This window comes from Malus domestica, chromosome 09, assembly GCF_042453785.1.
Source record: "Malus domestica chromosome 09, GDT2T_hap1".
NCBI lineage: Eukaryota > Viridiplantae > Streptophyta > Magnoliopsida > Rosales > Rosaceae > Malus > Malus domestica.
The window spans coordinates 27731417-27803505 of record NC_091669.1 but is presented as its reverse complement, the minus strand read 5'-3'; the positions used below and the strand labels follow the sequence as shown (position 1 = coordinate 27803505).

The 72089-nt window shown below is 37.2% G+C and overlaps 5 protein-coding genes across 16 annotated transcripts; 3 read left to right on the top strand and 2 right to left on the bottom strand.

The window, feature by feature from the left end:
• Nucleotides 1-17803: 17803 nt before the first annotated feature.
• LOC103444038 (shikimate O-hydroxycinnamoyltransferase-like) lies at nucleotides 17804-27048 on the top strand. Its single transcript, XM_008382943.4, has 2 exons — nucleotides 17804-18245; nucleotides 26066-27048. The coding sequence occupies exons 1-2, from the start codon at nucleotides 17817-17819 to the stop codon at nucleotides 26960-26962; spliced, it is 1326 nt and encodes a 441-aa protein (XP_008381165.3). The 5' UTR covers nucleotides 17804-17816; the 3' UTR covers nucleotides 26963-27048.
• Nucleotides 27049-38396: 11348 nt separating this feature from the next.
• On the top strand, nucleotides 38397-38903 carry LOC139187876 (uncharacterized). The gene has a single exon (XM_070804487.1). It carries the CDS (start codon nucleotides 38397-38399, stop codon nucleotides 38901-38903), a length of 507 nt encoding a protein of 168 aa, XP_070660588.1.
• A 2246-nt stretch (nucleotides 38904-41149) lies between these two features.
• On the bottom strand, nucleotides 41150-43396 carry LOC103444037 (serine/threonine-protein kinase BLUS1-like). Of its 11 annotated transcripts, none has more exons than XR_011571331.1 (5): nucleotides 43039-43396; nucleotides 42537-42791; nucleotides 41904-41948; nucleotides 41499-41543; nucleotides 41150-41384 (listed from the first exon to the last, which is right to left on the bottom strand). XR_011571331.1 is itself a non-coding variant. In XM_070805231.1 (5 exons), exons 2-4 carry the CDS (start codon nucleotides 42762-42764, stop codon nucleotides 41505-41507), a joined length of 339 nt encoding a protein of 112 aa, XP_070661332.1. In that variant the 5' UTR covers nucleotides 42765-42791; nucleotides 42996-43396; the 3' UTR covers nucleotides 41150-41384; nucleotides 41499-41504. The 11 variants fall into 11 exon arrangements, 5 of the variants coding, with proteins under 5 accessions (XP_070661332.1, XP_070661333.1, XP_070661331.1 ...); XM_070805231.1 differs by having other exon boundaries at nucleotides 41877-41948; nucleotides 42996-43396; XM_070805232.1 differs by having other exon boundaries at nucleotides 41877-41948; nucleotides 43023-43396.
• A 5803-nt stretch (nucleotides 43397-49199) lies between these two features.
• LOC103444036 (ubiquitin receptor RAD23b-like) lies at nucleotides 49200-55400 on the top strand. Its single transcript, XM_008382941.4, has 12 exons — nucleotides 49200-49399; nucleotides 49821-49982; nucleotides 52037-52075; nucleotides 52170-52246; nucleotides 52335-52373; nucleotides 53241-53418; nucleotides 53489-53623; nucleotides 53694-53759; nucleotides 54372-54419; nucleotides 54508-54617; nucleotides 54908-54995; nucleotides 55075-55400. The coding sequence occupies exons 1-12, from the start codon at nucleotides 49334-49336 to the stop codon at nucleotides 55189-55191; spliced, it is 1125 nt and encodes a 374-aa protein (XP_008381163.3). The 5' UTR covers nucleotides 49200-49333; the 3' UTR covers nucleotides 55192-55400.
• Nucleotides 55401-57451: 2051 nt separating this feature from the next.
• Nucleotides 57452-61762, bottom strand: LOC103444035 (uncharacterized). 2 transcript variants are annotated; one of them, XM_070827399.1, is made up of 7 exons: nucleotides 61561-61762; nucleotides 60908-61137; nucleotides 60421-60660; nucleotides 59429-59540; nucleotides 59161-59335; nucleotides 58281-58521; nucleotides 57452-57933 (listed from the first exon to the last, which is right to left on the bottom strand). In XM_070827399.1, the coding sequence occupies exons 2-7, from the start codon at nucleotides 61089-61091 to the stop codon at nucleotides 57644-57646; spliced, it is 1242 nt and encodes a 413-aa protein (XP_070683500.1). In that variant the 5' UTR covers nucleotides 61092-61137; nucleotides 61561-61762; the 3' UTR covers nucleotides 57452-57643. The 2 variants fall into 2 exon arrangements, with proteins under 2 accessions (XP_070683500.1, XP_070683501.1); XM_070827400.1 differs by having other exon boundaries at nucleotides 60908-61125; nucleotides 61561-61686.
• Nucleotides 61763-72089: the final 10327 nt, after the last annotated feature.

Below are 72089 nucleotides of genomic sequence, written 5' to 3'. Positions count from 1 at the left end.
TTTGTGTTTATAGGATTTGTTATGCAAAGAAAATAAAAATAGAACAAGTGAAATTTTATGTAATAAATTCGTCAAAACTGTCTGTGGAGATCAGGTTTTAAATAAAATTAAAAAGAAAAAAATAAATAAATAATAATCATGATTTATGTTTTGTAAAAGAAATGAAAGAAGACTCATGGCAGACACGGAATGGTGGAGAAAATAGAACAAGCATATCTTATTATTTTCTTTGTTAGGTGGACAATATCAGTAAAGCTCTTCACAGTTGTGGGTATCAAATGCGTGGATTCGAGACCATGTATAATGGTCACACGGGCAGGCGGCTCAGCACTATGATATTCCTTGGCCCACATACTACCAGAGACTGAAGCATATTGTCGACGATAAGATCCATTCACGTGGAGGGGGTCCAGGGGAGATCCTCACAAGGCAGCCAGCTGAGGGACGATCTAGAAAAGGTGGTCTACGCTTCGGGGAAAATAAAAGGCTGCCTTTGGGCAACATGAAAGACGAGACTGCAACGGGATAGAAAAAAGAAGGAAAGACAAGGGCTGCCCTTGGCAGCGTGAGAGAGAGGCGCAGAGTGTGGGAGGCGGAAAGAATAAAATAAAAAAGAAAGCTGCCTTGCAGCACATCGCCAGTCAGGACAGAGGGAAAGAAGGCGAGAGGAGAGGAACGCGGAGAGAGGATCAGAAGCACAGCAGAAAAAGAAGGACAGGGAGGTCAGAAGTTAGGGGGGGCAGCACAGAAAACTGCAAGCAGAAGGCAGAGACTCGTGCAGCAGAGGAAACTGTGCGGAGAGAACAGGGAGAAAAACAGAAGGAGCAAAGCTGTCCTCTCTCTCGGTTAAATCTTTCCAAACTTATATTTTATTTCTATTTTAATAATGTGTAAATAAACTTATTTTGGCTAGAGGTTAATTCAAAGCCATGAATATATTTGTAATATGAATTGATTACCTTCAGTTGTGATTTCTGAGTTGTGATTTAATTTGCTTAACTGCTTGATTGATAACTTATTTTTGTATGTCGATTAAGAATGCATACTTAATTTACATGCATGAATTTGATGCTAGAATATAAGTAAATTTCACCTAATCGTTATGAACTTATATTCACAAGTAGTGAAGGTTGCTAGTCACAATCACGTTAAGTGAATTCTTGGCAAGAGTATCATGCTTTTCATAGTTACGAATGCCTCGTCAATGCTTATAGTTTTCACAAAGTTTAATGATCTTTGATTGTATCTCTATTGTGCTTTTCACGTAGGGGACTTTTGAAGAATGTTTTGAATTGTTGTATGCGTTTTCCCGTCCAATTCAATAACTTAAGGAAAACTTGAAGATTGAAAAAGTGTTGTTCACGGTTAATCTGAAGTGTTGAGATTCACAACTTATTGAAAGAACAACTGAAAATCAATTTAGGTTGCATATGTGTCATGTGTAGAGAAGAACCCTCTAGCTAATCCATCACCTATCCTTTCACCTTAATTTCATGTTTTTGTCAATTCTGTAATTTATTTAAGTTTAATTTACTTCTCGTCAAAACCAAACCCCCCATTATTAAATTATTTTATTTAGTTAGTTTTCATTGTTGTTAGTCTTTTAATTCAATTTCCGTCCATTGCAGTTCCTAGTGTCTAATTTGATTGTTTTCATTATTTTGAGTCATCCTAAGTGTGTTTCGAGTTATTAGAGTTTTTAGCCTAGTTTTGTGTCCTTGAGTCTTATTTAATATTTTTAAATTAATTTAGAATAGATTAGCAATCCCTCCTAATCCCCGGCCTAGAACGATACCCTACTTACATACTTTACTACATTTGATAAAAAGAGGGTTTAATTTGTGTGTCAAGTAATTCTCACATCAGTACCCTCTCATTATTATTTTTGCTAGCCGACATCGTATCATCGTGAGGTGGGCTTGGTAATAGTGAGCCTCCCGTAACCCGCTAGGAGCTTTCTTTGAAATCTCCCGGATTCCATCTTGAGGGATATGGAATTTGCCAAAAATGGTGGGTGGTGTCATTCGGTTTAAAGACCCGAATCGTTTGACTTAATCGATAATCAAACTAATTTATTTTATTGTTTATGTATTTAGATATGGTTGGAAGCACACTCGTGAAAATACTCGACAAACATTGCCTAGAGGGGCACAATTTCCCATCATGGTATCGTAATGTCAAGATTCTCCTAACATTGGAGAAGATTGTTTACGTGCTAGACAAGGCTCCACCTCACATACCTCTCGGCCCTGAGGCCACTGAGGATGAACGTGCTAAGTATGACAAGCATGTTGAGGATGACACACAAGCCAAGTGCTATCTGTTGGCTTCCATGAATGAGGAGCTACAGAGACAGCACGAGGTCATGGACAGTGCAGCTTCCATCATACTCCATCTTACGGAGTTATATAGTGAAGGGACGCGCAACCGTCGCTTTAGCACTGTTAGTGAACTTGTGAAGACCAAGATGGTCAAGGGGGCTCCAGTGCATCAACATGTACTGAAGATGATAGGACTCATTGAACAATTGGAGAACCTAGGTACTCCACTTGACGGGGAATTGGCCCAGGACTTCATTTTGGCTTCTCTTTTTGATTCATTCTCGCAGTTCGTTATGAACTACAATATGAATAAGATGGATAGTACTCTCTCTGAGTTACTAAACATGTTAGTAACTACCGAGAAGACTATGAAGAAAGAGAACGTTGTAGGGACTTCTGCAGTAGCCTACAACAAGCCATCCTCTTCCAAGGCTAAGCCGCAAGGCAAAGGCAAAGGGAAGGAGAAGAAGTCTCCCACTCCTAAGCCGCAAGGAGGAGTGAGGAAAAAGAAGGCAAATGAGCCCAAGGGGACTTACCACCACTGTGGAAAAGAGGGGCATTGGAAGAGGAATTACAGGTTATACCTTGCAACTCTTAAGGACAAGCCACAAGGTATGGTTTATGTTCTTATCTTCAATTCTAATTGTTAGATCTTCTAAAAATTTATATTTGATATAAAGGGCTAATCACTTGTATAATTGTATATAGGTGGAGGAGCCAAGTAGAAGAGGAACAAGCAAAGAAAAGTGTGGAGAAGGGTTCGGCCACCATGTTTTTTGCTTACTACTTAGGAAGTTTGTTAGGCATTTAAAGATAGTCTTTAAACTTTCTTATTTTGTTAAGAACTTATTAAGTGGCTTCATATGATGGAAGACCACTATTAGTGCCTAAATGTATGAAGGTATTTAATTAGTCTCTAAATGTATAGAGCTAATTCTTTTTGTATTAAACATTATGAATGTTTGAATTATCATATTAATGTAATGTGATGAATGCCTTCTAATATATTATTTCCTTAAAGTAGTGTTATGAATTGAATATTGTCTTGTTGTATCCTAGTAGAGATACAAGAATTATATCAGTTATTGTAATGTGATAACCAAACTTTAGACTTATCAATTATGGATAGATCTCACGTGTTGGACATAGAAGGATACAATGAATCTTTAGATTTGGTTCCAATTGTCTACCTATGAGTTCTATATGAATTGACAAATGTCTAGAAATTCCTTTCTTGAAGAAAAGGAAGATCACATTATAATGATATAAGTAATAAGAAAAACGTTTCTTATATGGTTATCACTTAAACCACAATAATCAAGATCACTCTTGATTCAATTAGTAGTTTTGAACAACTAATTAAGCATTCTTACAATTGGTTTTAAAATGTCAATTGTGTTAGTGATTAAACCAAGAAAGAAGTGTATAAATCTATAAAATGTTTAAAGACTTTAGTCACTTAATAACGAAACATTAACTTAGTGAAGATTGAAACAAACGAGCTTAAAAGGTTTTAAAGCTACTACACAATGTCCTCTACCCGTATACTCCACGTTTATACATTTTGAATGTATGAAGTGATTTCTCATTAAAGTCATGAGAAATAGTGGGAGGTGTGAAAAAGGATATAAACTTGAATATGATTGGTTTATAGTTGTCTAAAGAATAATAGTACTTGACTATTATTAAGAGTTTGTAATTTTAGTTGTTAAAGGACTCAAGCTCTTCAAAAGTTAAAATTCTATGTTGTGTAACATTCTAAAGAATAGTCTTTGAATGTTGGTTTCGTCAACCTAACATAAAATGGTTATATGTTGGGAGTTGTCCATCATTCTCTTTTAGGAGAACAAGCTAATAACAAAGCGTATGGACAAATTTGATGAAACAAAAGGGAATGGTTTTAAAATGAGTCACAACATATGGTTTAACAATAAGACAATCCAAATTCAACATCTCATGTAACTATAACGCTCTATGTAGTTTTGATAAAGAATTATATCAACCACCTAGAAGGAATGGTTGAGTTTCTATATCCTTAGTAGGAGCCATGCTTCCACTAAAGACTTGGATAATTCTTATATGACTACATTAAAGGTCTTAGTATGACTAAAACTTGGAGTATGGTGTATGACACCATATGATTTAAATGAATAGACTTGATAAAGCAAGTCACACATTTCAAATGGAATTACTTGAGAAGGAATTCTTTTGTGTATGTTCGTTTAAATAACTTGTGTTAGCTAGCGTTGTTGATAGTTTCAAAATTGTTAAGACATCATCAATAAGCTAATGGATCTCAATGATTGTCAATAGATCCAAGACAAGTTAGTGGGAGCAATATGCATTCAAATCAAGAAAATATAAGTGTTAAGTTTTTGAATGAATGCTAAGTTACAACAAGGCCAGTGGGAGTGATGTCATAATTTGAGCAACAAGATATGAATAAAGTCTATTTGATAGACTTGATAAAAAATAGATGTTACTCGAAAAATGACAAAACGTGACACGGTCAATTTTAAAGTATAGACTTGAAATTGGACTTATTGATATAGCTAGGCTATCTCAAGGATGTTATTTGGGGAAATTAATCTCAAATGTTGAAGATTTGAGAAGGTGTTTTCGTATATGATAGAAAATCACTTTCATAACCCTTATAATGAATGTGTCATGAAATCACAAAAAGGACACATGTATGGACTTGTGAGATGATATCCAAAGGTGAAAAGCCACAGGGGTTGTCACTTTAAGATATTACTATAGCCCAGGATCAGAACCATAGCAACTGATAGAGTATTATTGCCTTTAAGAAAGGAACATCAGAGTGGGACTCTGGAAGCGTGCATTCACTTAGGTTATTAACCAAAGTGAAAAATAACCCATTTTAACAAATGGAACTTCATAATGGATGAAGTACTAATCATATGAATGTATTGTTAGTATTGTACTACAATGGTCTCAAGGTTAGAGCAAAGTATGTATAAAGTATACAAACGAAATATATGGCGATATATTGTTTTAGAAACTGCTTCAAAAGCTGTTTTGTATAGAAGGGGTTCTTATAGAACCAATGATTGAATCCAAACCATAAGGTCGTTAGTTGGACACTACGACGTAATGGGGCGATAGCTCAAGCCATGGAATCAAGGTCTCATCAAAGTATTTGAACACAAGAAAGAGACATCATCAAATGTTTTAGAAACATTTGATAAGTAAATCCCTTTTATAAATTAAAAGGATTAATACATAACCAATTTAACCTACGAGCATAAGCTCACTCAACTAGTATCTATGAGATACACTAGTGATTGACTTTAGTGCAAGTGGGACATTGTTGGAAATATGCCCTGAAAGTCAATCTTTGGAAGAAACCTTTCAGGACAATGAATGGATGTATAGATGATTCTTGTACATCAAATGGAAAATATACTAATTAGGACTATCTCAACACACGATATATGTCCTAAATAGTGAATCCATGGACAATGGATTGATGGAAGAAGTAATCTAATGATGTTAGACTACAGAGACCTTCTTCACATAACCATCATGTCCAAAAGGTTCCTGGTCATAGGATTGTCGAAGGGATACTGACAATGCATAAACCGGTACATACTATGTCCGCTTCAATTGGAAGGATGGAAAGTCTCGTCCCATTCGTGTAGTGACACTAAGACAGGTATGTAGGTGCTCATTAAGGGAATGAGTTCACTGAACACAATCGAACGAGAGTAATTGCATGGAGGTCTACTCACATGTCAAGCAAGTAACTCTAATGGTTGGAATAATGTAAGTAGTCCTTTGACCTGAGGCATCATAGTTATCTTGTGGTTAGGTACTTGATCTTTGATTATGTCAAAGTCACTCCATCTGCGGGTGTCCACGGCATAGTTGGGGTTAAGCCACTTAGTCATGGAGGCAAGTGAATGCGCAACAAGGAATCTCTAATCCTCGTTAAGAGATGATGAATACTCTAAGATATGATTTGGGAATCTTCGGCCGAAGTATCGAGCGTAATAAAGGAAAGCGTTCCTATACGACTTAAATGAATCATATAAGAAGGAATAATCACATTAGGGGTTTGACATAATATATCCATACCCTAGTAATGTGATTGAGAGTATTGTTTTAGAGAAGGATCGAATTACATTGTAATTCCAACTAAATAGGTTCTCCGAACAAATTCTACATTAACTTGGGTAGCCATGATATATGGTTAGATGTCACTCATGACTTGTGAGTTCTTCTAGATGATTAAATGTAGTCGTCAAAGAAGAAGGTGAATTAAAAGTAAGTTTTAATTCACTAAGTGATTGGATTAAAAATAATCAATTGGATTGGTGCCAATCACCTCACTGCCTTGCTAATTAGAACCTAAAATGATTGTTCACCAATACACTCTTGTAGTGAGTAACTAATGGATGATGGAAATAATTAATTGGATTAATTAAGTGTTGTGATTAATTAGAATGTCTAAAGAAATCATAAAAGCGATAAAAGATCGTTTTGGGCTTAAAGAAAAGTTCGGCTCTAATTGGGCCCATTGGGCCTAAACCCATTGGGCTTTTATTCAAGCATATGATGACTTGAAATAATAAAAGCCCAAAGCCCAACCAACACTAAAGGGGCCGGCCAAAGGAGGGAGAGAGAGAGTCAAATGTTGACTTGTTTCTTTTTGGTTATAAAAGGAACTTTATAGCACAAAGTTTTATTAGGGTTTTTTGAAGTGTTAAAACAACAAAAGAGAAAAAGAAAATATTTCTCTCAACACTCAAAGGGCCGGCCACCAAAGGGGGGTTTAGCTAATCATCTTCTCACCCTTTTGGTTATTCCTTCATCCTTCTCACTACTCTAGTGGGTGAGGATCTTTAGAGGTCTTCAACTTTGGAGACTTAAGGAGAACCAAGGAGCACTCATTCTAACAAAGTGGAGGAGGCAAGGAGGGAGGCTAAGCTCAAGGAGTTCCAACAACAAAGGGCTTGGAGGTGGTCCATCCTTGGTCTAAAGTCTAGATCAAGAGGTATAAAACTACTCCTACACTTTGTTCTTCACTAAAAAGTTTTGATGCATCTTATATAAACCTATGCATCTTGCAGGGGATTTGCATGACTATAGCTTTGATATTATTTGATAACATGCTTCCGTTGCTTTCGTATATAAATTTTGAATTGTATATGCATGCTAGTCACTAGAAATCCCACATGAAATTTCACAATTTCCCTTCACTCCCCTATATGTGAAACAATTATAAAAACGTTAATTTAAAGCACATAACCAATACTAGCTAATAACTTCTCATACATTGCTCAAATAAGATGTTTGAATATACCAACGTGATCTACACAACCTCACGAACATCCCCATATTTTTAGAAAATTTTTCCGACGTCCCATGCGCCGGCAAAGGCACGGTAACACGCGCGGCCACGCGCAGGGACCCTAACAGAATCCCCTAACCCCATTAGGAATATTCCGTCAAAGTTGACGGAATATTCTGTCATCCCCTACCTTTGAACTCCGACGACCGTCGCTATCGTCGGAAACTAGAAAACTTTAAAACCTTCATTTCTCGTCCATTTCTCAACCAATTTGCATGAAACTTAAACCAATTTAAAGCATAACATGAATAGAACACAACCATACCTTTCAAAAGCCCTAAAACCCATGGAACTCGCTGGAAAATCCCTCGATAACCAGCTAAACCTGCAACTCGTCGAAACTCAACTTTCCGACGTCCAAATCACTTCATATTTCTTCTCTGATCTTTGTGAAGACAATCTAAAGCTTCCTATGCCCTTAAAAACTCCTAAAAACCTCATAATAATTAGTACATGAACAATACCTAAATCGGAGTTTGTCAGAAACTAGGGTTTTCGAAGGTTTTAAGTCCAAATAAAGGTATAGATCAACTCCTAGGCATGCAAAGAGTTTGAATGTTACCTTAAAACCTCGATCCGTGCCTGAAATGGAAGGCTTGGAGTTCGTCCGTACAAAGTTGACGGAAATAGAAGAAAATCAAGAGGGAGGAGAGAGAGAAAGAGTGCACATGAAGGAGAGAGAGAGAGAGAGAGAGAGAGAGAGAGAGAGAGAGAGAGAGAGAGAGTTGGAGTGTGTGTGTGGTCCAAATTGTTTGACTTCCAAACAACCACAAAACCATAACAGCTTTAAGTCCTAATTGGTTCCAAATATCAGGGACTTAAGGTATTAGTTCACTTCCAAACTTAAATCACATAGTCACACAAAACGTCCGAGGGCAAAATAGTCATTTCACACCGTCGAAACTAAATATTTCAGGACGAGCTGTGATAGTAATAGTATTTCTTGTAATGTTTTGATGGGAAGTGTTAATAGCTACTAGCAGTTCTTGTAATGATTATGCGTTCTATCTGAATGTGTTAATTTTTTACCATGTTAATTGAACTCTTGGAAATTACTACTAAGAATCTTATTGCCAATTCAAGCCTTCTGTTCTTTTTCGTGTAATCATGGTAGCGTAAGGGTGTAGGCATCTTCCAAAGCCTATTTATATTGGTAACTGTACTTAGACTGCATAACACATTATGAACTAATTAATTGTTGAGGAAAAAGGGCTAATTTTGAGACATTTGATTTAAGAAGCACTACTTGTATTAAGTGGGCTGCTAACACATACAAGTTCTGGAGCAACATACGACCCAAATATTGCAGGGTCTGGCACACACGGCCCAATTGCAGGTTCTGGCGGACATGGCCCATTTGCAGGTTCTGGTGCACACGGTCCAATTGCAGTTGTAGGTTCGGGTTCGGTTTCTGTGCGACCAATTGCCTGTTGGGTTATATTTGATTGGTTTATATTTCCATATCAATATACATATGCTTATGTCTTTTTCAGATTGTGCACTGAGAAAAGAATTTATGTTGTGGGAGTCAAAAAATAAATCCTAAGAAATCCATGAAAGAAATCCATGCAAATCCATAGAAATCTATAATAGAAATCCATAATAATCTATCAAAATCCATATGAAATTATAGAATCTATTAAAATTCTTTGAAATCTATCACTTAAAAAAGTCCATTAAAATCATTTGAAATCCAAATTGATTACACCCCTTAAACTTTTAATGTAGAAAATATCATTTGTTAAAATAAAATATAATACAAATACGCGGGTTTATGTGTAAGAATAAAAAGGATCAAATCCTTATCCTACTACAGAGCAGGGCGGTACGCGGTGGACGTAAAGAGCTCTGATTGCATTCTTAATTTGGGTGGGTGGGGACCGGATAATTTTGTTAGCTGTTGAGCCATGCAGCTTGATATCACGTGGACCGTGTAGAGTTAATTTTGGATAAATATCTTCAACTTTCTGAACAAGGGATTTCTCTACTTTATTATTCTTATCATCATGCTTCTCCAATACAGATTCTATACCCACCAAATAGCATTTTATTGAATTCAACAGCCTTATCCTATTCACTGACAAAAAAAAAGCCCTTCCCTTAGTTGCTACTTGTATATGTAGAGGATAACAACATCAATTAATTTGACCTAAGGATTAAGACATCTCATTTCAACTCAGCTTCGCTAAGATGATTGCATTTTACATCAAACATGATTAATCCAGACTTAGAGTTGGTTTGGACCTGCTTCTCTAACATGATTTAGCGATTATATTAATTGTGATTTTACAGTTTTCAGTAAAACTTGGTTATCAACCAAGTGCTTAAAGTCTGTTTATTGCTTTGCGTATCATAGTTGTATCTTCATTATACAAATGAGGACACTTGAAAAAGAAAACTTTTATATGACAACATATACTGCCCTGTGTTCCGAAAACACTAAAAAGTTTTTCATTGTTCAACATTTTTCTGTAGACCTATACGTGATCTTATACAACCATTAATCTAAAACTGTAGGGGTTTCTCATTGAAAATAAGGTCAATAACTCGCAACTTTGGTTGTGTTGTAAACTTCTTCTTCAGTTTCGACTTTAAAACCAGAAATAAAACAGTTAATAATAACTTTTTTCTTCTAATAACTTTTCTTTTGTCACTTCGTACTAAGGTATGGTGACATTTCTCTTCACTTGGAAGTTAGAGGTTTTAGGTTCAAATCTTGTGGATGGTGAATTCGATATCAAATTAGGTTGCCCATTGTGTGGTTCAGCAGAACTCCCCCTCCCCTTAGTATAAAAATATATCGTTGCACTAAAAAAAAAAAAATTAAAACTCTTCTTTTTGCTCTCTAAGTAACTCCTAAATCCTTCACAATAGTCTCAAATAATTAAGTATTGCTTCAAAGGGGTAACCTGGCTAATTCCTACTACTTTAAGGGGTATAAATTCGAAGGGTAAATCAACGATAGGGGACTAATTGAAGGGGGTAGACGACTCTTACTTAATTAAAAGATAACGACGCTTAACTATTCTTAGCCAGGAAAAGAAAACAACTATTCTTAGCGAAACAAAACGTAAATAAGAAATCTATACCTTTTCCATTTCTTGTAAAGATTGTTCTAGCCAGCGGGGTTCTTCCTACCCTTGTGGTTAAGCGTACAAGCTTGAATCCTCCTTGGTTGTGCGCTTGAAGGCTGGTACCTCCTTTGAAAGATTGTTCTAGCTGCCTTAACTAAATTCAAATCTGCTAATAAAATAATTTCTAAAGATTTTCTAGTCACCTGAACTAAATCAAAATCTTCTAAAAGAATAAATGCTCGACCAATTGTTATGTAGTGCTTAAATGAAATCGCTAATATTGGGATCTGGGAGACGACGATAATTTTGGAACGAGTGATGTTATTTCCACCCTAGTGTGTTATCCTTTTACTCACTTTTTAATAAAAAATTTAATTACAAGTTTGCTCATTGATAAAAACCTTAAAAGATATCTGTTCAAAAAAACGAGTAATCCACCCTTAAAATCGTTCCGGTTCCACACACTATTTTCTATATTTTCTGAAAATTAATTCTCATAAGAAGACAAAGATAAACTCAAAAATCATGCAGCCAGAGTTTGCTTCTTCTATGCTTTCTCCAGCCAGTCTCCGGTTCGAATTTAATGTTTTTGTTTTGGTTGGATGTTTCAACAATGGATATCTGCATGAATTGAATGAAATGTAATGGGGTCTTACTGTATATGTATAGATGCTGATATTTCTATACAAAAGTGTTGAAGAGGAACTGAGGAAGGTAGTCTTCTCTGAAGGGTATTGAGTTAATAACTGAAATACAGGTGTCAGTTACTGAGTGGTTAGAATGTAACAGCATAGACAAATTAGTTAGAAGTGGGGTATTATAAAAACAGTTGTAAAAACGTTTGATCTTCAATTTCAATACAGTTAGTCATTTTCTTCCGCTGCTTATCGACCTTATCTCTTCTCAAGCTTTCTTGAATTCTCTGATCTTCATTTTCTTGAAGGCATTTGTTCTTGTTATCATGGTATCAAGAGCCATCGATCGTGTGTGGGTTGGTGCTCGTCTGAATCATTGATGGAAGTATGTTGATTTGCATATGTTTTTGGTGAATTTGGGAATTTTTTTTTGGCGATTTGGAGGATTCATGTGACAATTTGGGGATTTCTATATGCAATTACGGTGGAATCTGCAGAAACTTCAGGTTCTATATTTCCAGCGCTTCAATCTATTATGTTTTCTTGTAATGATTTTTTTGGGCAATTTTGGTTTATTTGTGTCTATGCGAAGATAGTAGTCTGTATATGTGAAGATTCGAAGGTCAATGCCATTATTAAGTAGTTGCTATGCACTGGGTAGTTTTTGAGAAGGCCAATGCCATTACTCTGTGCTAAGAAGGGATCTGAAGGCCAATGCCATTAATTCCAGGAGTTTGATTTAGTTAGACGTTTGATTCTTGCAAATTGTTGGGTAGTTTCTTGATACGATTTGTTCCAAGATTAATTCTTGTCGATTTGTTAAAAGGTTAATTGTTGGGTAGATATGGCTTCGTCTGTGAAAATTGAAGGATTGTTGGGTATGTTGACGATTCAACTTGGTGAGCACAATTACGCCAAATGGTCTTTTCAATTCAAGGCTATGTTAAAAGGGTACAAGTTGTTCGATCATTTTGATGGTTCTGCTACTTGTCCATCGAAATTTGTGGTTAGTGCCGAAACTGGGGTTACCAAAGAACTGACTGTTGCTTTTCAAGATTGGGAGACCACAGATTTATCACTATTAAGTTTGTTAATAGCAACGCTGACTGATGATGCTATAGAGTATGTGATAGGTTGTAAGACTGCTGCTGAAGCTTGGACAAATCTTGAAGAAAGGTATGCATCTGTGTCTCGAACGGGTGTCAATCATTTGAAAACGGAATTACATACAGTTCAAAAAGGTGGGGATTCAATGGATAAATATTTGTTAAAGATCAAGTCAATAAGGGATCAGTTGATGGCTGATGGGGAATATGTCTCAGATAATGATGTGATGATTGCTGCTCTTGCTGGGTTACCTAAAGAATATGCAACTATTCGGACTGTTATACTTGCGAGAGATTCTAATGTTACTATGAAGGAATTTCGGGCGTTATTAATTAGGGCTGAAAGGGAAAATGATGTGGTGATGACTCAACATATGGTTGCTCTGTATATGCAACACAATGATGGTGGTTCAAGTTCTTCTATGTATACCAATGGTGCATCCAGTTCAAATTCCTCTGCCAATGAGCCATCACATACAGGAGGTGTCATTACAGCTACTCTTTTACCACCACAAATGTCATTATTTCCACAGTCTCAAATGGGGCAATCTACTTCTTTTCCAGATCAGAATTCTTATGGCTCAGGTAGTGGTTTTGTTGGTACTCTGGAGCAGCATCCACAAGATACCTCGAGGCAGTATCAACCTTCAACACAGTTCCATGGCACTCAACAACGGTTTAACAATGGAGGACAATCAAGGGGACATAATAATTACAAATCAGGATTCAGAGGCAAAGGGTCTAATTACAGGAACAGTAATGGTTGGAATGGAAACACTGAATCAAGAACTACTCTACATCCGGAATGTCAAATTTGTCAGAGAAGAGGTTATACTGCTCCTAACTGTTTTTACAGAACTGCTCAGAGTACTTCTCCACATTTTAATACTGAATGTCAGATTTGTGGTAAGAGGGGACATAGTGCACTGGAATGCTATCATCGGGGAAATTACTCCTATCAACCTTCTGGACCTCCTGCCTCTCTTGCACCTATAGTTCCTGGTCAACCTTCTGGGATTTCTCAATCACAGGGTTTTGTTCAACAGCCTCAGAATTTTGCTGCTCATTATTCATATCAGTTGCATCCATCTACACTGCAAGGGATGAATGTTCAACAGAATCCACCAATTCCTGATATTTCATATCAAGTACAACCTACAATGCAAGGGATGAATGCTTAAGGGTCAACATCATATTCCAATGCTGCAAATTGGATTGTGGACACAGGAGCATCACATCGCATGACATCTGATCTTGCTAGCCTACATCAAGTTTCTCCTTATGAAGGTTCTGAGAAAATTAAAATTGGCAATGGTCAAGGTTTGCCAATTCAAAATACTGGTTCTATAATCATTAAAACACCCTCTCACTCTATTATATTGAAAAATGTGTTACATGTTCCATCTCTTGCTGTGAATCTAATGTCTGTAAAGCAATTGTGTAAAGATAACCGATGCTGGTTTATTTGTGATGACAAAAATTTCTTTGTGCAGGACAAGGTGACAAGGGAGATCTTGTACAACGGAAGGAGTAGATCTCAAGAGTTGTTTCAGATTCCTGTGTCAACATGGACAGTTCCGAGTGCGTTTATTGGACAGTTGATAAAGTCTTCTCTTTGGCATCAACGGCTAGGTCATCCTACTAATGAAGTCATGGCAGTTATGTTAGCTAAGTCTCGTATTCCAGTTGCTATAGATAATGAGCATAAGCTGTGCACAGATTGTATTCATGGGAAGATTACACGAACTAATAACTCTTCTAGGTGTATCTTACCTTTTGATAGAGTCCATTCAGATGTTTGGGGACCCGCTTCAGTCAAGTCTATAGAAGGGTATAGATTCTATGTTGTATTTGTTGATGATTGTACACGATACATGTGGATTTTCCCCTGTATAATAAATCAGAAGTGTTTTTGATATTTGTCAAGTTTTACAAATATATTGAAGTTCAGTTTGGAGCACAAATAAAATGTTTGCAATCAGATGGGGGTGGTGAGTTTGTAAGTAATTGTTTCAAAGAATTTACGCAGTCCAAAGGAATGATTCATAGGATTTCATGTCCATACACTCCTCAACAAAATGGCTTGGTTGAAAGAAGACATAGGCATGTAGTGGAAACAGCACTAACTTTGATGAATGTTGCTGGGTTATCCCAGGAGTTTTGGTACTTGTCATGTGCACATGCTGTGTATCTAATCAACCGAATGGCTTATAAGTCATTACAAATGAACTCCCCTTATTTCTGTATATATGATAAGCATCCATCATTACAGGATTTGAAAATATATGGCTCCGCTGTGTATCCATATTTGAGACATTATAATGACAGTAAATTCCAAGCTAGATCCTCAATGTATATATTTTTAGGATATGCTTCAGGATATAAAGGGGTTATTTGTTACAATTTACAATCTCAGAAATTGATCTTATCTAGGCATGTTATCCATGATGAGTCTGTGTTTCCTGCCAAGTGTAAACCCTCAGTGTTGTCTAGTAGTGGATGTATACCACGCACGGTTCATTCTCCTCCAATTATAGTTCAACTAAGAGATCCAAGTGAACATGACAGAAGATACACAGATCACGTTTCATCTATGACTAATACTACTTCATTGCAGCAAGATATTGATGTACCTGATTCTACTGATACATCACCTCTTCTATCCCAAAGACAGGAATCTGAAACACAGGAATCTGACACACATGAATCTGAGTCATTACGATCATATCAGTCTACTCCCATACAAGATCTCACTCAACCCTTGTTGCCTGTCCTTGATCCAACACAACTTCAGGTATTACTTCCTATCTCTGAGAGTGATTGGAATCAATCCTCTAGTTCTATTCCTCATGCTGATGTTAGAACTCATTCTATGCTCACGAGACTTCAAACTGGAGCAATTGAGCGCAGAAATTATGCTACCATGTATGCTAGTTTACCTGAAATACAGTCTTTACAAATTGCTATTGATTCTCCGTGTTATACTGGATTTTCTCTTCTGGCTGAAAATGTTGATTACGAAGAACCAAAGCATTTTAAAGTAGCAACTACCAATTCAAATTGGCAACAAGCTATGCAGGATGAATTTGATGCTCTTAAAGGGCAAGGAACTTGGATTCTTGTCCCTCCTCCTCCTAACCGAACCATTATTGGGAGTAAATGGGTATACAAGTTGAAGAAAAATCCTGATGGTAGTATATCTAGGTACAAGGCACGCTTAGTGGCTCAAGGGTATACACAGAAGCATGGTCTTGATTACTCCGAGACATTTAGTCATGTGGTCCGCCACACTATAGTGAGGTTAATCCTTGCACTTGCTACAAGTTACAAATGAGAACTTAGACAACTCGATATTAAGAATGCATTCCTACATGGTGAATTACAGGAAGAAATATACATGAAGCAGCCACGAGGTTTTGTAGATTCGAGGGCTCCGAATCATGTTTGCAAACTTGTTAAATCGTTGTATGGACTCAAACAGGCTCCACGAGCCTGGAATGCTAAATTCACAGGTGGGTTACCATCTCTGGGGTTCACAGTCTCTCAAGCTGACACAAGTCTTTTTATCAAGATAGATGGCACCGATATTATCATTCTACTCTTATATGTAGATGATATAATCCTAACAGGTTCGAATGTCATCAAAGTCCAGAATATAATTACTGCTCTCAGTGAGATATTTGATTTGAAAGACATGGCCAGACTCACTTACTTCTTAGGGTTGCATATTCAGTACAAAAGCAATGGAGATGTGTTTATTAGCCAGACCAAATATGCAAAAGAACTACTCAAAAGAGCAGGAATGGAGAATTGTAGACCTGCACCAACACCTGCCAAGCCTCATACTCAGTTACTCGTGTCTGAGGGGGAACCGTTGCCTGATCCGAGTGTTTATAGAGCATTGTTGGAGCCCTTCAATATTTGACTTTCACGAGGCCTGATATAGCTCACTATGTGCATGTTGTGTGTCAATATATGACATGTCCAACTGATACACACATGTTCTTGGTCAAACGGATACTACGCTATATTCAGAGGACTCTACATTATGGACTTACATATCATTCCGATGCTGATATTCACATTTCAGCGTATTCAAATGCTGATTGGGCCTCTGATATCAATACACGGAGGTCAGTTACCGGCTATGTCGTCTTTCTTGGTTCTAATCCCATTTCGTGGCAGTCGAAGAAGCAGTCTTCTGTCTCTCGAAGTTCCACAGAGGCTGAATATAAAGCTCTTGCTCATTGCACAGCTGATGTGTGCTGGATACGGACACTCATGAGAGATCTCAATCAGTTCCTACATGCTCCTCCTGATTTGTACTGTGATAATATCTCTGCACTGTCTCTTAGCACAAATCTTGTCTTCCATTCCAGAATTAAACACCTGAATACTGATTACCATTTCATTCGAGAACGGGTGCAAAAGAAAGATATAGTGGTTCATTATGTCTCCACAGATAATCAAGTTGCCGATATTCTTACTAAAAGGCTTCACGGTCCTGTGTTTGTTAAGCACTGTATCAATCTCAGCCTTGGTGTCCCTAGCTGCGATTGAGGGGGGGTAATAATTGAAATACAGGTGTCAGTTACTGAGTGGTTAGAATGTAACAGCATAGACAAATTAGTTAGAAGTGGGGTATTATAAAAACAGTTGTAAAAACGTTTGATCTTCAATTTCAATACAGTTAGTCATTTTCTTCCGCTGCTTATCGACCTTCTCTCTTCTCAAGCTTTCTTGAATTCTCTGATCTTCATTTTCTTGAAGGCATTTGTTCTTGTTATCATGAGTTTGATCAGTAGAAAAAAATGGTGCGGGGTCTGTCACTAAGCGCTCTGACTACGTCTCACAATGCTGGGGTATGCAGATCAATGCCTTCGTAGAGAAATAATTTTAGAGACAAGTTAAAAGTTCATAGTAGAGCGAGAGTGCTGACAAGGATATTTTTTTTTTTTCCCGAAGAGACAAGTTTATAATTTTATGAATTACAATTAGTTTAGGAATAATAATGGATGAGAAAATAGGATTTTAATTGTTTAAGTTTTAAGATGGATGCGATTATAATGAATCTGATTAGTCTAAACAATAAGTACGAGGAATTTTAGCTACTTACGTGGTGGGCAACGATTGGTGTGTCGGTACATCGAGGTCACTGTCCAAAACCATACCGTGGGCGCCACCAACAGCAGTGGGTCCACCGGGCAGAACAACAGATCGCATGCACAGTATGGGATGGAATGCTAAAACCTATAAAGTGAGCGCAACAACATAATAATGTCAGACCTTCGTTACGTAACTAAAACATGGCGGTGAATGTTAGCGTGAGGGAGACGACGATCGTGAAGCCGGCGGAGGAGACGCCGAAGCAGGTTCTTTGGATGTCCAACTTGGACTTGGTGATTTTGAGCAAGCACACCCCCAGTGTCTACTTCTACCGGCGAAGCCAAACCGGCGGCCATCCCACCAGCCCCTTCTTCGACCCGGAACTGCTGAAGGGAGCCCTCTCCAAGGCCCTCGTACCGTTCTACCCCCTGGCGGGGCGCCTCCAGCAGAACGAAACAGGCCGTTCCGAAATCAACTGCAATGGGGAGGGCGTGCTGTTTGTTGTGGCGGAGACCGCCTCCGTCCTTGAGAATTTCGGCGATTTTGCGCCGACTCCCGAGTTCCGGAAGCTCATCCCCGTCGTCGATTATTCTGCTGGGATTTCCACTTATCCCCTCTTTGTGGTACAGGTATGTGTATGTTGATTTAGATTGATTATCTTTTCTAGCTGTATAATATTAGAGTAGTGCCTTTGGCTGAGGATTTTAGTTGGTTATTACTTGTTAAGCTCATAAATCAAACTAATAGATTAGATAAAAAAAAAAACTAATGAAAGGAACTTCAAAACTTAAATTTTAACCAAAAATCACCTTATAACTTTATTTAATGATAAGAACAATGAAGAGAAAAATAAAAAAAAACACTCAAAAAAAAAAATGATCTAAATCAAAGCGTATGAAAAACAAAATCTTTTCCTTTTTGTGTTTCACCGACCTTCTTCCCAGCTAGGTGGTGATGTGAGGCCACCTCTTGGTCTGGGTTCGAAGGTTTGGTAGGATGTGAATGGGATTTAACAAACAAACAAAAAAAAAAAAAACTTTGATGCTTGAGGATATGAATGTGATTTAACTAAACCCTTGCTATTAGGTTCACATCCTTATTTTTGTTACTCCATAAAGTAAAATCCTATTCATTTTCATTTTTTGATCAACGTCCTTGGGTATTAATAACATCATTAATTATTTGAATGATAAAATATTTTTATTTTTAAATATATTCCTTTAATGTGAAAAATGTTACAATTAGTATATTTATATTTATAGCTAAATTTTTTATCATATATTTTTTTTAGTTTGTACCTATTTTTAATTTGCAAATATTTTTTTTTTAATTTGTGCCAATTTTCTTTTCATTTTTAATTTGTACCCATATATTAGTTTCTTTTTGTGCCCATATTTTTTTAAGTTTTATTTGTATTTGTACCCATGTGTATACCCTCACGTGACATTGTATATTTAATCAATGATAGAAAAATTACATATGGTATATTTATGTTTTATGCCTAAACTTTGTATCATATATTTATATTTTTAGTTTGTACCCACTTTTAATTTGCAACATTTTTTTTTAAATTTATAGTATTTTCTTTTTAGTTTTATTTTGTACCCATGTATTAATTTCTTTTAGCGTCTATATTTTTAAAAATTCATTTGTATTCATAATTTTTAATCTTTTATCTGTACCCTAATTTATTTCTAATGTACCCATTTTTCTTTATTAATGTACCACTTTGTTATATGTGAAATGTACCAATTGTTTTGTAAAATGTACCAAATTTTTTTTAACACTATGGATACATTCTTTTGCCATTTATTATTTCTTATTTTTACATAGTTTTTATCCATTTATTCAATCAAAATGTTTAAATGTTTAAATTTTTTTATTGTAACCGTTTCTAATAGTATTATAATGAAGGATTTTAAACTTATAAGATTATAAATCTCATAAAATATCAAACAATTAATGTCAAAACTATAAAAATATAAATATTAATAATAATATAATGAGGTGTATAAAGTCAAGGGACCTTGATCAAACTTTGAATATTATTAAGGTTTTAATCAAAGAGTGTTAAGGATTAAGGACCGCGTCCAAAATATCCCTTGTTAATATGTAAATTGGATTTGACCAACCAAAAAAAAAAAGAAAAAAAAATCCAAACTAAAATGATTGAAAGCCTTATATGTGACCTAATTGAGAGATATGGATGATGGTGAATTGGAGTTTGAGGGTGATGCATTCAGCATTTGTAGTTCAAGCGTCTGTGCGGGTGGTGGTGGATAAAGATGCAAGGAGCGACATCTCAGATATCCAAATAGTTTTCAATTTCGATTTTGGGTTGAGATTGATTTTTATGTGAATTACGCTCTGGAGCTTTGTAGCAAGGGTTGGGTTTGATTTGAAGAAAATGTGGAAAAGAACGGAGGAACGACTAAGTATTTCAGGAAGAACACCATGGGCATGGGCATCACCACCATCATGAAGGTGGTTGTTACTCCGGGGATGCAGCGAAACTAGAAAAGGCACTATTTTTAAAACTAAAGTAAGAAATATACACTATTTATGAAATTGGACCAAGAAAAAGATACACTATTTATGAAAATGTATCAATTATTGTACACTATTTATTAAATTGAATAAAAAACTAGACACTATTTATGAAAGAGTTTGTTTATTAACACCTCGCATATATTTTAATACACCCCACATAAAAATTTATTATTAAATGACTTATATATCCTATTATGAAATGACTATTTAGGTCACATTTGAATTTAAAAAATAAAATTATTTTATGAATGTGTCCCAAATTGTTTTCATATTTTTTTTTTTTTTTGCAAGCTCTCAAAGTCACTCCTATCATCCATTGTAAAAAAAAACTCTAACAACTAATTAACAAACAAGATGAGTATAGATGGATACATACATACATACATATATATATGACACACCTTGACCAGAGTCAAGGCGTGATGGCCAGCACGCCTTGACTCTGGTCACGTCTCAGTAGACGAGGATTCTTGGCAAATCTCAGTATAGGTGGCTACCTTTGAGGGTATAATCCTTATTCTATCTTACTGTACTTTACTTATGCTCTGACATGACGTGTGAAATTGGTTCATTCCCGCTCACAACGCACTCTTGTATTTAGGCACTTTTAGTTTTAAATTTATTCACATTTTCCACATCACTACACTTTATGGCTTTGTCATCTTCTAGGTGTCGGCTAGCACAGCTCGATTCCGAGTTTGGTCAAACTTTTTCTTCATAAACCCTAAACCCTAAACCATTGATTTGAAGATGAAGCACTTTCTCTTTACTCCTCATAGAAATTTATACCTTGGTAGAAAGTGTGGGGTGTGAGGATAGTATTGGAAAGTATGTAGGGTGTATTAAGATAAATTTTAGTCTAAAAAGTAAATGTGGGGTGTATTAAGTATATGAGATGTAGTCAACAAAACGTGGGGTGTGAATAAAACAACCTTTTATGAAACATGACCAAGAACTAGGCACTATATATGAAAGTGGACCAAGAACTAGGCACTATTTATGAAACTTGACCAAGGATGAGATACTATTTATGAAACTATATCAACTACTATACACTATGTATGAAACAGAACCCAATAACTAGGCACTATTTATGAATTTGGACCAATAAATAGTATAGTACCGTTTAGTTTCATAAATAGTGTAGTACCGGTCAGTTTCATAAATATTATAGTATTGTTCAGTTTCATAAATAGTGTAACAGTGTAGTATTATGCAGTTTCATAAACAATGTCTATGATGGACGCGCAGATCCTATGTGTCAAGTTTTTTTTTTAATTTAATATTAAAATTATGTCATTTTCATTAAAATTTAAGTTCTTTTGTCATCTTTATTAAAAATTTAAGGTTTTTTTATTATTAAAACTTAAGTTTTTTTTCGTTAAATAAAGTTCTATCATGGTTTTTGGTTAAAATATACTTAGCCCAAACATTTTTCATGAAATCTCCCTAGGTTGTTTTATTAGCCTCCACATATTGTTGAACACACCTCACATACTTAAAACACCTCACACTTACCTTTTAAACTAAAAATTTTCTTAATACACCCGAGTTACTAACCGAAACTACCCTCACACCCCACACAGTTCATACACCCCATACACCCAACACCAAAATCTACCTCATGTCTTCATCTTGTCCAAAAAGTAAATTTAAACCCTTTGTCTTCAGCACACAAACAGTGCGCGTGGTTCTATTGCTTCAAGGTTTTTGTCAATTTAGGGGAATTAAGCTCTAAATGTGAATTTGATTTTAAACTTAGAAATGGCTATTCGTAAATAAGAAATCATGAAAGGGCTAGTTGATTGTGCTATTGTTGTGTCCATGCAGATTCTCGGTTCTGCAATCATGCTTGAATCAAATTGCACCATAAACCATCCTAAGAAAGAAATAGCAAACATACTTGAAAATTTTGATAAAAAAAAACAAAACATAATCACATGACATTGTGAGTACTGGTGGATATAAAATTATATATAATTTACGGGTGGTGGATCTTGTTTAAATGATTTGGGTTGTACGAAGAAAATAAGAGATTGTTTGGTATCCTACTTGAGTTCAACTTTTTTAACTGAAAAACACTTTTTGAGTTTTAGGCGTTGAATTCTTGTTTGGTATGACTCTTTTTAAAAATTGAATTCAAAACTAACTTAAAAACATAGGCTATTTCTTAAAAACACTAAAAGTGAGTTTTTAGAGTTTTTTCTGCTTTTTCCTCAACATCTTTTTTTCGCTCTCTCCTAACCCTCTCTTTCTTCTCTCCTAACCCTCTCTTTCATCTCTCCTCATGTCACACCCTGTCTCCTCTCTCTCTCCTCAGCCTTTGTCTCATCACCCTCTCTTTCTTCTCACTGTAATTTTTTGCTCTCTCCCTCACCTCCTTGCCCTCCCCCTGTCTTTCTCTCCTCCAATTTCTGCTCAAGGTAGTTTGAATTCAAACTAAAAAATTTATTTTTAAAAACTCAACCAAACAGATTTTTGAAATTTTGAGATTTAAAAGACATATGTTTCTGGTAATGTTATTTGAAAATTATTTTTAGGAACAATAAAAGTTTTTGGGTAAAATACCAAACGGGCCCTAATTGTTTTGCCTTACTTTTTAGGGTTCAAAAGTCATTTAAACAAGTGATTTAACAATAAATATTAAGTGGGTGTACTCAACAATTACTGGGATGCTCATAAAAACCCTTAGATAAAGTTTGTTGGAATATTAATTTGTTACTCATTTCGTTGCATGAATTAATTCAAGAAATGATATTTACACTTTTTTCGTTCTCACATACCCTTTTTTTTTAAGAGACAAGTGTATACAATAGAAAAATAGTGTGTGGTTATTATTTTTCGATGGGAAATTTTATTTGAACCTATACAACATCTTTTTACACCCAACTTAAATCTTAATTGTAAATTGTCTTCTTAGCCCTATTGTGTAATTACCATCAAGTACAAGATGAAATAAAAACAAAAATCAAAATTTATTAATAAACCCACATCCAATAATCAAACCCTTACCATCACGCAATAATTCTTTTACGTTCTGTTTTGGTTAAAATCCTAAGACGTTGTCAAGGAGAAAAATAAACTCTTTTTGACGGATGGATGATAATTTTGAAGTTTTAGATCTTTCAAATAAAGTATGAATCGATTTATGTTAATTTTTTTATTTCATTTCAATTCTTTTTGTTTAGTCTTAAGCAGCAGTTTTATACGGCCTGCAAATAGGCTTGAAATCAAGGATAATAAAGGTGGATGATGCATTTTCTGGTATTTTGTTTCTCTGCCACCACATGTTCTAGTTTTTTCAAAGATCCATATATATGGGTAATCATCTTTACCAAGGATCACCTTGGAGACAAGTTTTAGTGGTAGTGTCCCGATAAATATATGTCAGAAGTGAATCTTTCTTGTTAAGAGGAAGGAAATAGCCATCACTCGAGAAGAAAATTGAATCAAGGATTATTGAAATCAAATAATTGAAATGGGTAACCTTATATACTTGATAAAATCTCATCGAAACAATAACTTGCCTGAGCACCAGATGCGAAAGAAACTCACACGATAACCCAATCCAATTTTCCCACAATTCTCCACTAATTCAACTTGTAAATCACTTCAAACACTATGTATGATTGGAAAATGCTAAACTTCTGCAAACAAAAAATATTTTGAATACCTCAATGCTTGGGTTGGTTCGGTGAAGAAAAAGTGCAAAGACAAATATGCAGCAAAACAAGGATTAAACACGAGACAAATATGTATAAAATTGATTTTGTGTTTTTATTTTATCAATGGGTGTAAAGACAACTTATATAGTGAATTGGGTTTGTGAGGGTAGTTTAGGTAATAAATTTGGGTTTAAAGAGATATTTATGGTTTAATTAAAATTGATATGGGTGTAGAGAGTAAGTTGAGTGTAAAAATAAGTTATATGAGTTCAAATAAAATTTCCTTTTTTCGATTAATATCCTCTTATCGAAAGCTTCAGCATGGGCAATTCCTATAAGTTATTGCCTTTTTTTAACGCAACGATATTTGAAAGAATTGAGTCAATTGACACTTACCATTACTACTGGAATGGCTGGGAGTTCGACTAGAGTGGAGTCGATGGAGTTGGCGAAGAATGCAACTGAGAGAGAGACCGAGTCTGAGAGAGATTGGAGTGGAGAGGATTTGAGCGAACGACACAATCATATGGTAGAAGATGAGTTGAGAACTGTCTGAGAGAGATTGGAGAGGGTTTGAGAGGCATTGGTGACTGGGGTTACTGGGTAAGAGAGATTGGAGTGGCGATGGTTGAGAGAGAGATGGTTTGAGAAAGTGATAATTGGAGTGATAGTTTGAGTAGGGGTGGGTTTTAAAAACTGAAAACCGAAAAAAAAAAAAAATCGAACGGAATACTGAACCGAATCGAACTTTATTATTTTTGCTTCGGTTTTAAAGGTTTGAAAACCGAACCAAATTTCTTTATGCTTAAGACATCGAAGCCCTACAATAGGAAGAAGAGCAGGAGATTTAGTCATCCTTAACACCACCTTAACCTTCTTGGATATGTAAGTATAACAAACAAGGTGCTGATATTTTACTTTAATAAAATTAATGAATTAGACGGTGCAACCTTCGAAGCACCCCATCTAATGACATGCCATTTAACATTATAGAAGGTCCGCAGCAAAGCCCTTTTTACATATTATCCTACTAACATATCATACATGTTTCAATTTGTGTTAAGGCATGGACACTATGAATTTAAGATAAACCACTAGAACTGATCGATAAGACATTTTGTGATTTGTACAACATATCTGAAGTGGTAAGGTGTCCTCATTTAGGGCTGTATGTGTGCAAAGAGTACCTAAGGATAAACCAAGCACGTCTTTTGTGGTTCTGTTTGTGATTTCTCATTTTCTTATTATTAGTGTGTCAATGCAAGCCTTTTATCTAAATTCTATATTAAAAAAAATCAAATTCAATAAAATAAAAAACATCGAAACCGAACAAAATCAAACAAAAAAAAATGAACCGAACCGAATAAAAACCGAAATTTCTCGGTTTGGTTTCAATTTTGACAAAAAACCAAACCAAATGAAACCAAACCCACCCTATGTCTAAGAGTTGAGGCTGGGGGGATTCGAATCCATTAGGTGTGGCCAAGTCTACCTGAACTCAGATAAGAACCAATCAAACCCAGCCACGTGGCCCAACAAATTTAAAACTAAATTGGCTCTAGGTTCAATTCGGTTCAGAATGTAACCAAACCAATATCGAACCTCTTTATGGGAAACCAGTTTGGTTTTTTGTACCCGTACCGAAATGAGCAAAAAAAACTGAACCGACAGGTTTTCTTCCGGTTCGGTTTCTGTCCTCGGGACTTTATGCCCACCCTAATTATACCAATATGCTTTCTAAGGACACGTTCTTGTTTGTTTCGGGGTATACAAAGGGAACTTGCTTTTTTTATTCAAGGGCAGTATCGCTTTCCTTTTCAGTTTGCAACTTTGTCTTGACACCAAAAAAACACTATTCAACGACTACAAATTCATCATGGATACATTAATTGAATAAGCCATAGAAGAAAATTCATCCAAAAGGATAAGACCCTGACATTTTATACTATGACGAGCTAGAGCGTGAATGTTAGAGATTAAATAGCTCTCATACCTTAAAGCTTTAATGTAATTCATGCAGAAGGTCTGGGACTAACTTCTCTAACCTTAAAAAGTAGTTTTTCGATTGATAACTTCATAGCATTAATGTGTATAATTGTGGGAGATTAGTTTGAAGCAAATTCATCACTATAAAACTAACTTTTGCCACCAAGTTAGATTGCAATTTTGGGACGTTCTTTTGAGCATGAGTTAATCTTACAATATATTGCTTTCCGTTTACTCTGTATATGTAGGTCACATACTTCAAATGTGGTGGAGTGTCGCTTGGGGTCAGCCTGGAACATCGAGTGGCAGATGGGTGTTCAGGTCTCCACTTTGTAAATGCATGGTCTGATATCGCCCGCGGACTTGACCTTAAAATCCCACCATTCATCGACAGGACATTACTTCGTGCCCGAGACCCACCTCAGCCAACATTTGACCCCGTTGAATACCAGCCTGATCCGCCCTTAAAAATTCCTCCGCCCTGCACAAAAGATGGTGATGCCGAGAGTACGACAGTCTCCATTTTTAGATTGACGCGGGAGCAGCTTAGCATCTTGAAAGCGAAGTCTAAGGAAGAAGGGAACACAATCAACTATAGCACATATGAGATGTTGGCAAGCCATGTTTGGATATGTGCATCCAAGGCACGTAATCTTCCCGATGATCAAGTGACCAAACTGCATATTGCGGTTGATGGACGGTCCAGACTGCAACCCCCACTCCCACTTGGTTTCTTTGGCAATGTGGTTTTCGCAGGCGCACCATTAGCTACAGTGAGGGATCTCAAATCAAAACCAACATGGTATGTTGCCAGCCGTATACATGATGTTGTGGTGCGCATGAACAACGATTACCTTAGGTCAGCTCTTGACTATCTTGACGTTCAGCCTGATCTGTCGGCCCTTGTTCGCGGTGTTCATACTTTTCGATGCCCAAAACTTGGGATAACTAGTTGGGTGAGGCTGCCGATATACGAAGCAGATTTTGGCTGGGGTGGACCTATGTTCATGGGACCTGGTGGAATTGGATACGAGGGTTTGGCGTTTGTGTTACCAAGTCCAACAAGTGATGGGAGTTTATCAGTGGCCATTTCCCTGCAGTCTGACCATATGGAATCATTTGCCAAGTTGTTGTATGACATATGATGAAATCAAATGCGCAAAGAGTTTGTTCATCAGCCTAAAAATAAAATGTGTGTCTTTGTTGGTAACTAATGTACTCTTGTGGCAAACTTCTTGTTTGAGTTGTCTTCTTTTTCTCATGAAATAAAAGATAGAACCCCTTACTTTGTTTTACGTAATTTTATTAAACATTTGTGTCTTTAAAGATTTGATTAAGATGCTTTAACTAATGTTCACCTTGTTGTGACCTATTTTATCTGACAGGGGAAGGGGGCCGGCGGCATAGAGAGAGAATAGAGAGAGAGATGTGTTTGTATGGTTGTGTAGAGGAATGTGTGCGTTATTCCCCTTACACAGTGCCTTTATTTATAATAATAAGAGAGAGAAGAAATCCTTCTCCTCCAAAGAATACAAGTCCATATAGGAAAGAATAACTAGAATCAAATCAAATCTAATCTAGGATTTACACAATCTTACTTAAACTAGAAGTTTATAACACTCCTTCTTGAGTGTGTAAATACTCAAGTAGATTCGACATCATGTAAAGGTTGAGGAAGTCGACTCGTCGACACTGATTATGGGAACACGCTACCCTCAATAAGATAGGAACTTGCATAAGGAAGTAAGTCTCACAAAGAAACCCTATGGCTATGGTAAAAACCCAAGTATGGACAAAACCCATAGTCTAAGGAAAAATGCGTGAGAAATACAAAGAAAAATGAAACGTCTACGGGACGTCATCAAGGATATGATTAACCCAAGCTGGGTGCCTCGTCAAAATCCAGTTAGGTAGCAAAAATCCATGGGAAAATGCTCCTAATTGTAGGGAAAAAGAGTACATTAAGATCTAGCAAGTATACTTCAGGATACTCCCCCTGATTTTGACACAATTCCAAAGAGAACTAGCAATGTTACAACTCAGAAAGTTTACACTTACCAATTCCTTGAACAAGCTTCTGAAACGTCGCATTCGGTAGTGATTTGGTGAAGAGGTCGGCCAAATTGTCTCGTGAACAGGCTTACGTGACTTCAATCTTCTGATGCTCTTATTGTTGATGTGAGAAGAAGAACTTCGGCGCAATGTGCTTAGTGTTGTCTCTGTTGATGTAACCCTTCTTGAGCTATTCGATGCATGCTGCATTGTCTTTATAGATCATCGTTGAGACATCAACGATGGGGTAAAGATCACAGAAGCTTTGAATATGGCCCACAACTGCTCTTAACCAAAAGCATTCTGGAGTTGCTTCGTGTAAGGCTGGAATTTCAGCATGGTTAGATGAAGTGACAACTAAAGTCTATTTAGTTGACCTCCAAGAGATTGTGATGCCTCTAATGGTAAAGATATAACCCGTTTGGGAACGCACCTTATGCGAATTAGATAAGTATCATGCGTCGACATAACCAACAAGGCAAGAATCGACTCAAGATTAATTAACAAGGAGGGTGCGGCATCACTCGATGATCCATAGGGATAGAACAAGCCCAAATCTGTAGTACCCTTAAGGTAGCAGAAAATGTCTTTAACACCAGTCCGATGTCTGCGTGTTGGTGCATTACTATCACTACTACAAAAGGGACTTATAGTGTCAGTAGATGGTGTCGGTTTAATATAATGTAGTGGCGCATAAGACAGTTGCGACACTAATGGAACATGACGTCGGATTTACTGTCGCTTATAAGCGTCATAAAATGTCTACGTCGCTTTTAAACTTACGTAAACATTTAATGTCGCTTATAATCGACATATATTTTAATAATTTTAAATACTGGCGTCGCTTTAAACAAAACAGTGTCGCTTTTAAGCGACATAAAGTATTTGTGTCGCTTATAGGCGACACTAATTATATATATTAATTTAATAATTTAATAAATTTAATAATTTTATAATTTTATAACCCTAAAAAATACTATAATAATTATATATATTAATTTAACAATTTTATACCCTTAAAAACTATAATAATTATATATATATATATATATTAAATTAAATATTAAAAATTGGTGACCATTGGATCGGCTTAAATATACATACCATTCAATTTCTTAAGTGTTATATGTACAAAATAAATAAATTTAAATCTACTTAGTAAATATATATATACACACACCATTGAACTTGATGGGATACGAATCCTATGAAACTGATTTCAACGATCCAACCATCAAACTTGTTTGTATATGCTTCGAGATCGCATCAGCAAAAAATCGCAAAAAACAAACATTCAGAGATCAAGTAACGGGACAAAACTTTTTGACGGTTATCAACGAAAAATCATGATTTAACGGTTATTTTAACTCTGATTTTGATGATTTTTTACAGCTACACTCCGTAACGCTATATGAATACAATGAATGAACTCGATCTTCAATTTCAAATATTTATACTAGTGGATACCAATAAATCTTATGTTATACTTAATGAAAGTATGAATAAACTCTTAGGTGATAGTGAATCTATTGTTTTGATGGGATACATATTCTACGAAACTGGTATCAACGATCCAACCGTCAAACATGTTTGTATATACTTCGAGATCACATAGGCCAAAAATTGCAAAAAACAAACATTCAGAGATCAAGTAACGGGATAAAACTTTTCGACGGTTATCAACGAAAAATCATGATTTAACGGTTATTTTAACTCCGATTTTGATGATTTTTTACAGCTACACTCCTTGATCCTATATGAATATAATGAATAAACTCGATCTTCAATTTCAAATATTTACACTAGTGGATACCAATAAATCTTATGTTATACTTAATAAAGTATGAATAAACTCTTAAGTGTTAGTGAATCTATTGTTTTGAAGGGATACACATTCTACGAAACTAGTTTCAACAATCCAACCGTCAAACATGTCTGTATATACTTCGAGATCGCATAGGCCAAAAATTGAAAAAAACAAACATTCAGAGATCAAGTAACGGGATAAAACTTTTCGACGGTTATAAACGAAAAATCACGATTTAACAGTTATTTTAACTCCGATTTTGATGATTTTTTACAGCTACACTCCTTGACCCTATATGTATACAATGAATGAACTCGATCATCAATTTCAAATATTTACACTAGTGGATACCAATAAATCTTATGTTATACTTGATGAAAGTATGAATAAACATTGTTAGTGAATCTATTGTTTTGATGAGATATGCATTCTACGAAACTAGTTTCAATGATCCAACCGTCAAACATGTTTGAATATATTTCGAGATCGCATACGCCAAAAATTACAAAAAACAAACATTCAAAGATCAAGTAACGGGACAAAACGTTTCAACGGTTATCAACGAAAAATCACGATTTAACGGTTATTTTAACTCCGATTTTGATGATTTTTTACAGCTACACTCCTTGACCCTATATGAATACAATGAATGAACTCGATCTTCAATTTAAAATATTTAAACTAGTGGATACCACAAAATCTTATGTTATACTTAATGAAAGTATGAATAAACTTGTAAGTGTTAGTGAATCTATTGTTTTGATGAGATACGCATTCTACGAAACTAGTTTCAACAATCCAACCGTCAAACATGTTTGTACATACTTCGAGATTGCATACGCCAAAAATTACAAAAAACAAACATTCAAAGATCAAGTAACGGGACAAAACTTTTCGACGGTTATCAACGAAAAATCACGATTTAACGGTTATTTTAACTCTAATTTTGATGTTTTTTACAGCTACACTCATTGACCCTATATGAATACAATGAATGAATTCAATCTTCAATTTAAAATATTTACACTAGTGGATACCACGAAATCTTATGTTATACTTAATGAAAGTATAAATAAACTTTAAGTGTTAGTGAAATGCTAAGAACCGTTAATGAAAGTATAAATATTTTAAACTGACGATCAAATTAGTTCATTGTATTCATATAGGATCAAGGAGTGTAGCTATAAAAATAATCAAAAGCGGAGTTCAAATAACCGTTAAATCGTGATTTTTCGTTTTATAACCGTCGGAAAGTTTTGTCCCGTTACTTGATCTTTGAATGTTTGTTTTTTGCAATTTTTGGCGTATGCGATCTCGAAGCATATACAAAAACGTTTGACGGTTGAATTGTGGAAATTAGTTTCGTAGGATGCGTATCCCCTTCAAAACGATAGATTTATTAACACGATAGATTCATTAAAATGTTATATGATATACCAAAAAAAAAAAAAAAAACTCGTTATTTTAACTCCGATTTTGATGACTTTTGACATCTACACTCCTTGACCATATATGAATACAATGAATGAATTCGATTTCAATTTAAAACTGATATTAATTATTTTATAAATTTTAAGTATTAATTAGACTATGTTTCAATTAGTATGTGATGATATTTTATAATAAAATTATATTTATGTTTTTTATTACGTATTTTATTTAAGTTAAATTTTATTTATTAAAATCTTAAAATTTTATATGAGATAATTTGAAACGGATGGATAAACATTAGGCGGGAAATGGATGGATAATTTGAAATATTAGGTGGGAAATTTCCCACTGGAAATGTATTCTCAGACTTAGTGTCGGTTTTAACTGACGTTATCATCTTTTAATTCGACACAAGTTTCATTAAACCGACACTACATGAATTTCAAAAGGTGTGTCAGAAGTTGGTGTCGGTTAAGACTGACACCAACATTAATAAGTTGGTGTCGGTTAAGACTGACACCAACATTAATTTAAACTGACGTAGTATTTTCAATAAAGAGTGTCAGAAAGTTGTCAGGTTGGCGTCGGTTAAAAGCGACGCCATGTAAAGTATGTCAAGTTGGTGTCGGTTTAAAGCGACGCCATGTAAAGTGTGTCAGGTTGGCGTCGGTTAAAAGCGACGCCACGTAAAGTGTGTCAGGTTGGCGTCGGTTAAAACCAACGCCATGTACATTTAATCCGACGTCAGTCAATTAACGTCGATTTAAACCGACGCCAACTAAGTACCCATATTTAAACCCCTCTCTTACCCATTCATCCGTGCTTCTTTTCTCCCCCAATTTCAGTCTTTCTTCTTCTCCTTCCCCATTTCATCCGTACGTCCCTTTCTTCCTCCTTTTCTGTTTTCCTCTTCTCCTTCCCAATTTTTATGGATCACCATTTTGAAGATCAACACTATGAGGAACTCCAATTTGAAGAGGAAGAGCTCGAAGGTGGTTCATTTTTAAATTATTATGATTATTAATTTTAGTTTTAGTTTTAGTTTTGTATTATAACTAGTTTCATGCTTAAATTGAAAATTTATTTTTGTTTCTTGGTTTTTAATTGTTTTTTCTGTATTTACAAGGATCAACTCAACGGAGATGCTGACCCTCAATTTTGAATTGGAAAGAACAGCCTTGTTCGTTTGATTCGTCTGGAAAATGCATTAGTGATAATTCTAGTGCGTTTTCGAAACATGTAGCGACAGAGGTTAGAGATTATAGAAATATTCCAATGGTGGCATACTGAAATAAAGAAAAAACAAAGGTAAATGTTTCATGATTTATTTTATTAAACCTTGAAATTTGTCTAATAAATTTTTTTATTTTTCAGGAGATTGCCGAAAGAAAAAAAAGCATAATCGGCAGTTGAAAACTATGAACCATACAATCGGTTCAAAATCTTTTGCACAAGTTCGGGAAGAATTTTTATGGGTTGTACATTTTTAGGAATTGTAATTAATTTTAAATTTAATATATAATTGGTAGAAATTTTATTTTTAATATGAAGTTTGCTTAAAACTGTTTGTTTTTTCATTGACATATGGTGAGATTTATTTTTATATAATTTTTTAATTATTATTAATTAAAAACAGAAAAATATTTTTTTTTATTATTAATATATTTGGTGTCGCTTATGAACGACAGTAGCGGGACTATTTTATTTTTTTAACTCAGATGATGTCGGTTTAGACCGACAGTGGATGTGATTTTTTAATTTTTAATTTTTACTTAACGTCGGTTTAGACCGACAGTAGGTGTAATTTTTTAATTTTTAATTTTTACTTAACGTCGCTTTTAAGCGCCATCATGTCAACTGTTAATGTCGCTTAAAAGCACGTCAGATCTTATGTCGCTTTTAAGCGACGCTATTGTTTATTTTTATTTTATAATACTTTACTTCTTGGTGTCGGATTAAGGGGAATAAGCGACGTCATTGCCCTTTTGTGACGGTAGTATTGGCGTCGGTTACTCAATCCGACATTGCTTTATTTAATGTCGGATTTTTACCAAATATCCGACGTTAACTGGTGTTTCTTGTCGGTTTTAAAACGCCAGTAATATGCCCTTTTGTAGTAGTGTATATCTTGCCAAAAGATTAACAGCGAAAGAGATGTCGGATCAAGTGCATTGAGATAAGTACAATAAAGCGCCTATCGCACTTAGATAAGGAACATCGAGCTCCAAAATCTCTTCATCATCCTCCTTCGGACGAAAGAGATCTCATTTTACATATAGCAATTGAACGACCATAGGAGTACTAAGATTCCATCCGAATGGTGCTCTATCTCGAGACCGAGAAGTATCAAGTCTTTCCTAAATCTTTAATCTCAAACTCTAACTTCAAGTGTGCAGCAGTTCTTGTTAGCTCTTTAGGAGTTCCAATGAGGTTCATGTCATCGACATATATTGCGACTATCACAAAACTGGGATGTGACTTCTTAATGAACACACAAGGGCATAGTTCGTTGTTCACATCTCCCTGACTAGTCAAATACTCACTCAGACGGTTATACCACATTCTTCCTAATTGCTTCAAACCTTAAAGTGAACGCCTCAGCTGAATTGAAAGCGTGTTTAGGGGTTTGGAATTATTTGATCCAGTTAATGTAAGTCATTCGGGAACTTTCATATAAATTTTCGTATCAAGATCCCCATAGAGATACGCAGTTACTACATCCATCAGCTGTATACTCAGTTTTTCGGAAACTACCAAATTTATAAGGTAGCGAAAAGTAATCACATTCATAACAGGTGAATAAGTTTCATCATAGTCATTCCGGGGTGTTGTGAGAAGCCTTGCACAACATGACGAGCTCTGTAACGCACAATTTCGTTCTTCTCATTATGTTTCCGAATGAAAACCCACTTGTAGCCAATGGGCTTCACATGTAGAGGAGTATGAGCTACAAGTCTAAACACCTTACGTTTCGCAAGCGAATCGAGTTCGACTTGGATTGCTTGTTTCCAGTTTGACCAATCAGTTCGACTAAAATCTCACGATTCTCGGGAGGTGGATTCGTTTCTTCAAGGACGTTTCCGTAATCTAGAATTTCCTCAGTCGGATTCACGGTAGGCTATTCAGTTGCCTGTACCGTGGGTTTCCTCTTCCGGGAGTGTGAATCCTTTGAACCAAAAGGTTTGCCACACTTATGTGTAGGGGCATATGATTTGCTAGCCGCTAATGTACGTGGATTGGCCAAAGTGGCTTCCTAGGCCTCCATGGGGGAAATCCATGCACATTTGGTATATCCATCATTGCAGGCACATTCGTAGCTGGAATATGTGATATTGTCACTCGCACTAGATCGGTGAAAGCATATGGCATGCTCTGAGCTATGCTTTGAAGATTTAATATGCGTTGCATTTCAGTTTCAGACTGAGTGGTGGATGGATCTAAATGAGACAAAGTGGGAGTCGTCCACGATAATTCGCATCGTTCATCAGAAACGTTGACGTTCTTATCTCCCCTTAACGATTGGAAAACTATCTCATAGAAGTAACAATTCGCGAAATGAGCGGTAAATAGATTGTCTGTCAAAGGTTCTAAGTAATGAATAATTGAAGGAGAATCATATCCAATACAGATTCCCATCATTTGCTGGGGCATATAGACCGCACAGATGTCGTGTTCATATCCGGTAACCAACTGAAGGGCGCTATATGGTTGGGTCGCAATAGGCCTCAGGCAAACTAACATGGTTGCGTGCAATATTGCATGGCCCCAAGCAGTGATCGAAAGCTTAGTAAGTATGACCAACGATCGAGCAATCATTTGTAAGCACTTAATGAATGCCTTTACCAGGCCGTTCTTGGTGTGAACATAAGGTATTGGATGTTCAACTTTAACCCCAACCGACATGCAACAGTCATCAAAACTTTTAGATGTGAATTCTCCAACATTATCCAATCGAATAGATTTGATCCGATAATCAGGATAATGAGCCTTGAGCTTGATAACATAAGCTAACAGTTTAGAGAATGCATCGTACATTCTGGACAACAAGCACACGTGTGATCAACATGTGGAGGCATCAACCAAAACCATAAAATATCTAAATGGTCCGCATGGAGGGTGAATCAGTCCACAAATGTCCCCCTGAATCTTTTGTAGAAAACTAGGAGGATTCGAACGAATTTTGTCATAAGAAGGCTTAATAATAAGCTTTCCCATGGAGTAGGTTTGACATGCAATTCCTTGAATTGAACCTAAACTTCAGGTTAGTGGATGCCTGTGTGATGATTTGAGGATACGGTGCATCGTTTTTCGTCCAAGATGTCCCAAACGATCATGCCAAAGTGTAATTTTATACGCGGTCCCAGAGGTAGGGCCGACCACTTAGTGGCTTTCTATAGGGCATATGGTTGTAGTATACAGACCACTCAAAATACGCTTCATCTTCTCTATAATACACTTCTAGCCATATTCATAGGAAGTTATGTACAGAAATTCAACTTCATTTTCTACATAGGTTTCAGCATGGTAATTATTATCTCTAATGTCCTTAAAACTCAACAATGTTTTTTCGGAACGTGGAGAATAAAGTGGCTCATCAATGGTCAAAATTGTACCATTGGACAACATTATACGTGCTTTTCCGTATCCTTCGATCAGGTTGGATGGGCCTGAGAGGGTTGTCAGGTATGAAGTTAGTGATATAGATGCGTTCACACAAAACGGTGTGCGTGGTTGCACTATCTGCTAGACAACTAACTTCCCCCCAGTCATACCTAGATTGAAAATTAATTAGCTAAATAGCCAAAATGGTCCCTGAGATATGCATAACACATCACTTTGGTCCCTGAGATTGAAAATCAATAGAAATGGTCCCTGAGATTGTCCACCATCCATCATTTTGGTCCTTCCGTTAAAAACTCTTTGGGGAATTTTCAAAGCTTCGTAAGTCAATTGTTTCTTAACCAAATTCGATCCATAATATATCAAAATGAAGATAGGAAAGTGTAGAACAAGATTATACCTATTTGGAAGCCCAATGGTTGCCGGAGATGGCCAGAAAATAGCCACAAAGTTGATTGGTCCACGGACAAACTGGAAAACTCACTGGAAACTGGGTAAACTTTAAACATTCATAACTTCCTCAATACTCAACGAAATCAAGTGATTTTCTCGATGAGACTAAAATAATGTTACCTTTCTAGATGGCTAAATCACCGTGGTTTGGCTGGAAAACGGCTCGAAAATGATTAGCCACTTTCGAGCAGTTTTCGGCCAAACTAATAGATTTGATCGGATAATTAGGATAATGAGCCTTGAGCTTGATAACATAAGCCAACAGTTTAGAGAATGCATCGTACCTTGTGGACAACAAACTATGGTGAAATAGCCGTAAAAAAAGGTATCATTCTCTTCGTCTCATCGAGAAGTATGATTTTCGTTTTTGAATCACTCGATTTTATTAAGTATTGCAAGTTATGAATGTTGAAAGTTTACCCAGTTTCCAATGAGTTTTTCAGTTTTTCGGCGAACTAGTTAACTTTGAGGCTATTTTCCGGCCATCTCTGGAAACCATTGGGCTTCCAAATAGGTATAATATTGTTCTACACTTTCCTGTCTTCATTTTGATATATTATGGGTCGAATTTGGTTGAGAAATGATTGAGTTACGAAGCTTTGAAAATTGCCCAAAAGGTTTTTAACAGAAGGACCAAATGATGGATGGTGGACAATCTGAGGGACCATTTTTATTGATTTTCAATATCAGGGACCAAAGTGATGTGTTGGTATATTCAAACATCCCATTTGAGCATTGTATGAGAAGTTATTAGCTAGTATTGGTTATGTGCTTTAAATTAACGTTTTTATAGTTATTTCGCATATAGGGGAGACTTATCCCGAGGATGAGCGCAGTCAAGGACGACTCGGGGGTTACGACCCTTCGACATATCAGTAAGGGGACTTTTGGTTTTCAGTATATATTTATATACTAGATATTTTCCCAGAAAATGCGTTTAAATGGAAGTATATTTTGAAATTCCATGCATATAAATTTATATTCAGCATATGAATTAGTATATGATGCATAATATGAATTGGTGATGTGAACGCTCATGTAAGTACCAGGTGAGTTATGTTTTGTTATGTGAGATATTGATAATGTGAGACGTGATTGAGAGCTCATAAACTTGCACCCCGGGTGATTATGATTTAGTCAGAGATATGGCACAGGCCTGTATATAATGTCACCTTCCACACCATATGCTTATATTGGATCCAATTTAGGTGCACAATCTTGTCATACAAACCATCATAAGTGGTTCCAACTCGTAGGTGACTAGCGATTTATCACACAACTATCATGAGAACGTAGCATTGAGCATAACTATATTACACCCATTCTTGTCGTACATACCTTTACAGTGGTTCCGACTCATGTGCAGTGTAGTGTCGTATAAGTCACTTGCGGTGACTCCAGCTAAATTGACTAATGAGCTATAAATTCAGCCGTACAGACCTCTGCAGGGGTTCCGGCTAATATGTTATTTATCCATGAATTTATTTTCACCTGAGTTACTTATTCTGTTTTATATTTTTGGCATGGCATACTTATGATTATGGATATGTGAAGCATGATTTGAATATATATATATATATATATATATATATATATGTGTGTGTGTGTGTGTGTGTGTGTGTGTGTGTATGTGTATATATTTATATTCTATTTCTGGGAAAATTATACATGTTTTACGGCGAGGGGTTAGAGCATTTGATAATGAAATGGTGTTGAAAACTTTGTTTTTGCCCACTCACACTTTCTGTTTTGCGCTCCTCCAGGTTTTAGATAAGCTTGTTCGTTGGTGGCTCACGAGGATTGATTGGAAGTTTTGACAGACTATCACAAATGTAGGACATCTTTGGGTGTCGTTTTACTAGTACCTGTTTTCTGGACTAAATTTAGGCTACTTATGCTCTGATTGTGTATTCACACATTTTCTAGCACTTACCATAGCTAGTACTCTTATGAGTTGGTTTTTATTTATTCGTATTCTCTATTATCATTATTGCTTCCGCACTGTGCACATGGCTACGTCACCCTCACGTGACGGCCAGCATGCCCTGATTGGTCGGGGTGTGTCACCTTTTAAGATCTTTCATTCCAGTATTGGTATGTCACCTTTTAAGGCTCTTTATGGTAAATCTTGTCGCACAACCTTATGTTGGTCAGAGGTTGGTGAAAGAGTTTTAGTGGGTCCTGAGATAGTGGAAGAGACTACTCAAAATATTTAGATGATTAAGTCTAACCTGAAAGCGGCCCAGGATCGACAGAAGAGTATAGCAGATAGACATGACACTGACCGGATGTATAATGTAGGTGATTGGGTATTTCTGAAGCTATCACCATGGAAAGGTGTTGTGCGGTTTGGAAAGAGAGGCAAGCTGAATCCTAGGTACGTTGGACCATATATGATCACCGAGCGAGTCGGTGAAGTTGCTTATAGACTTGAGTTACCTCCAGAGTTGTCCAAAGTGCACGATGTTTTTCATGTCTCTATGCTTCGTCATTATGTTGTAAATCCTTCACATGTGATTCCTCCTCAACCTTTGGAAATTAATCTGGATTTGACTTATGATGAGGAGCCTATGACGGTTTTGGATTGGAAAGATAAGGTTCTAAGGAATAAGACAATACGCTTGATGAAAGCATTGTGGAGGAACCATTCAGTGGAAAAAGCTACCTGGGAGACAGAAGATCGGATGAGAGAGATGTATCCAAGGTTGTTTTATGATTATTAATGGGTTCTAATTGCTGTGTAGAAATTTCGAGGACGAAATCTTCTTAAGGGGGTGGGTTGTGATAACCCGTCCCGAAGTAATTATTTTCAACGATGTGAAATTACTTATATACCCTTGAACGTATGTGGAATGTGTGGTTTAAGCTTTGGTTGTGGACAAATTATGTATTTTCCTAAGTTTTGGGACCCAATTAGAACTTAGATTTTTTTTTTGTTTTGATTGGGGACCAAATCTACACCACACATTCTCTCTCTCCCGTGTACACTCTCTATCTTCCTTCAGTTTTTCTTCCTTCGTCCATACAATTTGTACGATCACTCTCTCTAAACTCCAACCAGTCACGGATTGAGCTTGTGGACATCATCATCGTCTTCCTTGTGTCCATATGAACCCATATATACCCTTTTCTGGTCTTGAAACCTTCAAAACCCGAGAACCCGAGATACTCAGTTTTGGTACATTGTTCATGCACATGTGAATGTGAAGGTTTCAGTGGTTTTTGAGCTTCTAGGAAGCTTTAGGACTTCTCCACAAAGTTCGGAGAAGAAAAACAAGGTGAATTAGACATCAGGAAGCCCAGTTTCAACGAGTTGCAGAGGTGACTGGAATTTCAAGATTTCTTCGACGAGATTCAGTGATTTTTGGAGCTTAAAATTGGTAAAGTTGTGTTCTTCATGTTTAGAGCTTCATTTTAGTGAAAATTTCATGAATTTTGGATGAGAATTGAAGAAGATATGACGATTTGAAGTTTTGTCCAGTTTCCGACGACGGCGACGGTGACCGGTGATTCGTCGGAGAAGAAAGGAGAATATTCCATCATGTTGACTGAATATTCTTAAAGGAGGGTAACGACGTCAGGTAATTTGGACGAAATATTCCTTTATTTTAACGGAATATTCCTAACGGTGGTTAGGGATTCCGTTAGGCTTCCCTGCGCATGGCCGCGCGTGTTGTCGTACAGTTGCTGGCGCGTGGCAACGCGTGGGACGTTGAAAATTTTTTCTAAAAATATGGGGTTGTTCGTAAGGTTGTGTAGATCACATTGGTATATTCAAACATCCCATTTGAGCATTGTATGAGAAGTTATTAGCTAGTATTGGTTATGTGCTTTAAATTAACGTTTTTATAGTTGTTTCGCATATAGGGGAGACTTATCCAGAGGACAAGCACAATCAAGGACGACTCGGGGGCTACGACCCTTCGACATATCAGTGAGTGGACTTTTGGTTTTCAGTATATATTTATATACTTGATATTTTCCTAGAAAATGCTTTTAAATGGAAGTATACTTTGAAATGCCATGCACATAAATTTATATTCAGCATATGAATTAGTATATGATGCATAATATGAATTAGTGTTGTGGACGTTCAAGTAAGTACCAGGTGAGTTATGTTTTGTTATGTGAGATATTGATAATGTGAGACGTGATTGAGAGCTCATAAACCTGCACCCGGGTGATTATGATTTAGCCAGAGATATGGCACATGCTTGTATATAATGTCACCTCCCGCACCATATGCTCACATTGGATCCAATTTAGGTGCATAGTCTTGTCATACAGACCATCATAAGTGGTTCCGACTTTTAGGTGACTAGCGATTTATCGCACAGCTATCATGAGAGTGTAGCATTGAGTATAACTATATTACACCCAGTCTTGTCGTACAGACCTTTGCAGTGGTTCCGACTCATGTGCAATGTAGTGCCGTATAGGTCCCTTCCGATGACTCCGGCTAGATTGACTAATGAGCTATGAATTCAGCCGTACAGACCTCTACAGGGGTTCCGGCTAATATGTTATTTATCCATGAATTTATTTTCACCTGAGTTACTTATTCTGTTTTATATTTTTGGCATGGCATACTTATGATTATGGATATGTGAAGCATGATTTGAATATATATATATATATATATATATATATATATATATATTCTATTTATGGGAAAATTATACATGTTTTACGGCGAGGGGTTAGAGCATTTGATAATGAAATGGTTTTGAAAAGCTTTGTTTTTGCCCACTCACACTTTCTATTTTGCGCTCCTCCAGGTTTTAGATAAGCTTGTTCGTTGGTGGCTCACGAGGATTGATTGGAAGTTCTAACAGACTATCACAAATGTAGGACATCTTTGGGTTTCGTTTTACTAGCACCTGTTTTCTGGATTGAACTTAGGCTATTTATGCTCTGATTGTGTATTCACACATTTTCTAGCACTTACCATAGCTAGTACTCTTATGAGTTGGTTTCTATTTATTCGTATTCTCTATTATCATTATTGTTTCTGCACTGTGCACATGGCTACGTCACCCTCATGTGACGGCCAGCATGCCCTGATTCGGATCGGGGTGTGTCATGTTCACAAAAGAATACAGTGTCAATTAATATGCACCTTCATTGGAGGATACTTTGAGAAAAAAAGCGTGACCATGGGCAAGCTCCAATATCTAGTTTTACCAAAAGACCAAATATTTGCCCTGCATGAAAATGACAACCAAACCTTAACTCTATGATGCCAAAGAATTTTGTTTTTCTTAAAAAGGAATAGGAGAGTAAGACTAGCAATTAGTTTAAATAGATAACAAACTGACTTGAAATCATAACCATGTAATTGCTCCATAACCTCTGGTGTCATCCTACAAGACAAAGATACAAAAACTATTGATTACAACATAAAGTAATAAGAAAAGTAAGACTAAGGAATCAGGCTTATGATGTTTAGATGGTCAAAACTAAGTTTCTTAGTTAAATGTTTTGAAACAATCCAAACTATAATTGTAGTTAATTGATGTATGTTCTTCCCTTAATGATTTACCATTGGTGCACCAAGGCTTTTCGATAGCCCGCCAAAATTATATGGCATGTCAGGAGTTTGAACAATTAAGAATTATACAAACTCATAAAGTAGCAAAAACAAGTATAACAGCAAGGCGTTCCCACAAACGTATTTTTCATACGCTGCCTATCACCTGAATCAAAAAGGCAAGTAGAAATACCGAAGTCTCCAAGCTTGATGGCACCGTGTGAGCCAATGAGAATATCTCCAGTGTATAAGAAGTATTTACAAGTCAAAGAAGAGAAAATGAGCTAAAGGTTCCCAAGTTTATTATAGATGCATTAAAAAACCAATAATTGTTGCGACTAGAAGTCTAAGTTTATTATGGTATATAGAAAATATGCACCACAAAATGATAAGGTAGTTAAATAATTATGCACAAGAGTTCAGACACTATCCTACTGCATATGGGGCTAGAGAGATCAAGAATGTACTTTCAACTATTGGAAATGCTCTGTTTGACATGTTTGACATGATTCGAGTAACTAAGTTAATATTGGACAATTGTGTTCCAGTTTAAAATGATCATCACAAGTTTTGGATGAAAAGTCTTAAAGAGTGGCAAGAAATATGAGTTGGAAAAAGCTTAGCAACTGCCTTGCGATATAAGATTTAAACTGTGAATGTAGTACATAGACAACCAAATGACATTGTCATTAAAACTAGAAACCATACCACAAAAAACATAACAAGTTGAAGACAATACAATTAAAAACAATTGGTTCATTTGTCCAGCTAGGAATGCGTTGCAGCATAAAAATATTTGAACGATGTGGAATGTTAACATACTTACTTTGACATCTCGATGAATATGGCCATGATGATGAAGATACTCTAAACCCTTCAAAATCTCACGTAATACAGTGGCTATAACATCTTCCTCAAAACCATCCGGATATGTTGCCTTCAAAATGCGAAGACAAGAACCCCCAACCATGAACGGCGTGACAACCCACAAATTATGATCACTAACAAAGGAACAATGTGATTTGAGGACAGTAGGATGGTTGACGAGAATCATTGTTTATGCTTCCTGAAAAATGTTATTCTGTTGAAAGAAAAAATACACAGAACAATGTTCAAACACCGACATTATCATGGAAAAAAACACCTCGGGATTGGGCAATCTAAGCAAATCCACATGGTAATTTGGCTAATTTTCAATGGGGTCATGGAAATATCAATAAAACCAAAACTAAATGTTTGTATCTTCCAAAACTACATATAATACCCCATGAACTTCTCTACCTACCAATTGATAATTAGATAGGTTTAGTACCAAAAGATTGAAATACCAGATCGCAATCAAGGATTTTGATGGTAACAATCTCCTTCAACGGCTTACAGAAAGCGCGGTGTAAAGAAACGATGACGCCTTGCTCTACCTTCTCATACAGGGTGTAGTGCTCTGATCCAGTGGCGGATCTACAGAGGGACAAGGTCCCAGGACCCTTCGGCGACCCTAAATCGCTGCTATAAAATTTTCGGGGACCCCTCGTACTCGAACACAAGGTCTGTGCAATGTGTTTTGTAATTTCTGGGTTGGTAGGTTCTGTTCTTGCGAGAGGAAGAAGATGATTAAATGAGTTTCTCTCTCATCCTTTCATTCCCACGTGACCACCCTCAAACTTTCCCATTTTATTGATTTTTTTAATTGGTCCAATCACATTCCGATAGCTAGCAATCTTTCCAAAAAAGAGTAAACTGCCGATTTGCTCCCTGAACTATCACCTAACTTTCGATTTGCCCCCTGAACTTTTTAATTAGAAAATTAAGGACTTAAACTAATTTTTTTGGCCGATTTCCCCCCTACCGTTAGTTTTTCATAAATTTCATCCAAATTAACGTTAACTCTTATCATGTGCAAACTACGTAACTCTCATTTGTGGACAAAAGCGTCATTTCACTAGACATTCAGATAGAAAAGCTATAGAATCACACATATTTGCATAGGTTTATATTTTAGAAATCTAAGGTTTTCAATTATTTTAAAGAATGAAGTGACCGAACTACCCACACATGTTGTGCATATGCTTCCACTTAACAGAAATTTGGATGGAATGAATGAAAAATTAATAGCAGGGGGCAAATTGGCCAAAAAAATTAGTTTAAGTCCTTAATTTTCCAATTAAAAAGTTCAGGGGGCAAATCGAAAGTTGGGTGATAGTTCAGGGGGGCAAATCGGTAGTTTACTCTTCCAAAAAATGAAAATGGGTTGTCAGTCCCTAAGTGTATATTTTTGTTAATTGGTGTGGCTCCCCTCCTTACGCGTCTAGTGCCTCATTTTACTTTCTACACCCACATATTTAACACACTTATTTGTCTTAAAATTCAATATAAATCAATATGATCTTTAAAAATATTATGTAAATTACTATGAACTTGTAATTATTTGAACTTTTATCTTATACCTTAAATTCACCAAAATACTAGGTATATAATAAATTTACTTAAATCCACTTAGACCGCGCACGGAGAAGAAAGAAAATATGACCCTTTTTAACAATTGGTATATTTTTTCTATTTTTTTTTTGTTAAATGTGTAGTTTAGAAATAAAAAAATGTGGAGAGATTTTTCAAGTCAAAGCTGATAGCACCATCTATTTGGTCATTGAGAAAGATGGCTGAGTGATGTTTTTTCATGTATTTGTAATGAAGCTATCATAGAACATTTTCAGACTATGAAACCCCGTCATGGATGCTCAAATTAGGATTTTATAGCTTGTAATGTTGTTTTGCGTATGATTTTTGAATGAAATGTATTATATTTAACTTTTCAATGTTAATTTTGTCTATAAATTTTTTTACCTTTATTAATGGGACCCCCCAAACTTAAAATCTTGGATCCGCCACTGCTCTGATCCTATATGATACTTTTTCTTCTCCTTCTCCATCCTCAATCACTGGAAAAAAAAACGAAATCTTAAATGCAGCAGCTCTAGCAGCTTATTATGTGGCGTACAGAGAAGGAGAAGCAGAAGAAAGGCTAAATACAGATGAGGCATTATCGAGATAGAGAGAGATGTCGTTTTTAATGGCAATCACATGAGATATGCAGAAAGACTTTATTCTTCTTGTTGTAATCAAACGCTTTCTCGTGAGGAAAAAACAGATAAACTAAATAATTTGATGATTTTTTGGGGAAAGACAGAGAAAATGGAATATGGAAAAAGTCAAAAAGGTACTGGATCGCCGTTAAAAACTATCAAGAGAGAGAGAGAGAAGGAAACGTTTGTATGCAGAAATCCAGCCATGGCGCCACTGTTTGTTAAGCACAGTCAATTTTCAATTTTCTTTTTCTTTTTTAACTTTTTGCTTTGGTGGCACATAATCCCACGTGTTTAAATTTTATTTGTTTCTTTTTTACTTATGTTTTTTCCAGTTTCATATAAGCCGACCTTGAAGTCCAAATCTTTTGCACTCAAACGGTGCATGGCCTCTTTGCTGCTTCTCTGAAAAGGAATTAAAAATAATTTAAAATAAAAACCAAAACTGGAATGTGAAAACCCTAAAGGCTAAAGTCCAGTTGTCCCCGTTAATTCTCGCTCAAGAGTTCTTATTGTTATTGGCCAAAATTTGTCACCTAATTTCAAAAATTACGGTTTTATAAAAACATTCAAACATATCAAAAATTTCATTTGAATAGACACAAATTATCACACCCTGATCTCAATATTCGTTTGAAATCAACACGTGATGGTATGATAGTAGCGGAATAACATATAACTAACCTTTCTGCACGAGCCTTACGCATGCAAAAGACATATTTTTACATCACGACGCGTTACGCAAGGCATACCGAATTCTTTTTCCTTCCAAATTTGTGCATACATAAAAACTTCTTTACTACAAATACACTCATACATTTTCTACATACATCGGTTTTATATATCCATAATTTTCCTTATTCAGGTAGTGATAAAATTATTTTTCATATTTTCATGAGGCGGACAAATTGTTAGAAAAAAGATGAATGTAAATTATATTGCAGAAAGATTTCACACAGTAATTGCACATTTACATTATAAGGCATAACTCTTGCTAAAAGATAAAAACACAACTAAGGGATTAATTTACGGTGTCTTTCTACATTGCTTTGGCATTTAGCACATTTTATGAAACCTGCTTTCATCCTTTTTTACTGTAGACACAAGTTAACCACAGTAGAACAATCAAAAGCACATAAAATAATAATTACAATTTAAGAATTTTTAATCAAGCAACTACAGGTTTTTTTGTGCATTTTTTTATATAATTTTTCACATGTGATTAACTATTATGTATGTCAATTCAATTAGAAGAACATACAACTAACTTGCACGTAATGCGCCGTGATAAACAAAAAGGCAATTGCCACATGCGTGAGCTACTTCCCGCGTATGAAAAAAGAACTCTTTACGTACCGCGTATAGACAAAGGGTAGGAAAATTTTTGGTTGGCTACTGGTACTCCAATTTTATATCATTCCCTAACCAAGAGCATTTAGAGTCAAACGTAATCTAAATCAGTCTAATCGTAGATAATCTTCACCATGAAAAATTGTCAAACCAAACTTATAACATACAACTTTTTGTCTATGTAAGGAATAGTAGGAGACACTCTCTAAATTCATATTTTCATGAACTCTAATGGGAGTGAACGATCCCTGCGAAGACTGACAACAAAAACCAACAATATTGATTAGATTACTCACAATTATAATTGCTTCTGTTAGTAGATTGAAACTAGACAAAAAGAAGATGAACGACATACCTTACCTTCATTTAAAATATTAACCTTCCATCATAACCAATAATATACAATCCCACAATCAATTCGCTTGTACGCCAATTCTATGTTAACTTTGATCCTTTCCATTTAGTGCATGAAAGACAAAGACAATGAATATCATTAAACAATATTCAAGGTGATTTTGTGAACCAAATGAAACAAAATAAATGAAATAACCCTACACCATATTAGAGCAGCACCCAAGCAAATAAAACTAAAGAGAATTTGCGCTGCTCCACATAAAATACTAATAAAGTAACGCCAAGCTAAATTGATAGAATATCAAACGAAAATATAATTACCCCTCAAATTTCATGAGGGACAACCAACACTAGAGGCGAAAAAGAAAAAACTTACCGTACATTTCTCCACCAATTAAACATTCAAATCTTTTCCATATGAGTGTGGAAGAAGATGAAAAAGCTCTTGCTGGAACTGAGAATAAGATGGAAGAAATGAACAGATCAACAAATAATAGAAAGAAGAAACGCAAAGTTAGAAAAGCAATGTAATAGGACCATGGTTCTAAAAAACGCCAGGCGAAGTCGAGCGGCGAACTGGTGTATAAATGGATTTGTATTTTTTAAATAAATTTATTATATAATATAGAAATAAGTGCATATTTACTCTTAAAAAAATCATCCATATATATAATTTGAAAAATAAAAATGCAAAACATGCATAACTATGAACATTGTATAAACTTGGGGTTATTTTTAAGATGTAAATTTGAAGTTATTATTGGCCCTTAGTTTCTTTAAGAAAAATGAAGTTGGGTTGACATAGTTGTTAAAAGAAAATGTCAAGAACTTTTACTATTAACGTTTACTATATAAAACAAAACCTTACCAACCCTAGCTAAACCATAGCCGCACCCCTCAAATCTCATATGCACACTCTCTCTTCTATCTCCCACTCGGCCTCTTTGCAGCAGACCATTGCTTTCTCCCTCTATCTCCTTCTGCACGAACTCTCTGCCTCCCTCTCTCCCTCCCCTCTCCTCAGATTTTATTGACGAATCTGCGATGAAGGGGCGACTAGATCTGAAAGGCGACATGGAGAACAATCTAGCACCACCACCTAGGATCGCCTAAGAGCGCCTAGGCGGGCGCCTAATAACTCCCCAATTTTATCCACTGTTTAGCACCCAATCAGGATGACACCTCACCACTGAGCGCCTAGGCAGCTGCTGTTTAGAACACTGAATAGGACTTAGAAAGCATCCAACCTTTTGCCGCTTCGCAAATCCTTCCTTGGCTGCGGATATGAAGAGTATTAGAGTGAGATTAATAATCCCAATTGCCATTCAGTAAGATCATATGAAGGGTGCTAGAGTAAAATTTCCTAAGTAAATAATAGTTCTAAAGCACTACTCAGTATTATGGTCTGATGATATTCATCTTCATTGGTAAGTGAAAGATCTTAAGTTTGAATTTTGTGTTTGAATTTTGTAGATGGCGAATTCGATACCAAATTAAGTTGCCAATTATTTAACTTAGCCGAGCTCTCCCTCACCGTTGTGTAAATAATAATATGGTACTAAAAATAAAAAATAAAAATCATAATCACAGTTTTTCCAAAACCTTCTCAAAACATATAAAGTATAACCTAAAAGTATTGGTTGCGCCCACTCAAGTCTTTCTTCTGAATACTTGCTCAATTTGTCAATCTGATCACCATCATTATCATTACATAATCCTTCTTTGGATTGAGATCTACCACTCGCGTTCATCGTTTTCGAACAATCACAAAGATCCAATTGTCACTTATTTTATATTACTTAACCACCATACGCCTTAGTAAATACGTATATGAATAATTTATTCTATTCCGAATATACGAATCTCACCACACAACTTTCAGAATAATAATTAGTCATCAAACAATCCAATATTGTGTAGGAATGACACGCTATCAGTATTATATCTACGTGTAGGACTGGTATCGTCATCTATTTCATCATTGCATCTCCTTTTTGTATCGAGTGGAAATGAGTCACATCCAAATCCATACTCTTTAAATACACTATCATGTAAACCATTTGATTCAATCATCTCTTTTAGGATTGTGGATTGTCTTTGGACTTGTCTCACTTTGTATTAGTGGGTTTTATTTTAAAAGAAAATTATAGCAATGGTCCTTCAACTTTTACTCAATTAGAGTCATAGTCCCTCAACTAAAATCTATGACTATTTGTCCCTTAACTCATCAAACGTGCAACTAGGGTCATTTTCGTCAACTTTGTTAAAACTTCAGTCAAAATGAGTCACGTGTCACGCACGTGAGGTCGAATCAAAGGGCAAATATAGAAAACCAAATGAAAAAATTGTAGCAATGGTCCCTCAACTTTAACCCAATTAGAGAAATGGTTTCTCAACTTTTACCTAATTGTAACAATGGTCATTCCAACACGAGTCATTTTGACGGAATTCTAACGGAGTTGAAAAAAATGACCATAGATACACGTCTTGATGAGTTAATGGACCAATAATCATTAATTTTTAATTGAATGACCATTGCTCCAATTGAGTTAAAGTTAAGGGACAATTACTATAATTTTCTCTTATTTTAATTAAATTAGTTGCTTGACAAAAAAAAAATAAAAAAATAAATCTGTAAAAAGTCACGTGCGCCACTCGTGCATTCCAGTATTTAGTACGGAGGAGATGAAAAGCGGACACAGTACACTACTCGCTCCCTGCACTCGGTTGCCTTGTCTTTAAAGGCCTCGGCCTTCGGTTTTTTAGGGGTTTTTTTTCCTCACTCTCTCTCCCGAGCCAATCGAGACGCTGTCGTTTCTGGACTTGCCAATCTGCTGAGATGAAGCTCACTGTAAAGACCCTCAAAGGCAGCCATTTCGAAATTAGGGTTCAGCCCACTGACGCCGTGAGCATCTTTCTTCTTGTCCTTTTTTACTTTTTAATTGAATTTTGAATTTTCTGCTTCTAGGCTGGTAAGAAAATAAGGAAAGAAAATCTTGAGAAAATTTGAGATATTGTAACTCTTTTCATATCTTATTGCTTGTCAAGTACTTGCACAATGTCAATCCAGTGTAATATGTTTTATTCCTTTCCAACCACACTCCACACCAATGGAAGAAATGTTGTTAAGTTTGCTTATATATTAGTATATATCCAAATTTGAATTTTGTTTATATGCCCGTTTATTCGCATATCACGTGAGCATAATTGCAGACAAGAATGGCTATAACATGTAATGGAAGGTGGTGGTTGTAGAGAAGCTTGATATAATTGGATAATTGAAATTAAATATATGCATAATGTACTTATGTTAATGTGAATATAAGGTTATGGCTGTGAAGAAGAACATTGAGGATGTACAAGGAAAAGATAATTACCCATGTGGACAGCAGTTACTGATTCATAATGGGAAGGTCTTGAAAGACGAAACTACGTTGGCTGACAATAAGGTCACGGAACACAGTTTTCTTGTTGTCATGCTTAGCAAGGTATTTCTCTCTTAAATCATAGGCAATGTGCTAATTATATTTAAAGTAACTCTTATTCTGATACGGCAACCGATTTTTGTTGATTGATGTCTTCATCAATTGTAGGATTTCATTTAGTAAAGAAGTTTATCATTAGGGGTATTTGGCAAATTCCAGTCATAGAATCGGTAGTAATATATATTTCACTAGGCTTGAGTCTGACAGATGTGTTTTGTCTGATCTTGATTACCATTACTTTCCATCCTTTGAAACCGTAAGTTGTTCAGAAACACAGAAGTGCTAATGCCATACTATTCTACTAAAAGCTTGTATATACTATAATTTAGTGCGCGACTTTAGTACTGTGCCTCTTGGCATGCACTCATGCGCGTGTCAACTGGCTCTTTTTTATAGTGAATATCTATATAGAAGGGAATAAATAATGACCAGTTAAAGCAAATCAAAAGAAAGGTTGGGTTAGCTCAACTGGCCACTTGGGGAAAAATTACTCAGATTTCGCATCTTCATTTAATTTTTCAGTTTAAACTATTACCTTTTTGCTGTTTATCCTTCTTTAATTAAGTTGTCGTCTTTTAGATATGGAATTAACCAAGGGCATTGTTGATATTTTGTATTCTTAGGATACGAGAGTGATTAATAATGGTTAAACATTAGTATCGGATGAATAATTAGTATATCAGGCAATACACACATATTTCCACACCTCTAATTCTGGAAGATGAAATGCTTCATTAGTTTGGATTGTTTGTGATTTAATCAAATTAATTAGTCTAACAATGCTTAAGATATGTTTGTGATTATTCTGGCATCTAAAGTACCATGATGGGATTTGTGAGTAATATTTCAAGGTAATTGTCATGATATGGACTGCATGATTACAACGTTTATAACTAGTGGAGCTTCCATGAATGTGCTTAACAAAGATTTTTTTTTTTTTTTTTTTTTTTTTTTGCTTTTTTTTTTTGGCTTTTCTTCTGACTAAAGGTGCATGAATCAATCCAACTTAAGAGGGTTAAGGCCTTTTCTTAGCTGAATAAAATGATGTAATCGACAAAAAAATATATAATCTTTTAACTTCTGAGGGTATGTCTATGAGTGTGAGAGGAGAGAAGGGGTCCTAGAGAAGAAAAGTAGCAGGAAAATATTAAAAATGAAATTAGGTAAGGAAGAGAGGATCCTTTTAAACTAAGTCATAGTTGATATCAGTGATGGAAATCTTTTGGGTTGTTCGGATGTAGAGGAATGGAAGAATTTCTGAGGGGAGCAAGGGATGAGGAGATGGTTCTTCTGTGGGATGAATTTGTTTTTGGCTTCCTTTTTGGTATTTGCATTTTCAAAACTTAGGAATAGTTCTTTTCAGGCTATATTGCATGCTGCGTTATTTTGTTGGTCTGCTGCCATGTATCTTTGTTTGTTAGTTGAGTTTGCTGTCTTTGTTGAATTGTTTAGCTAGCATCTTCTTACTAGACCCTTGGACAACTTCCTGCTTTCATAGGGATTTGATGTGAAAACGGAGTGCTGGCTGTCGACTACCTGATCCCCTCCCCCTCCTCCTTTATCTGGGCTTAAGACCAGCAGTGTAAGATAAACTTAAACACGCGGAGTTGTTTTTTCTTTTTATTTTATTTTTTTTTAATTTTTTAGCACAACGATGTATTTTACACTAAGGGGAGGGGGAGTTCGGCTAAGCCAAACAATGGGCAACCTAATTTGGTCTCAAATTCGCCATCCACATGATTCGGACCAAAGACCTCTCACTTACAAGTGAAGAGGAATACCACCAGACCGTAGTACTGAGTGGCTACACAGCCGGAGTTAACACCATAATTAGTAGAACTATTATCTATGACGAGTCTTCTGTGAATTGTTCATGCGTAGTTGTGGAAGTTTAAATGCCAGCACATGTTTGCTTTTCAGATAATCTTTCTATTATGAACATTAACCAAGATTGGCGGCGACTTTAGAAACATGTTTTGTTGTGTGATTTCTCTGCAATTTGCATATACTCTTGTTCCTACCATTCATTCTAAATTTTTCTTTCTGGCAATTTGCAGAGTAAAACTTCTGGCTTAACAGGGTCTTCTTATGGTCAGGTATTATTCTTGATATTAGTTGCTAGGCATTTGTTAATTTATTTTTGGGTATATTATTCATGTATAGGCTAAATGCTGTATCTCTGTGTTACAGCCTGCCTCTACAAATCCTTCTACAACTCCACCAACCACAGATACTACAACCAGAACTGAAGCTCCAATACAAGCACCGTGAGTTAACAACTACATCATGAGCAACCTTTTAAACCTGTGTTCATATTAAATTAGATTCATACTTTCACTTTTTGTGCTGTGGCAGACCCTTACAGAGTACCACATCTGCTCCAGACACTGCTAGGTATTGTTCTTTCTCCTGACATTATATTTTACAACATGTTGTACAAACAGCTTGTATGTGTAAATGGTTAAAATTTGAATTACCTTAGATTGTTGCATATGATGCTTGCATTAAGTTGCAGCTGTTACTAAGGATTGAAGTACATCGATTAAAGTGAACTTTATCAAGCATCTTTTGATGGAAATCCTTTGTTTGAGTTAAAAGGCTCATCTTTTGACACTCCTACTCATGTGGATAACTAGAGTCATCTCGTTATCTTTCCTCTTGTAGCCTTCATTGTTTTTTTCTTATGATTTTCACCTTGTGTTACTTGTATAGCTGCTGGAACCTTTTATTTAAGTATCTATGAAAAGAGAATATGTGTAGTCATTGTGTTACTTTTGAACAAGGCAGTGTGGAATGGTGGTGTGTCCTATTCACATATAATTAGAAATTAAGGTTGAATTTGGCGGCCAACTGTTAATACAACATACGAACCTTAGAGTCAAGTTCTTGAGCTGAGCTTAGTGTGTTAACCTTGCTGTCTGTTAATGTTTACCTATCCCTTGAACATGCGTACTCAAGTTCTTGAGCTGAGCTTAGTGTGTTAACCATGCTGTCTGTTTATGTTTACCTATCCCTTGAACATGCTCACTCAAATAGATTTCGTTAAGAATTAGTATAGGCTGCTATAAGTTAAATTGTGAATTAGGGCTTAGTGAATGAACTATCCTTGTTGGCGCATTGGCTGCTTCAAGAAACTGCTTTCATTATCCGCTTTTCATTTTTCAATTTGACTCAGAATAACAGAGTTGGGTTCCTCTTGCCATAGTTTATTACTTTTACTAGTATAACATAACGATCTTAAGTCCTCTGTTACAACTGCAGTGCGCATAGTGATACCTATGGTCAAGCTGCTTCAACTTTAGTTGCTGGCACTAATCTTGAGCAGACTATTCAACAAATAATGGATTTGGGAGGTGGCAACTGGGACAGAGAAACAGTTGCACGTGCCCTACGAGCAGCTTATAACAATCCAGAGCGAGCAGTGGACTACTTGTACTCTGTATGTCTATTCTTAAACTTGTTGCTGTGAAGTTGATCCATTGTGTAGCTGCTGACATACTGTTCTTCAGAGTATTCCAGAAACAACAGAAGTTGCAGTTCCTGTAGGAAATTTCCCTGCAAGTCAGGCAACTGAGACAGGGGCAACCAATGCTGCTCCTGTCTCTGGAGCACCTAACTCTGCTCCTTTGAATATGTTTCCTCAGGTAAAACTCAGGCTTGTTGGATGTTTTTGTGCATTTATTGAGGCATTGTATCTGAACTGGAATCCTCCAGGAAACACTCTCTGGTGCTGGCGCTGGGGCACTTGGATCCCTCGACTTCCTTAGGAATAATCGGCAGGTAAACTTGTTGTCATAATATATCCAAGCTATGGTGTACATTTTGTATATTATAAACAATCACATAAACTTGATTGAACTTGTTGACAATTTTATTATTCGACCATGTTAACAATTGGCCTATATGTCTAATTTAGTCTTGCGGTGTCAATTTTGTCAGTCTCTCCTTTCGGTTTATGTTTGGTATCATAAACATAAACAAAAACACTAAGGTTGAGGAGGACATTTTTCAAACCTCAGGATTAAATTTGACGTGTATGGAAAACCACAAATACCATTCTTAAGATTTGGAAATTTTGCTACGATAATGTGTATTTTGGTTCTTATGTATCGCAGAAATGTGCAGATAGGGTAGATGGGGCATGTAGTGAGGGGATGGTAGATAATTGTAAATTGATCCTATCTCTTTCTTTATATTCTTATTTATTCTTGTATTTTCAAAGAAGAAGAGGACATTAATCCTCTGTTGCAAGCAATGTTTGGCTAAGCTATGTCATCTTAATGGTTTGTATATATTCCCAATGCATCAAGTTGTACTCAGTTTGCTTGCCTTATTCACTTGTCGGTGCTGAAAGGTTTTTTTTTTTTTACATTTTTCTTGTTTCCATCATAGTTCCAAGCACTGCGCTCAATGGTGCAAGCAAATCCACAAATTTTGCAGGTCTGCATTTGCTTTGCGTCTTTGACATTACATATTGTGATGGTTTCTTATAAATGTGTTAAATAGTTTCATGCTGCTTTTGTTACAGCCCATGCTGCAGGAGCTCGGAAAGCAAAACCCCCAGCTTTTAAGATTAATTCAGGAGCACCATACTGAGTTCCTTCAGTTAATAAATGAACCGCTTGAGGGTTCTGAAGGGTGAGTGTTGATAGATATGAATTTGGTACATTGTAGTCATAAACAGGGCCCGATAAAGTCTTCCCAGTTACATAATTGCTTGCTCATCAAGTACTTTTTCTCCACGCACGTATCTTCTAAGGCTCTGAGCCATCCCTTGGGTTCTCTTCAGGGCTTGTTCAAGCTAACCGTATCTTCACTGGTTTATGTTTCTAATAAGATATGATTGCCTTTTCAAAACCCTGCATTGAATTTATAGAACTTGTCAAAATCATGATTTGTCTTTTTTATAAAATTGCTCCATCTTCCAGTGGCATATTTGATCAGCCTGACGGTCCTGACCAAGATATGCCTCATGCCATCAACGTAACCCCTGCCGAGCAGGAGGCCATTGAACGTGTATGTATTCTCTCTGTTCCTGACAACTGCTACATAATATTTTCGTATGTGCTGATTAGTTTGGCATTCTCTATTTCAGCTTGAGGCGATGGGATTTGACAGAGCGTTGGTCATTGAGGCTTTTCTGGCGTGCGATCGCAATGAGGAATTGGCAGCCAATTACCTATTGGAGAATGCTGGAGATTACGAGGATTGAATGATTGTCCTAAACACCCGGTTAAACTTTAACCCATTGGATTCAAATGTAACATTCTTTGCTCACTCCAGTTTTCTTTGGATGTTTTTTTCGCAAATGATACCTCATGGCATCCGATTTTCGGTAGCGTAATCGATGGCAACTGAAATTTATTTGTAATTTTTCAATTTTGTCAAAGGTCTCCTAATATGATTTCGTGTTGATACCAACTCTCCATTTGCTTCATTGTCTCTGCAACCATATCATCTCTCTCGTATGTTGTCCTCTTCTCCTCTTCTCCTCCTCTCCAGGAAGAAGGAAGTATCGTATGTTGTCCTCGGCAAACCTAATCCCATCCTGCAACCCCCATTTTTCAACCCCAACACCCAACCTCTTCCATCTTCCTTGTCGGCTCCTCCTCCTCACGTACCATCCCTCCCACAACCTTGTTTGTGTTTTTTTTGTTCTACTTCCAAGGGAACGCAATGGTGGGTTAGATCTACTAAAGGAGGCAAAAACTCGCATTCCCGGCAATCGTAAAGACCAAGCCTCCTTAAGCCATTATAATCCTGGATGATTAAAGTAGTTACATTTGGATTTGGTTGTAAGGCATTCAGTGCTCCTTCATCGCTTCCACCTGCCAAAGTCATAAGATGACATTGACAATTGAACAGTGCTTTCTTGGCATCATTCGCTGCCTTCTGAGACAAGTGTATAATGGAAAGACGCCCTTCAGGCTGGTCCAAGTTTTTCAGATCTTCTAACTTGAATCCTTCATTGTCTTGTCGGCATTACAAATGGCATAAAACTCATCTAATCTCCCGATCCCTATTGGCCTTAGAAGATAAGATTCCTCCACATGAAGACGCTTTAGCTTCATTAGCTTTCCCATGTCCTTAGGCTACTTTCTGAGATTTTTGCAATCAACCAGTCGCAACTTGCTCGAATTTTTGCTTTAGTATCACAGTGCTCCACTCATCCAACACGTCGTCCATCTCATACGATACTTCCTTCAGATCATCCGGCCAACGTCTCACATTGGCCTCCTTCACTTGTCTCTCCTCTGCGTCTTGAAGCAAATCTTGAATAGCTCTGAGATTGCGAGTGACACTTGCAACTTCTTTATTGACATTCGTAACAAGCCTCACCTCTTGTTCCACCTGCTGAAAAACGATAGAACCCAACTCTTCTACCAGAAAGGAAACGAATGCTTCAGCCATCCATTTTAGGGCTTAGGGTTTGTTGAGGCTTGAAATATATCTACAGTTGAAGAGGGAGAAAACAGTTGTATAGGCACTGCAAATGACACAATTAGGGAAGATGATATTTCTAGTGCTAGAGCTATTCCCCACAACCACCTTTATATGATGAGAATAAAGAATAATTGTAATGCAGATAAAGAATACTACACATGCGGTTAGCCATTACCAAGGAAAGGATTTTCCAAAAGATGGGAAGATTTATTCTCTTCTTGTTTGTTAACCTTCTTCCTTCCTTGCAATGCAAAGAGTTTGTGGCTCAGTTGGTTAAGAGCACTTACCCTGAATCCGAGGTCCTCAGTCAAATACCCCCTATATCGGATGTACAAAAATAAAAACTTGATTCCTTGCTTTTATTTTGCCTTTCAACTTCTTGTAACTTGTTCTTCTCTTCTTTCTCAATTTTCACTTCGAAACCAAAGAATCACTCACGTATACGAAGCATCCTCGAGCACATCTTAAACAACTTGAACATCACTCAAGTACAAAACCCTTTCTCCGCAGTTTTGATTAATTTAAAATAAGATATTGCTTCTATAAAATTGAAAAAAAAAGCACCCAGAACTCAAATTTGAAATCGCTAGACCATTTTATTATCATTGTGACCGTTCATTCTGTTAGAAACATTTGTGGTGCTTGTCTATTTCAAACAAAACCCTTTCCCGCAGCCCACAGTTCTGATTAGTTTAGAAATAAGATATTGCTTGTACAAAAATTGAAAAAAGAAAACTAAAAGCCAGCCGTGACTCAATATCTGAAATCATCGTGACCGTTCATTCTTTGGAAAAAGTGGTGCTGTTTGTCCATTTCGTATGTTATTGTTTGATGACTGAATGGGCATGTAACGATGATCCCTTCAAATAACTTGATGAGTCAATGCAATAATTGTGACACCATCTTGTAACTCAGGCAGCAAGAAGCAATCAAGTCTAGCGTCTTCTAACATCCTGCGAAAAGGAGGGCATTCGGGTTGTACTCGAACCACATAGATACAGGTGCAGAATATAAAACACACAGGATGGTTTCGGGATATCGAAAGAAAACGATTTCAAGCTCAATAACATGTATTTTTTCCGACATGATTTGGTTATTCTAAAAGTCAAACACAAACCATTCTATTCAGAGTTGATGATTACAAGTAGCATACACACAATACATACACTTAATACGTCAATGAGCAAACCCTTTTTTCTCTCGTTTGGTGGCGTCGGGGTTCAGAATTCCCTCTCGGGGAACAGAATAGGAGCCAAAAGAGACCAGATGTACAGACCTGCAGTTGCCCAACTAGTCACCATCCTCACCCACACAGATGGCCACCCAACATCCACCAACTTCCCGCTCTCCCCAACTGAGGCTGACCACCCTGTCAGAAGCATGGCCGAGTACATACTAGCAAGAGAGAAGATGATGTGGAAAAACGAATATGAATATGACACTGGCTTGGACTTCTCTTTTTCTTCGTGTTCATCAACCTTGTCTAATGGAAGCAGAGGCTTTCCAGCACCTTTGCCCAAAAATAAATAATAAAAGGTGCATCAGTTTTTTGCATAGGAAAACTGGATAGCCTCAGTGCAACCAAACATCAAATAAAATGGTTCAAGAAACAACCTCAACATAACCAACCATTGGAAAGGACAGTTTAACCACATTTTTCTCATATAGTAATAGTATAGAAAAAGGAAACTGTTATTAGCACTTCAAAATCTCATAGTGCACTCCAAAGTCCAAACTTTCTATATTTAGAGAAAGAAAAATACACTTATGAGGAGTGTACAATGAGATTTTTGGAGTGCCAATAATAGCACCCTATTGAAACAAACCAAGAGTTCTAAATGTTCCTCAGAGAACTACCTGAGCGAGGAGAACTTGGTGGGGAGAGAAGAGTTGTGGAAGATCCAGCACGAACAGCAGAATAAACCACAGAAAGAACAGTGGTTAGCAACCCAAAGGTAAGGGTCCCGGTGGAAACAGCTTTGGAGTGCTTGTGAAGACCATTGCACTCATAGTCCCTAGGTTCACTGGCAAGTGCACTGTAGCAGAGGTACGTGCAGTACATAGATATAACTGACGCGGGCAAAATGCTGCCACTTACCTGTATAACATTAAAATCATAATTAATCACAGTACTATTCATAACAAAATTTACTCCACAGTATAAATATGCCAAGCAGTATATACTCTTTAAGTTAACTGGATCTAAGATGGAGAAATGTGTTGCTCTAGTCAGAATGCAGGGGGGAAAAATAATAAATTGAATCAAGCTTCATCACCATAACCTGGAGAGTGATATTCTTCTGGTTTTGACCCAATTATTATGTTATCTACAGAACATGCTTAAATAAGTGTCAATTTATCATATAATTTCGAGTTTTAATTGCTTTTTTTTCTTGCGCAATCTTAAGGAAATAGAATAGGATGTTTCCTCCTAAAAAAAAATAAAATAAGACAACGGTGGATTTTATTGGCTCTGTGCTCTGTAATTCTGGTCTATCACTGAATCTATAACTAGTCTCTCTGCACATAAAGACAGTAACAATAATGCAACGATCTCACAACCTTATACAAGTTTTGTTAGTCCTTTTTAATTTTTTTCAGTTGTATCTTTGCATGAATGTATCATACAACTGTGGGGCCTGCTTTCTTCTTTTCCTGTTCCTTTCTTGATAACCAATTATCATTGGCTACAATAGTATGACAATAAAAGTAAAAACATGCATATTTACGAACTTACCGAAGGATGCAGTGCCACTATAAGAAACCCGAAGACACACATGAGAGTCATGACAATAAAGAAGGTGTTGAGCCCGCAGTCTTGTCCAGATGGTGTGAACCAATGGAAAAGAAGTCCAGAGAAGACGAATGTTGCCAGATAACAAACAAGAGAAACAACAAAAAGTGCAACGTACCTATATATAGCGAGGAAGATACAAGTTAAAATCAGTTAAAGATGTAGAAATGTGAATTTGAATAATAGATACTAAAGAAAATAATACACGAACCAGAACTTCTCATCATATCCAACCCATTTGTCATTCCATCCATGAACAAAATCCAACAGAAGTACAACTTGTACAAGAAGAAAAAATCCTGAGCCAAACTTGGAAATTGTCTCTGCAAACATGATACTTCACTGTCAAATTTAGTCAAACAATTGAAAAGATTTTCCACAGCAGGATAACAGATTAATCCAAATGCTATTGATACTTCATAAAGAATACTCTGCACTCCTCCCTTACGAAAACATATGAGATAAATTTACTTGAAGGAGTACAGCTAGCCTTCAGATATTATTTTAATCTCAAATAGTGGTCCAATCTTCTCTCATTTTCCTTGCATAACAGATCATGGTCAAAAAGCTTTTCTTTCACCAGATTACTCTAACAAAATCATGACAATTGTCCAGTTGCCTTAAAAGCTTGAATGTGCTCTAACCAAGGTACATTTAATTAACCAAAAAATTAAGAGTGATCTGACAGAGAACCAAAAAACTAATCATTCCACAGAAAAATATGGAACAATTGCGGAGTTATAACTTAAATATTACTCTCTAAGTTCAACCTACGTAAGCCCATAATTAAGTTCTTCAATGTTTAAAGCCATTTAGATTTAGCAATCTAACTATTTTTCAAGAGTCAAATTAATACTGAAAACTTAAAACAATGACTACATTCTAACATCAGAATTAAAACTTTAATATAGGACTAACTGCATTCAATTTAATCATTAAGCAATGGGTTCCACAGACACTTCTTGTAGGTTCAAAATTTGTGATTGTTAATTGGGGCAAGATTTGGCGCAAAACCGAGTGCAGTGGTGTTTTAGGATTCATACAACCAACCCCGCTTAGGCGGGTAAGACTTTGTTGTTGTTGTTAATCAGGGCAAGAAATGCCAATTGCGTATTAATTCCAGCGCTTGGGACTATTCAAAGAATAAAAAGTGGAAATTTCATTCACTATGAAAACAAAACCCTGATGGTTAGTAGTGTTTACCATAGAAGCTAACAATCTCATTTGGTACGAAAAACATGAAGATCACCAAAAGACACCAGCATATAACTTTCATCATCCATCCACCATGATGCAAACTATCACGGGGATCCTTCTGATTCTTCACACCAACCATCATAACTGATAAAATAGTGAAGAAGAGAAAATTCCCCAAGCTAACACGAAGCACTGCATCTGTTTCGAACCACTCCCTGTTATGTGTCTCATTAAACTGAGAAATCCCTGCATCAACAACCAATATGAGACTAGCGTCACATCCAACCAAGTTGAATTAAAATTAGCCGATGAAATATAATCGTTCTCGTCACCTAGTTGTAGTCAAACTTCCACGGGAAGGTAACTCATTTGATGATACTCTATTATGATTTTCTTATAAAGCATTACAATACATTCAAAACAAGTGTACAGAATACAAGTAGATAACATAACACCACAGACTAATATTGGAATGATGGAAGAGGTGGCTTACAGGGAATCTTTTCCAGGAGAGGAGCAGCAACCTCGCGGAGAATCCATGAGACGATCAAAGAAAGCGCAAAGAGCCCACAGTATGCAATCCTAGCAGACCGACGGCTAATACTTGACACCACCGTCCTGCAAGCATCGCAAGCGCAAGCAGCGCAGCATGATGCCAGGCACGAAGCTGCCCACATCTTCTTCTTTCACACTTCACCGTCTATTCAATCTCTAATAAGCAAACTAATCAACAAAATCAAAAACTTGTCACACGAAGTATAAAATTTGATAAAGAAACAACACCCCTGATGAAGTTTTGAACTAAATTCGAAAATTTTAAATAAATATCAGGCCTCGAGCTAATCGTCATTACCATTATCATTAACATATTAGATTGCAGCTCAATTCAAAAATTGAACAAAGAAAATGAAAGCATGTATGGTTTGAAACTGGAACCCTAACAAGAAAAGAAACCAAATGGGTGTCTGCCAATTAAATTTCGATCAAATTAAGAAAAAGAAACTGATGCAAAAACCCTAACCATCAAACAAAACACATGATTTAATTGATCAAATCCAGATAAGAAAAGCGATGATTAAATGGATCAAAAACCCTAACAAAAAAGCTCTGGCTGTAAAGAATTGCAATCGAGGAGTGAGGGCCTACCTTTGGGAAATTGAACGAGAGCAAAGGGTGAAGAAGGGGATGAATGATTAGAGCAAGCCTGCTGAATAACACGGACAAAAAAAATAAGTTAAGGCTCTGCTTTTGGTTTCGGATTCGAATTATCCACGGTTTTTATTAAACGGTACCCGTTTTATCACCACAGGTGATGCAACTCTCACTTCAACTATTTACTTCAACCATCAGACTGCAGTTACATTTCTCCTACTTATAAAGGAAGAAAGATTTTAAGTCTGAATCTCGGAAGTGACAAGTTCAAAATTACTTTATTTCTCCAACATCTTAGTATAAATATTAATTAATAAAATCTTTTTTGTCAATTAAAAGATGATGAAAAGACAAATTAGTCTTTTATCACACAAAAAAATGATGGGCAATAATGTAATTTCACAAGTCTAAATATTACTGTTTTTTATTGAAACCTCACATACAGGTGGTGATGTGAAAATACCTCCTCTAACTTATCAATCTTTAACATTGATATCTTTAGCTCGTAAAGGTATGAGTAACTTTTATGTTTTTGGCTCAAACATTTCAAACTATTTTTTATATACATAAAGTTTATTGTAATTTTGTATTACAGTCTAGTGGTATCCTCTTTACTTGTAAGTGAAAGGTCTTAGGTTCGATTCTCACCAAAGACGAATTTGAACCACATTATTCCTAGCCAATTGTAAGGCTAAGTCTACTCCCCTCTCTCTTAGTGTAGATACTATCGTTTATTCAAAAAATTTGTTTAGTATGAAGGAATGGTTTTGGAGACTTATGTTTACTTTCGTTCTCTGTGTTAACTTGGCTATCTTCTGTTTAACTTTTTTTTAAGACGGAAATTGAAATTATGTTCCCCTATCTTCTTTTGTTTTCTAAAGAAAATTGCAAGTGTGAAGACTTAGTCTTCTTTTGGTCTCTAAATAAACTGCAAGTGTGATACTTAATTTACACAGGGTTTCAATCATTAAAAAAAATGAAAGGACGTTTATGTTACAATTATCTTGCGTTGCTCCCGAATTTGCTTGATTGACGTAGAATTGGCTACACTTAATGACCTAATTGTGGCAGTCTGTCTGAAATTGTAAAGGCGTGTGTTGAACAATACAAAAATCACATTAAAAAGTTACAAAACAATGTAATGAATGGTCACAATGTTATAAATAGGTAAAAATGAGAGAGAGGACATTTGTTAGAGATTGATGTGGAACAGGAGCTGTGACAGTCCGTCCCGAATGTATATTATTTTATCCTCGATAGCGTGGAAATTCCTTTTATACCCTTGAGCGTTGTGTGATGTCGTGTGGTTTGAGTTTTGGATGTGGACCAAATAGGTTAGGTTCTAATTGTTTGGACCCAATTAGAACTAAGTTATCTTTGTTTTTCATTGGTAACAAGCTGGACCACACCCACACACACACACACACACCACTCACATGTACCCTCCCTCTCCTCCCTCTCTCGGATTTTCTTGCCATTTCTATACAACCTGTACGGACAACCCTCAAAACCCTTTCAAACGTCACGGATCAAGGTCGTGATTGGTGTTTTTGGACTCCTTGCAAGCTTAGGAGTCGAATGGTGGTGGTGGTTGGACGTGAAAACCTCGAAAACCCGGGAACCCAGAATCTCAGATTGTGAGTATTGTTCATGCAGTCGTAATTGTGGGCTTTTCAGCGAGTTTTAAGGTTCTAGGAAGCTTTAGGACATCTTCACGAAGCTCGGGGAAGAAAGTTGGAGTGTTTTGGACGTCGGGAAGCTTAGTTTGGCGAGTTTCAAATTTTGGCCGGATTATCGAGGTTTCTCCGGCAAGATTTCGTGGATTTTAGGGTAAGGTTTTGTTCTACTCGTTGTAAGCTTCATTTTGGTACAAATTTCATGAATTTTGGTTGAGAAATGAAGAAGATATTGAAGTTCTAAGATTTTTCCAGTTTTCGGCAATCGCAGTGGCACCGGCGCCGGACTCCGACAAACCAAGGAAGAAGGAGGAGAATATTCCATCAAAGTTGACGGAATATTCTAACGTCATCAGGTAATTCTAACGGTATATGCTGTTTTTAACAGAATATTCTCTAACTCCGTTAGGGAATCCGTTTGGTGTGCAAGGCACGTGCCTACACGTGAGCCAGCGTGTGAGGGCGCGTGGGTGCTCGGAAAAATTTTCAAAAATATGGGGATGTTCCTGAGGTTGAGTAGGTCATGGTAGTATATTCAAATACCCCATTTGAGCAATGTGTAAGAAGTTATTTCCTAGTTTTGTGTATGTGCTTTAAATAAAGTTTATTTAGTTATTTCGTATATAGGTGAGACCTATCCTGAGGACGAGCGCCATCAATCGAGGCTCGGGAGCTATGACCTTTCGACATATTAGTAAGTGGGCTTTTGGTTTTCTGTATATACCTATATACTTGAGATTTTTTCCAGAAAATAAATTTGCATGATTATACATTTTGAAATGCCATGCAAAGTATCTACCTATTTTATTTATGCATTAGTAGTTACATATATTTATGATTGGTGCTGCGGAAGCACAAGTAAGTGTCAAGTAAGTTCATAAATTAAAGATATGAGATTGCTTTAGTTATGCTAGATATGATGTGTTGCATTGAAAGCTCATAAACCTGCACCCCAGTGTTAGTGCTCCCACCTAGAGTTAGGGCACAGTCCTTTACGTGATGTTCAACCCCCGCACCATATGCTTACCTTGGATCCAAGTTAGGTGCACAGGCTTGTTGTACAGACCACTTTAGGTGGTTCCGACTCGTAGGTGACCCGCAATCATTCGCATAGCCTTCACGTGATCATAACACTAGAGCATATTTATTTTACACCTAGTCTTGTCGTACAAACCACTTTAGGTGGTTCTGACTCGTGTACAAGATTTGATATGATTGAGATTGGTTATGAGCTATATACTTAGCCGTGTAGGTAACATTAGGTGGATCCAGCTGATATGATATCTGGCATTGATATATTTTAACTGGATTACTTATAGCATTTCATTGAGATACTTTGGCATGGTATATTTCTATGGATTTTCATCCTGAGCATGATTTCTATTATAGCATATATTATTTTTTGGGAAATTATACAGGTTTTACAGCGAGGGGTTAACACTTTTGATAAATGAAATGATTTTGAAAAGCTTTGTTGTGACATCCCACATCGCCCAGGGGAGTGATCCTTAAATGTATATTCCCATCCTTACCTAACACGAGGCCTTTGGGGAGCTCATTGGCTTCGGGTTCCATCGGAACTCTGAAGTTAAGCGAGTAGCGTGCGAAAGCAATCCTATGATGGGTGACCCACTGGGAAGTTGTTTGTGAGTTCCCAAAAACAAAACCGTGAGGGCGTAGTCGGGGCCCAAAGCGGACAATATCGTGCTACGGTGGTGGAGCGGGCCTGGGATGTGATGGACCCCGGGTCGGGATGTGACATTTGTTTTTGCCCACTCACACTTTCTGTTTTGCGCCCCTCTAGGTTTTAGGTAGAAGTGCTTTAGTGGCTCACAGAGATTTTGACGGTGGTTCTGATAGAACATCACAAATGTAGGATCACCTTTGGGTGTTGTATAATTAGTACTTGTCCAGTCGGACTGCACGTAGGCTATTTATGCTCTAATTTTGTATTTCACACTTAATCTCTCACTAACACCTTATCTTAGCTAGTACTTTTAGTAGTTTGGTTTTTATTCACTTGTATTTCTCCATATCATTATTGCTTCTGCACTGTGCACATTGCAAAGTTATACCAGGAGAGAGCGTGGCTAATCAACATCGCTTGTTGGTGATGGATGTACATATCAAAAGAGTAAGACAAAAGAACAAGACTTGGAAGTGCCCAAGGACTAGATGGTGGAATCTAAAAGAAGAAAAACAAGCCATTTTCAAAGAGAAGGTAATCACCCAATGTGTGTGGGATAGAGAGGGGGAAGCGAGCCAAATGTGGGATTCCATGGCTAGTTGTATCCGAAAAGTAGCAAAAGAGGTATTAGGAGAGTCCAAGGGCTTTGCCCCACACCAAAAGGAATCTTGGTGGTGGAATGAGGAGGTACAAATGAAGGTGAAGGCTAAGAAGGAATGTTGTAAAGCCTTATACAAGGAGAGGACCGATGAAAATGGTGAAAGGTATAGAAAAGCGAAGCAAGAGGTGAAGAAAGCTGTCAGAGAAGCTAAGTTAGCGGCTTACGACGATATGTATAAACGACTAGATACCAAAGAAGGAGAGTTGGATATCTATAAACTATCTAGAGCAAGGGAAAAGAAGACAAGGGACCTAAACCAAGTGAGGTGCATCAAGGATGAGGATGGAAAGGTTCTTGCTACAGAGAACGCGGTTAAAGACAGATGGAGAGGTTATTTTCATAATCTTTTCAATGAAGGACATGAAATGAGTGCTTCTTTAGGGGAGTTGAGTAACTCAGAAGAGTGTAGAAACTACTCTTTTTATCGTCGAATCCGGAAGGAAGAAGTGGTTGTAGCTTTGAAGAAGATGAAGCATAAAAAAGCAATAGGCCCAGACGATATACCAATCGAAGTGTGGAAACTTTTGGGAGAGACAGGTATAACATGGCTCACTGACCTTTTCAATAGGATTTTGAAAACGAAGAAGATGCCAAATGAGTGGCGAACGAGCACTTTGGTGCCTATCTACAAGAATAAGGGCGACGTACAAAATTGCATGAACTATAGGGGTATTAAGCTAATGAGTCATACAATGAAGCTCTGGGAGAGAGTCATTGAGCATAGATTGAGGCAAGAGACACGGGTTTCGGACAACCAATTCGGGTTCATGCCAGGGCGCTCAACCATGGAGGCAATCTATCTCTTACGAAGATTGATGGAAATATATAGAGATGGGAAAAAGGATTTACACATGGTCTTTATAGATTTGGAAAAAGCGTATGATAGGGTCCCAAGAGACATTCTTTGGAGGATTTTAGAGAAGAAAGGAGTACGAGTAGCATATATCCAAGCTATAAAGGATATGTATGAAGGAGCAAAGACTGCCGTAAGAACTCATGAAGGACAAACCGAAAGCTTTCCCATAACTGTAGGATTACATCAAGGCTCATCCTTAAGTCCTTACCTTTTTGCGTTGGTAATGGATGAGTTAACAGGACATATTCAAGATGATATTCCTTGGTGTATGCTTTTCGCAGACGATATAGTGTTGATAGATGAAACTCAGGAAGGGGTAAATGCAAAGCTTAACCTTTGGAGAGAAGTGTTGGAATCTAAAGGTCTTCGCCTAAGCCGATCAAAGACAGAATATATGGAGTGCAAGTTCAGTGCAAATGGAGGCCAAAACGAGTTAGGGGTGAGGATCGGAGATCAAGAAATACCAAAGAGCGACCGTTTTCGTTACCTAGGATCTATCTTGCAAAAGAACGGAGAATTAGATGGAGATCTCAACCATAGAATACAAGCTGGATGGATGAAGTGGAAGAGTGCATCCGGCGTGTTGTGTGACCGCCGTATGCCACTGAAGCTCAAGGGAAAATTTTATAGGACGGCAATAAGGCCGGCGATGCTGTATGGCACAGAATGTTGGGCGGTGAAACATCAACACGTACACAAAATGGGTGTAGCAGAGATGAGGATGCTTCGTTGGATGTGTGGGCACACGAGAAAGGATAAGATTAGGAATGAGGATATCCGGGGTAAAGTAGGAGTAGCCGAAATTGAAGGAAAGATGAGAGAAAATCGGTTACGGTGGTTTGGACATGTGCAAAGAAGGCCTACTGACGCTCCGATTAGAAGATGCGACTATGGGACAGAGGTTCAGGGCCGAAGGGGTAGAGGAAGACCTAGGAAAACTTTGGAAGAGACTCTAAGAAAAGACTTAGAGTACTTGGATCTAACGAAGGACATGACACAGGATCGAGCACAATGGCGTTCTAAGATTCATATAGCCGATCCCACTCAGTGACTTGGATTTTCCAAGTCTCCAACCGAGAAGTTTTCCTCACTCGGGAAATTAAGGGAACACTACCCCAACCTACATGCTCCACTCAGAAAGCTTCAACATACAAGCTTCAACAAAAGAAAATTCAAAGAACTTAGCGAAGAAGGCTTTGGTGTATTTAACACAATACGTTGAAATGAAGGAAAGCTTATTTATTGATATCCCTGATAAGCTACAAATATGTACATATACATGAGTCAAAATAAACACACAAGAGGGAGCCTTCACAAAGGTTGCTTAGGAGAAGTCTCAGCAGTCGGTAGAGCCCCAGAAAGAGAAGGCACTGGAGGGGGATCATTTGGAGCCTCAGTACTGGACAGAACCCTAGAAGGAGGAGGCATCAGAGGTTGATCATTTGGAGCTTCATTACGCGGTACAGCCCCAGAAGACGAAGACAATAAATGCTTTTGGAACAAACCCACAAATCTCTGATGATCAAGTAAAACCTGACCATCAGTTTCCTTCATCTGGTCAAGCTTCCTCTTCATGTTTGTAGCATAGTCATGTGCGAGCCGGTGCAACTGTTTATTCTCATGCTTGAGCCCTCTAATCTCCTATTTGAGACTCATCACTTCAGCCGCCAATGATTCAACTTGGCGGGTTCGAGCAAATAGGCGTTGGGCCATATTAGACACAGAACCTGCACACTGAACACTGAGAGCCAGCGAATCCTTAACAGCTAACTCATCAGACCGTTTGGAAAGTAGTCTGTTATCTTTGGGAGTGAGAAGGTTCCTGGCCACCACCGCAGCGGTGATATCATTCTTCATCACGGAATCCCCAACGGTAAGAGGACCAGTAGGGGAGACGAAGGATGGGCGCCATATGTTGTCTGGAGAAGGCGGGGCTGCCTCTTCAACAAGGTTCAAGTCAAAACGACGGTCGGAGGGGCCAGACATTTTCAAAGGTGTTGAAGAGAGAAGAGGTCGGACAAATCAAGATCTTAGAAGTGCAAGAATGAAGCTTATACTGGTGGAGATTCAAGTGTGCTTTAGAACTTAATGCCAGCCCCTATAAAAATCTGCACTCGACGGAGCTTCAGAAATCGAAGAGGCGTCTGCTCAGAAATCGAAGAGGCGTTTGCTTTCTCAAAAGCTGAGCTGCTTAGAGATCACGAGGGTTGATCTCAGAAATCGAAGTGGCTTTTGCTTTCTCAAAAGTTGGGCTGCTCAAAGACCACGAAGGCCGATCTCAGAAATCGAAGAGGCGCTCGCTTTCTCAAAAGCTGGGCTCCCCAGAGACCACGAGGGCCGATCTTAGAAATCGAAGAGGCACCTACTTTTCCAGCCTTGTCAGCACCTGTCACACGCACACTCAGCTTTGCGGAAATTATGGGCATTCTGTCGAAGACTTCTGAGGAAGTAGAAAACACATGAATCTTACTGTTCAATCACCCACTTCCCACACGCAACAATAGCTCATGGGTACCACAGATAACTTTGCCAAAGTTCTCTGCCAAAGTTGAGCACGTGAAGCTTGCAGCTCCCACTACATCGCTCTGACCAAGAAGGGTAAAAGAATAGCAAAGAAACAGCACTAACAAAGTTTAGACCCATAAATTTTGAAGGTCTAGCTACCATATTATTACCCACAAGGGTAAAGGAACAGTACCACTGCTGGATAATTGGAAAGTCCCTGTGTGTCAACCTCTGTGCTTCGTGGCAAGGTAGACTAGCAAACATGCTCAATCTTTACTCACATTCGAGAAAACACTCCCAATAAGATTGCTTGCTCCAAAATCGAAGAGGCACCGTCCTCCAAATCTCGAGAGCCAGACTCCCAACATGACTACTTTATTAAAAATCGAAGAGAGGGTAAAGGAACAGTACCATTGCTGGATAATTGGAAAGTCCCTGTGTGTTAACCTCTGTGCTTCGTGGCAAGGTAGACTAGCAAACATGCCCAACCTTTACTCACATTCGAGAAAACACTCCCAACAAGATTGCTTGCTCCAAAATCGAAGAGGCACCGCCTTCCGAATCTCGAGAGCCAGACTCCCAACATGATTACTTTCTCAAAAATCGAAGAGACACTGCTCCCCGAATCTTCGAGAGCCAGACCCCCAGCATGATTGCTTTCTCAAAAATCGATGAGGCATCGTTCTCTGAATCAATCGAAGAGGCGCTCGCTTTCTCAAAAGCTGGGCTGCTCAGAGACCACGAGGGCCGATCTCAGAAATCGAAGAGGCACCTACTTTTCTAGCCTTGTCAGCACCTGTCACACGCACACTCAGCTTTGCAGAAATTATGGGCATTCTGTCGAAGATTTCTGGTGAAGTAGACAGCACATGAATCTTACTGTTCAATTACCCACTTCCCACACGCAACAATAGCTCATGGGTACCACAGATAACTTTGCCAAAGTTCTCTGCCAAAGTTGAGCACGTGAAGCTTGCAGCTCCCACTACATCGCTCTGACCAAGAAAGGTAAAAGAATAGCAAAGAAACAGCACTAACAAAGTTTAGACACATAAATTTTGAAGGTCTAGCTACCATATTATTACCCACAAGGGTAAAGGAACAGTACCACTGCTGGATAATTGGAAAGTCCCTGTGTGTCAACCTCTGTGCTTCGTGGCAAGGTAGACTAGCAAACATGCCCAACCTTTACTCACATTCGAGAAAACACTCCCAACAAGATTGCTTGCTCCAAAATCGAAGAGGCACCGTCCTCCGAATCTCGAGAGCTAGACTCCCAACATGGCTACTTTCTCAAAATCGAAGAGAGGGTAAAGGAACAGTACCATTGCTGGATAATTGGAAAGTCCCTGTGTGTCAACCTTTGTGCTTCGTGGCAAGGTAGACTAGCAAACATGCCCAACCTTTACTCAAATTCGAGACAACACTCCCAACAAGATTGCTTGCTCCAAAATCGAAGAGGCACCGCCCTCCGAATCTCGAGAGCCAGACTTCCAACATGATTACTTCCTAAAAAATCTAAGACACTGCTCTCCGAATCTCGAGAGCCAGACCCCCAGCATGATTGCTTTCTCAAAAATCGAACAGGCATTGTTCTCCGAATCTCGAGAGCCAGATACCACAGACCACTTTTTCAAAGTGCTCTGACAGAGTTAAAAATGTGAAACTGACAGCTCCCACTACCATGCTATGACCAAGCAGGGTAAAGGAATAGCATTACTACTTGTTGTTAGGGAGACGCCTATATATGTCGACCTCCATCCCCAACGGACAGGCAGACCTGCAAAAATGCTCAACCCTTCATCATATCTGAGAGGGCACTCCCAACGAAGCCTTTCGAAATATTCAGCTTTCTTTCCCCCCGATAATACCTCTGCAAACAAGCTATACTAGAGCAAGAATATCTCATATCATCAGAGTTAAAAGCAAGAGTATCCCATATCATGCTTTTTCCCTGTCTTTTCCTTTGGCCTTGTTTTTACCTGCAAGACAAGGAGAAAGAGAGCAATCAGTCAGCACTTGGAATCAAGCTTCCAGCCAGGAACTAACTGCCTGGAACCCCTTACCTGATTACTTACCTGGCATTGCTCTCGAGTACTCATCTTCAACATCTTATGTTTCCAGGGAAGATTCCGCATCTGCTTGAGGAACAGATAGGGCAAGTGCGAAGGATACAAGGAAGCATGTGGAGACAAGCGTAACAGCACACGTGCCGATACATCTATTACTCTGTCAAAAGCAAAAGTATCCCATATCAGCAGGGTGGAACGTACTCTAGATTTGATGGACTTGTTTTGACCCTCAAATTCTTCAGTCGGCCTTATACTCTGGAGGAAACCAGAAAACCCTCCAGCTCAGTTCAAGAATAAGCCTGTGGAAAGTTACTTCTTCAAAAGCAAAAGTATCTCATATCATCTCTTCTCATTTTTCTTCTCTTTATCCTTCATGCTGTTGCAAGATGGGGAGAAGGTGAACAATCAGTCGGAGCTCTGATTGCTTACCTTGTCTGTCACCTCTTTCAGCAGACCCCTTAGCTCGGCGACTTGGGGGACTCCTACTACATGGTTTGTATCGCGCTTGACCAAGCCTGAAACTACAAGTAAGCTTCAAGTGAAATTGATACATTACCTTGTGCATCTCCATCAGTTAAAGATACCACCCCTGGATGGAGGAAAAGTACTTCCAGAGAAGATGCCACATCTACCTATGAGACAGATAAGGCAAGTCAAGACGACACCACACTCCGATACTTAGAAGTTTCGTGATTACGAGATCATTCTCCCACAATATTTCCTAATGTCATTTGTACTAAATCATTCACTTGTACTCACTAAAGGAGAGCTTGAACCTATGTACTTGTGTAAACCCTTCACAATTAATGAGAACTCTTCTATTCCGTGGACGTAGCCAATCTGGGTGAACCACGTACATCTTGTGTTTGCTTTCCTATCTCTATCCATTTATATACTTATCCACACTAATGACCGGAGCAATCTAGCGAAGATCACAAAAAGCGACCGTTTTCGCTACCTAGGATCTATCTTGCAAGAGAACGGAGAATTAGATGGAAATCTCAACCATAGAATACGAGCTGGATGGATGAAGTGTAAGAGCGCATCCAGCGTGTTGTGTGACCGT

Excerpts from the sequence above, each read along its gene's own strand:
- LOC103444038 (XM_008382943.4), top strand. The coding sequence starts at position 17,817 with ATGGCGGTGAATGTTAGCGTGAGGGAGACGACGATCGTGAAGCCGGCG. Across the intron at positions 18,246-26,065 it reads ATCCCCTCTTTGTGGTACAG|GTCACATACTTCAAATGTGG; the intron begins GTATGTGTATGT and ends CTGTATATGTAG.
- LOC139187876 (XM_070804487.1), top strand. The coding sequence starts at position 38,397 with ATGATTAAGTCTAACCTGAAAGCGGCCCAGGATCGACAGAAGAGTATA.
- LOC103444037 (XM_070805231.1), bottom strand. The coding sequence starts at position 42,764 with ATGATTCTCGTCAACCATCCTACTGTCCTCAAATCACATTGTTCCTTT. Across the intron at positions 41,949-42,536 it reads ATATTCATCGAGATGTCAAA|ATATTCTCATTGGCTCACAC; the intron begins GTAAGTATGTTA and ends TATACACTGGAG. Across the intron at positions 41,544-41,876 it reads TACTTGCCTTTTTGATTCAG|GATGACACCAGAGGTTATGG; the intron begins GTGATAGGCAGC and ends TTTGTCTTGTAG.
- LOC103444036 (XM_008382941.4), top strand. The coding sequence starts at position 49,334 with ATGAAGCTCACTGTAAAGACCCTCAAAGGCAGCCATTTCGAAATTAGG. Across the intron at positions 52,247-52,334 it reads GAAGCTCCAATACAAGCACC|ACCCTTACAGAGTACCACAT; the intron begins GTGAGTTAACAA and ends GTGCTGTGGCAG. Across the intron at positions 52,374-53,240 it reads TCTGCTCCAGACACTGCTAG|TGCGCATAGTGATACCTATG; the intron begins GTATTGTTCTTT and ends TTACAACTGCAG.
- LOC103444035 (XM_070827399.1), bottom strand. The coding sequence starts at position 61,091 with ATGTGGGCAGCTTCGTGCCTGGCATCATGCTGCGCTGCTTGCGCTTGC. Across the intron at positions 60,661-60,907 it reads TCTCCTGGAAAAGATTCCCT|GGATTTCTCAGTTTAATGAG; the intron begins GTAAGCCACCTC and ends TTGTTGATGCAG. Across the intron at positions 58,522-59,160 it reads TAGTGGCACTGCATCCTTCG|GTAAGTGGCAGCATTTTGCC; the intron begins GTAAGTTCGTAA and ends AATGTTATACAG.